The following is a 59,135-nucleotide window of genomic DNA, read 5'->3' as shown; positions in this document are numbered from 1 at the left end:
GGGAAAAATTTGTTTCTAAGGTCATTCAGGTTATTAGAAGCATCTAGTTCCTAGCAGTGTAGGATGAAGGTTCTTGCTTCCTGCTGACTTTCAGCTGGGATTGCCCTTGGTTCCTAGAAGTCTCTCTCCGTTCCTCACATATGGGCCCCTATATATGAAAACCAGAAATGATATGTTGAATTCTTCTCAAGTTTGGAATATTTCTGACTTCCTTTTCTGACTCATTTCTTTCTTCCAACTGGAGAAAACTGTCTGCTTTTAAAAGGTCATGGGACTATATTGGGGCTACGCAAATAATCCAGGATACTCGCCCTTTTTTAAAATCTGTAAAATTCATTACATCTGCAAAGTCTCTTTGCCAAGTATTGTAACATATTCAAAGTTTCCAATGACTGGTTTGTGGGCATCTTTGTGGGGCCATTCTGAGTACCACATTTACTTAAAATATGTATAATATTTAGAAAGAAAACAAAACTAGAAAATAATAGTGAAGACAGGCAAATAAGTTCTGACATACTCATAATTCCAGTTTCTGAAGAAAAATAATGTAACAGACTAAATACTTTTTAAAAATGATTTAAGGAAATGAGACCAAGTTTCTAAGTTGAAAAGGCAAACAGATGTCCAGGAAAAAACTAATACAGAACAGTCCATACAGATAAAGCTTATGGATGTCAAGGTTGAAGAAAAAAACCCTTTGAGCATCCACTAAAAACTTAAACTAAATTGTAAAGCAGAAGGGGGAAGCATCAAACTGGTCTCAAATTTCCCCAAAACAACATTCAATGCTAGAGAACAGTGGAGCAAAGCTGACAAAATACTTAAGGAAACAAGTTTTAACCCAATTATTTAATCTTTCTATAACCTATGGTGTTTAATCTGAAAAACAGAAAATATAATAAATGTTTTAGAGAGAAAATTTTGTACAAAGGATTGGTTACACAAAACGCTGGAGGGACTAGAGAAGTAAGAAGGGAAAAGATGAGAGTTATCTAGAGTCTAGTTACTTCAGGAAGTGCTATCAGCCCTGAGGCTGAAGGAGCAAAGGTGGAAATTGTATTAACCAGAGCCTACAATTATTTCTGTGATGCTGAGGCAGCTCTTAGAACTGCCAACACAACTTTGTGTCAGAAAGTCAGGAATACATACTTCCTTTGATGCTGCAGAAGCCCAGGAGTCCAAAGTACTGAACTTCCCAGGCTGAGAGTCCACAAATGCTGTGCTTCCCAGGCTGCTGGAGTAGTTATTGTCACTGCTTCTGTGAGCTCCATGATACTTGTGCAAGAAGCCAAGAACCCAAAAAACACAATGAAGAAAAATTAAGAACACCTCAGAAAAATGTGGGACACCATTAAGTGCACCAACATGCTTGTAGTGGGAACACCAGAAGCACAGAGGAGAGAGAAAGGAACAGGAAAAATACTTGAAGAAATAATGGTTGAAAAAAGCTCAATGAACCCCAAGTAGGATAAATGCAAATATCCACAAATAGACACATCATAGTGAAAATACTGAAAGTCAAAGACAAGGAGAAAATCTTGAAAGCCGCAAGACAAAAAAGACTCATTACTTACAAGGGAATCCTCAATAAGATTGACAGCTGACTTCTCATGAGAAAGAATGGAGGACAAAAGCAATGGGATAATATTCAAAGTGCTCAAAAACAAATAAACCTGAATCGAAAATCCTGTACCTTTCCAAAATAAAGGGAAAATAGTCTTTCCAAGATAAAAACTGAAAGACTTTGTTGCTAGCAGACCCACCCTCCAAGAAATACTAATGGAAGTTTAAGCTGAAAGTAAGTGATTCTAAACAATAATTCAAACCCACATGAAGAAAAAAAGAGCAACTTCTGGCCAAAATGGAGCCATATACAGAAGCACCACACTGCCCCTCCACAGCAAAGACCGAAAAAGCTAAGCAAAACAGAGACGAATGTCAGTCCTGGAACCCGAATTGTCAAATGAAGAGATAAAGAACTCAGCCAAGCATGGAATGGAATAAGAAACTGATAGAGAAGAGAGAGTGAGGAGGTACTTGTGGAGGTCCCCTATCAGCTAACACAGCATGGATTCACCATCTTGGACTCCTGTCGGAGATCAGCAGACAAGGAGCATCGGAAAGCAGCTTCGCAGAGCTCCCAGCAGGAGACAGAGCACCCAGTAACCAGCAATGCACACCTTCCCACCTCCCACCCTCTCCCTGCTGCTCTATCTCCATGGTTCCTGGCTAACAGTGGTGGCTAGGCCATCCGGGAAGTGCAGCTTCCATGCTACTTGGATTTGCCCCACCCACATCAGAGATTGGCAGACGGGGAGTACAGGAAAGCAGCTTTATGAAGTTCCCAGCAGGAGACAGAGCACCCAGTAACCAACAATATACACTTTCCTAACCACCAAGCTTCTTCCTCCCCACCCCAGCCCTCCTCTGCTTCCTGATGGCCACTGTCTCTTGGCCTCCGGGCAACTCCTTTAGTCCCAGGCCTCTTGGATTCATCCCACCAACACTGGTGGGCACCCTGAGTGCCATTTGTCTGATGCTGATGTTGCTTTTTTCCGTTTCATTTGGTTTCTTCTGTGCCTCCCACCACCTCCCCCTCCTTTCTCTCAAACACCTGGCTCCATGTACCATCTTTGCTTCCCCTTGAAAGGATGTGAAGTGCTGCTCGACTGAGGAATCAATCCCCTGGCATGCAACACCATGCTGGTGGGATCCCTGGGGCTTTTTTTTTTTTTTTTTTTTGCCTTGTTTTGTTTTGTTCTGTTCATTTGTTTTCTTTTCATGGCTTCAGAGCCCCTTCTACCTGGGTTGCACTTCACAGCTTAAGAGCCACTTCCCCAATCTGCACAGCCATGTAGGTGATCCCTGGGAGCGTTTCTTTTTTCTTTCTTTTTTCATTTCTTAGTTCTCATCTCTCTGTACTTACCTTCTTTTCCTGTCTCCTGAATACCCGGCGCTATGTGACATCTATACCCCCTCTAGCCAAGCTATATTGTGCAGCCTGGGAACCACTTTCCCAGTTTTTGCATCTGTGCTGGTGGGACCCCTGGGGGCTCTTCTTTTCTTTCCTTTGTGTTTTTTTTTATTCCAAATTTTTATCCAGTTTTTTTCTTTTTCCCATTTTATTTTTCTCCATTTCTTGTTTTCTCATCTCTCCACTCTAATGGCAAGCTCCTTTAGCATTATTGTTCTGTTTGTTGTTTTTGGCTCCTGTTTCTCTCCCTTATCTCTTCTCTTTCCCATAACCATATTAGCTTCACACATCACAACCTCCTCCCTCCTTCCTGCCTATGTGCACTACGCACTGAACATCACATCCTTGAGCAGCACAGGTCAGCCTACCAGAACCTGCCCAACACTGTTTCCTGGCCCGAACTGTCAGCCCTAGTACATGGCACAAACAACCCACCCCAGCCCATCCCCTTCAGCTGGATCTGCTCTGCTGCACCACACCTGAGTGACTGGCCCAGATCCTCAGACAAGGAGGTGAAAGTATCATGACCACAAACAACAAAGAACACACAGCCCACCTGCTCAGACATAACCAAATAAAACAAAAAATCAGGATAAAACAAACAGATATACAATCAGTAAATGAAGAAAATAACCACTGAATGTCCTGAAGACAGTAGACAATATCAAAACATAAAAAAAAAAAAAAAAAAAAAAAAGGACAGGATGGCTCCAGTAGGTGTCCAAACTAAAACACCAGATAACTTCCCAGCAGAAGAAAAGGCATTAGAACTACCTGGGGGAATTCAAGTCTCTAATATTCAGAGCTATCCAAAAGTTGAAGCAAAAGCAGATGAAAATGAGGAAAAGAATAGACAAATTCATGGAAAAGGCAGAAAAATTCATGGATAGTACAGACCAAAAACATGGAAGAATTCAGGGAAATAATACAGGAACAAAATGCCAAAATAAATTCGCAACTACAAATCATACAAAAACAACAATTAGAAATCCAAAAGATGAACAACAAGATTTCAGAAATGGACAGTGTCACAGAAGGGCTAAGGAGCAGGTTTAAAATGATGGAAGACAGGATCAGCAAAATTGAAGACAAACACTTGGATACAATCCTGAGGAAAAATCAGAAAAAAAGAATGAAGAAAAATGAAGAAACCCTAAGAATTATGTGGGATACAGTCAAAAGGAAAAATTTTTGAATGATAGGAGTTCCAGAACAGGGGGAGAAAAGTGGAAAACACAGAGAGGATCATTGAACAATTACTGACAGAAAACTTCCCTAATATCATGAAAGATGAAAAGCTGACCATCCAAGAAGCTCAATGAACCCCATATAGGATAGACCCCAAGAGAAAGTCACCAAGACATATCGTAATCACACTTGCTAAAACCAAAGACAAAGAAAAAATCCTGTGATCAGCTTGAGAAAAACAAAAAGTCACATACAGAGGAGAAACGATAGGACTAAACTCTGATTATTCAGTAGAAACCATGCAGGCAAGAAGGCAATGGCATGACATATATAAAACCTTGAAAGAAAAAAAATTTGCAAACCAAGAATAATATAGCTTGCAAAACTCGCATTCAGATATGATGGTGAAATTAGGACATTTTCAAATAAACAGAAATTAAGAGAATATGTAAAAGCCAAACCAAAGTTACAAGAATTATTAAGGGGAGACCTTTGGTCTGAGAACAGCCACATCAGATCACAGCCTGAGTCTAGAATGCAAGATTATACCAGCCAGATACCAACCTAGGAAATGAACTCTCAAGGACTATCCAAAACCAAAAGAATTACAACAGAGAACCAGAGAGGTTAATCTGTAAATGACAACAATGTCAGAACAATAAAAGAGGGAATAAATGGTATAGGTCTAGAACTTTCTAATGGAGAGGCAGGCAAGGCAATACCAACTATAATAGACTTGTTCAAACCTAGGAAGATAAGCGTAAATTTCAAGGTAACCACAAAGAAAGTAAAAACCCTACTCATCGAAATAAAGAAGAAAAATATAAAGTCTCAATAAAAACAAAATCTACAAAAACAAAAGAAATCCACAAACAAAAGGAACTCAGCACAGGAGAGTAAGAGGAACAAGGAAAATGTCAGCACCACAAAAAAAAAAAAAAGCACTACAAAATGACAGCAAAAAAACTCACATTTATCAATAATTACACTGAATGTAAATGGCCTAAATGCACACATAAAGAGAGAGTGACAGAATGGATAAGAAAACAGGATCCATCAATATGCTACCTACAGAGACACACCTTAGAAACAGATGTAAATTTATTGAAAATCAAAGGATGGAAAAAATATATCAAATAATTACAAAAAAAGAGCAGGAGTGACAGTACTAATCTCAGATAAAATAGACTTTAAAACAAAATCCACCACAAAAGACAAAGAAGGGCACTATATAATGATTAAAGAGATGATCCATCAGGAAGACTTAACCATAATAAACATCTACGCACCCAATGACATGGCTCCAAAATACATACACTCTACCACACTGAAAAGAGAAATTGACAGTTCCACAATAATAGTAGGAGACTTCGACACACCACTCTCGGTAAAGGACAGACAACCTAGAAAGAAACTCAACAAAGATACAGAAGATCTAAAGGCCACAATCAGCCAACTTGACCTCATAGACATATATAGAAAACTCCACCCAACAGCTCCAAAGTACACATTCTTTCCCAAAGCATATGGAACGTTCTCCAGAATAGACCACATCTTAGGCCACACAGGAACCGTCAACAAAATCCAAAACATTGAGATAATACAAAGTATCTTCTCTGACCACAGCGCTATCAAAGTAGAAATTAACAACAGGAAGAGCAAGGGAAAAAAAAATCAATTACATGGAAACTGAACAACACCCTGCTAAAAAACTACTGGGTAGAGAGGCAGAGCCAAGATGGCAGAATAGACAGATGCTTCCACTGAGCCCTCTTTACAACAAAGAACCGAAAAAACAAGTGCAACAAGTACATTCATGACAAGCTGGGAGCCTTGAGCATCAAAGGCAAGCTTAGACAACGAACTGAGGGGCAGGGGAAGGAAGAGACCGTTCAAAAGCGGAGAGGAGTTGCCGGACCTGAATCGCCGGAAGCCCTCAGGCACCATTCCTGGAGCGGCAGCGACGGTGGGTTGGTCCTAGCTTTGGGCTGCAGTTTCCTCAGGTACCTGAGGAGAATGGCCCGCTCTCAGCAAAAGCTAAGTACTTGTGTATATTTTACAGCACCCCCCGCCCCCCCGCCCCCCCGCCCCATGTCCAACCCAGCTTCAGCGGCTGAATCCCTGGGCCTGAGATAGACCCTGGTGAGCACCTGGAGCCGTCCTCCCGGTCTTGGGGAAGGAAAAAATTTCCAACTGGGGGAAAAGATAATCTGCTAGCTCCATTAACTGGGGGAGCTCAGGACAGAAGCGGCTTCCGTCCAGGCATAAACCGTCCGTGGACCTTGAGCACCTTTCCCTTCTGCATGGACCTGTGTGGGCCTATTTCAGGAGAATAGGCCCTTATTGGCAAACTCCAACCATTTCAGCAGCTCAGTGGAGAGGTGGGTGTTTGACATTTGATATTGCTTTGCCTATTAAACAAGGCACTCACCTACCCACAATACAGACCTAAGGACTGGTGGCTCTACTTGGGTCGCCCAGCCACCTGCGACAGGGGCCCAGGGATAACTGGTACCTCCCAGTCCTTACAACAAAATCTTTGGGTGCCCACGGTCCCTCTGCAGAGCCCACCACCAGCACGCTCTAGGGAACAGAGACGCGTTTTCCTCAGAGACACTTGGGGGTTGGTTCTCAGCCCCCTGCCTTGTTCTGAGCATGACCCCCTGCTGCAATCAGATACCGGTATATATGCCAATCACCCCTGCCCCTCTAAGACTGTAGGATAGAGCCCATACCACACACTTGATATCAGCTACCTGGAAACCTGAGCTGAATTCATACAAGAAAACTGAATGGACTCCTAGACTGATATACCTGATAACAGCTCTAGCCAGCTGGGGACATGACACCAGAGCTCCAAAGGCGAAAATAATCAAGCTAGCTCACTCAAGCAACCCATAGGGGTATACCAAAACAAAACAAAGCAAGCAGCTACGACACAGTAAGCAAGCATAAACTAATACAATAACTTATAGATGGCTCAGAGACAACAGTCAATATCAAGTCACATAAAGAAACAGGCCATGATCACCTCAACAGGCTCTCAAAACAAAGAATCCAGGGATCTTTTAGATGAAAGTGCATTTCTGGAATTACCAGATGCAGAATACAAAAGTTTAATATACAGAACCCTTCAAGACACCAGGAATGAAATGAGGCAATACACAGAACAAGCCAAGGAACACACAGATAAAGCAACTGAAGAACTCAGAAAGATTATTCAGGAACATACTGAAAAGTTTAATAAGCTGGAAAAATCCATAGACAGACAGCAATCAGAAATTCAGAAGATGAACAATAAAATTACAGAATTAGACAACTCAATAAAAAGTCAGAGGAGCAGAATTGAGCAAATAGAAGCTAGAATTTCTGAACTCGAAGAAAAATCACTTGGCACTAATACACTTGAAGAAAAATCAGATAAAAGAATTTTTAAAAATGAAGAAACCTTAAGAATCATGTGGGACTCTATCAAGAGAAATAACCTACGAGTGATTGCAGTACAAGAACAGGGAGGGATAACAGAAAATACAGAGAAAATTGTTGAGGATTTGTTGGCAGAAAACTTCCCTGATATTGTGAAAGATGAGAAGATATCTATCCAAGATGCTCATCGAACTCCACATAAGATAGATCTTAAAAGAAAGTCACCAAGACATATTGTAATCAAGCTTGCCAAAACCAAAGATAAGGAGACAATTATAAGAGCAGCGAGGGATAAAAGAAAAGTCACCTACAAGGGAGAGCCAGTAAGAATAAGCTCAGACTACTCGGCAGAAACCACGCAGGCAAGAAGGCAATGGGATGACATATTTAAAAAATTGAAGGGAAAAAAATGCCTGCCAAGAATCATATATCCATCAAAACTCTCTCTTAAATACGAAGGTGAAATTAAGACATTTCCAGATAAACACAAGTTGAGGGAATTCGTAAAAACCAAACCAAAACTACAAGAAATAATAATAAAGGGAGTTCTTTGGGTTAGAAAACCAATAATATCAGGTATCGACCCAAGACTAGAACACTGGGCAGAGCAACCAGAAGTCAACCCAGACAGAGAAATCAAAAAAAAAAAAAAAAAGCAAGATTAAAAAAAAAAGCCCAACACAGGGTAATGGCGATGTTATTATATAAAAGAAGACAACATTAAAATAATAAAGAGGCACTAAGAAATGTAATCACACACCTTCCATATGGAAAGGAAGATATGGCGATGCAAACAAATAAAAGTTAGTTATAAATTTAGAAAAATAAGGGTAAATAATAAGGTAACCACAAAGGAGACAAACTATCTTACCCATCAAAATAAAATACAAGAGAAAAATACAGAATCGGCAGAAACAAAATCAACAACAACAAATATGAGGAAAGGACAATATATAAAGAAAATCTACTCAGCACATAAAATCAAGTGGGAAAAAGAAGCTGTCAACACACAAAAAAAGACATCAAAAAGATAGCACTAAATTCATACCTATCCATAATTACCCTGAATGTAAATGGACTAAACGCACCAATAAAGAGACAGATAGTGGCAGAATGGATTAAAAAACAAGATCTGTCTATATGCTGCCTACAAGAGACAAAACTTAGACTTAGAGACACAAACAAACTAAAACTCAAAGGATGGAAAAATATATATCAAGAAAACAACAATCAAAAAAGAACAGGAGTGGCAATATTAGTTTCTGACAAAATAGACTTTAAAGTTAAATTCATCACAAAGGATAAGGAAGGACACTGTATAATGATTAAAGGGACAATACACCAAGAAGATATAACCATATTAAATATTTATGCACCCAATGACAGAGCTGCAAGATACATAAAACAAACTCTATCAGCATTGAAAAGTGAGATAGCGCCACAATAATAGTAGGAGACTTCAACACACCACTTTCGGTGAAGGACAGGACATCCAGAAAGAAGCTCAATAAAGACACGGAAGATCTAACACCACAATCAACCAACTTGACCTCGTAGACATATACAGAACACTCGACCCAAGAGCAACCAACTATACTTTCTTTTCCAGTGCACATGGAACATTCTCTAGAATAGACCACATATTAGGTCATAAAGCAGGCCTTAGCAGAATCCGAAACATTGAAATATTACAAAGCATCTTCCCTGACCTTAAGGCCATAAAAGTAGAAATCAGTAACAGGAAAAGCAGGGAAAAGAAATCAAACACTTGGAAACTGAACAATACCCTGCTCAAAAAACGCTGGATTATAGAAGACATTAAGGATGGAATAAAGAAATTCAGAGAATCCAATGAGAATGAAAACACTTCTGATCAGAACCTTTGGGACACAGCAAAAGCGGATGCTCAGAGGCCAATTTATATCCATAAATGCACACATCCAAAAAGAAGGGCCAAAATCAAAGAATTATCCCTACAACTTGAACAAATAGAAAAAGAGCAACAAAAGAAACCCACAGGCACCAGAAGAAAACAAATATTAAAAATTAGAGCTGAACTAAATGAAATAGAAAATAGAAAAACAGTTGAAAGAACTAACAAGACCAAAAGCTGGTTTTTTGAAAAAATCAACAAAATTAATACACCACTGGCGAAACTGACAAAAGAAAAACAGAAGAAGCAAATAACCCGAATAAAAAATGAGACAGGCGATATTACAACAGGCCCAACTGAAATTAAAAGAATCATATCAGATTACTATGAAAAACTATACTCAAACAAATTTGAAAGCCTAGAAGAAATGGATAAATTCCTAGAAACACACTACCTACATAAACTAACACAAACAGAGGTAGAACAACTAAATAGACCCATAACAAAAGAAGAGATTGAAAAGGCAATCAAAAAACTCCCAACAAAAAAAAGCCCTGGTCCGGATGGCTTCACTGCAGAGTTCTACCAAACTTTCAGAGAAGAGTTAACACCACTACTACTAAAGGTATTTCAGAGCATAGAAAAGGATGGACTACTACCAAACTCATTCTATGAAGCCACCATATCCCTGATACCAAAACCAGGAAAAGACACCACAAGAAAAGAAAATTATAGACCTATATCCCTCATGAATGTAGATGCAAAAATCCTCAACAAAATTCTAGCCAATAGAATTCAACGACATACCAAAAAAGTAATTCACCATGACCAAGTGGGATTCATACCAGGTATGCAGGGATGGTTCAACATTAAAAAAACAATTAATGTAATCCACCACATAAATAAAACAAAAGACAAGAATCACATGATTTTATCAATTGATGCAGAAAAGGCATTTGACAAAGTTCAACACTCATTCATGATAAAAACTCTCAGCAAAATAGGAATAGAAGGAAAATTTCTCAGCATAATAAAGGGCATTTATACAAAGCCAACAGCCAACATCACCCTAAATGGAGAGAGCCTGAAAACATTCCCATTTAGATCGGGAACCAGACAAGGATGCCCCTTATCACCATTCTTATTCAACATCGTGCTGGAAGCCCTAGCCAGAGCAATTAGGCTAGATAAAGAAGTAAAGGGCATCCAGATTGGCAAGGAAGAAGTAAAAGTATCTCTATTTGCAGATGACATGATCTTAAACACAGAAAACCCTAAGGAATCCTCCAGAAAACTACTGAAACTAATAGAAGAGTTCAGCAGAGTATTGGGATACAAGATAAACATACAAAAATCAGTTGGATTCCTCTACACCTACAAAAAGAACATCAAAGAGGAAATCACCAAATCAATGCCATTTACAGTAGCCCCCAAGAAGATAAAATACTTAGGAATAAATCTTACCAGAGATGTAAAAGACTTATACAAAGAAAACTACAGTACACTTCTGCAAGAAACCAAAAGAGACTTACATAAGTGGAAGCACATACCTTGCTCATGGATAGGAAGACTTAAAATTGTAAAAATGTCTATTCTACCAAAAGCAAACCAAACATTTAATGCAATTCCGATCCAAATCCCAACGACACTCTTCAACGAGATGGAGAAACAAATCACCAATTTCATATGGAAGGGAAATGGGCCCCGGATAAATAAGGCATTACTGAAAAAGAAGAACAAAGTAGGAGGCCTTACTTTACCTGATTTTAGAACGTATTATACCGCTACAGTAGTGAAAACAGCCTGGTACTGGTACAACAACAGATACATGGACCAATGGAACAGAATTGAGAAACCAGACATAAATCCATCCACATATGAGCAGCTGATATTTGACAAATGTCCCAAAACAGTTAAATGGGGAAAAGACAGTATTTTTAACAAATGGTGCTGGCAAAACTGGATATCCATCTGCAAAAAAATGAAACAAGACCCATACCTCACTCCATGCACAAAAAGGAGCTCAAAATGGATCAAATACCTAAATATAAAATCTAAAACGATAAAGATCATGGAAGAAAAAATAGGGACAACGTTAGGAGCCCTAATACATGGCATAAATAGTACAGAAAACATTTTAAAGAACATAGAAGAAAAACTAGATAACTGGGAGCTCCTAAAAATCAAACACTCATGCTCATCCAAAGACTTCACCAAAAGAGTAAAAAGACTACCTACAGACTGGGAAAAAGTTTTTAGCTATGACATTTCTGATCAGCGCCTGATCTCTAAACTCTACATAATACTGCAAAAACTCAACTGCAAAAAGACAAATAACCCAATTAAAAAATGGGCAAAAGATATGAATAGACACTTCACTAAAGATGGCATTCAGGTAGCTAACAGATATATGAGGAAATGTTCACGATCATTAGCCATTAGAGAAATGCAGATCAAAACTACAATGAGATTTCCTCTCACTCCCACAAGGCTGGCATAATCCAAAAAACACAAAAGAATAAATGTTGGAGAGGCTGTGGAGAGAATGGAACACTCCTACGCTGCTGGTGGGAATGTCAAATGGTACAACCACTTTGGAAATGGATTTGGCGCTTCCTTAAAAAACTAGAACTAGAACTAGCATACGATCCAGCAATCCTACTCCTTGGAATATATCCTAGAGAAATAACAGCCTTTACATGAACAGATATATGCACACCCATGTTTATTGCAGCTCTGTTTACAATAGCAAAAACATGGAAGGAACCAAGGTCCCCAGCAACGGGTGAATGGATGAATAAATTATGGTATATTCACAGAATGGAATACTACACATCAATAAAGAACAGTGAGGAATCTGTGAAACATTTCATAACATGGAGGAACCTAGAAGGCATTATGCTGAGTGAAATTAGTCAGTTGCAAAAGGACAAATATTGTATAAGACCACTATTTTAAGAACTTGAGAAATAGTTTAAACTAAGAAGACATTCTTTTGTGGTTATGAGAGGGGGAGGGAGGGAGAGTGGGAAAGGGGTATTCACTAATTAGACAGTAGGTAAGAACTACTTTAGATGAAGGAAAAGACAGCACACAGTACAGGGGAGGTCAGCACAATTGGACTAAACCAAAAGCAAAGAAGTTTCCTGAATAAACAGAATGCTTCAAAGGCCAGCATAGCAGGGTCAGGGGTCTGGGACCATGGTTTCAGGGGACATCTAAGTCAATTGGCATAATAAAATCTATTAAGAAAACATTCTGCATCCCACTTTGAAGAGTGGCATCTGGCGTCTTAAACGCTAGCAAGCAGCCATCTAAGATGCATCAATTGGTCTCAACCCACCTGGATCAAAGGAGAATGAAGAACACCAAGGACACAAGGTGATTACAAACCCAAGAAACAGAAAGAGCCACATGAACCAGCGACTACATCATTCTGAGACCAGAAGAACTAGACGGTGCCTGGCTACAACTGATGACTGCCCTGACAGGGAACACAACAGAGAACCCCTGAGGGAACAGAAGAGCAGTGGGATGCAGACCCCAAATTCTCATAAGACTAGACTTAATGGTCTGACTGAGACTGGAAGGACCCCGGTGGTCATGGCCCCTGACCTTCTGTTGCCCCAGGACAGGAACCATTCCCAAAGGCAACTCTTCAGACATGGATTGGACTGGACAATGGTTTGGAGAGGGATGTTGGTGAGGAGTGAGCTTCTTGGATTAGGTGGACACTTGAGACTATGTTGGCATCTCCTGGCTGGAGGGGAGATGAGAGGGTAGAGGGGGTTAGAAGCTGGCAAAAAGGACACGACAAGAGAGAGTGGAGGGAGAGAGCAGGCTGTCTCATTAGGGGGAGAGTAAATTGGGAGTGTGTAGCAAGGTGAATATGGGTTTTTGTGTGAGAGACTGACTTGATTTGTAAACTTTCATTTAAAGCACAATAAAAATTATTAAAAATAAAGACTACTGGGTAATAGAAGAAATCAGAGAAGGAATAAAAAAAAATTTCCTAGACTCAAATGAGAACGAAAACACATCATACCAAAACTTTTGGGACACAGCCAAAGCAGTGCTCAGAGGCCATTTTATAGCAATAGATTCACACATCAAAAAAGAAGAAAGGGACAAAATCAAAACATTAGCTACGCAACTTGAACACACAGAAAGAGAACAGCAAAAGAAGCCCACAGCCACCAAAAGAAAGGCAATAATAAAGCTCAGAGCAGAAATAAATGAAATAGAAAAACAAAAGAAAGGATCAACAAATCGAAAAATTAGTTCTTTGAAAGGATCGACAAAATCGACAAACCATTGGCTGAAATGACAAAGAAAAACGCAAAAGGATGCAAATAACCCAAATAAGAAATAAGTGGGAGACATTAAAACAGACCCAACTGAAATAAAAGGGACCATAACAGAGTATTATGAAAAAGTATACTCCAACTCATTTGAAAACCTAGAGGAAATGGACAAATTTCTAGAAACACACTACCTACCCAAACTAACACAAACTTAAGTTGAAAATCTGAACAGAACCATAACAAGAGAAGAGATTGAAAAAAGAAAAAAAAACTTTCCAATAGAAAAAAAGCCCTGGCCCAGCTGGATTCACTGGACAATTCTACCAAACATTCAGAGAAGAGCTTACCCTAAGGATACTTTTGAATTCATTCTATGACGGCAGCATAACCCTGAAACCAAAACCAGGCAAAGTCACCACAAAGAAAGAAAATTATAGACCAATATCTCTCATGAGGTGCAAACATTCTCAACAATATTCTAGCCACTAGAATTTAGCATCATATCAAAAAATAATGATAATATACCATAACCAAGTGAGAATCATACCATGTATGCAAGGATGGTTCAATATGAGAATATCAATCAACATAATGTGCCAAAAAATAAAATGAAAGAATCATGTGATCATCTCAATCGATGCAGAAAAGGTATTCGACAAAGTCCAACACTCATTCTGATAAAAACTCTCAGTGAAATAAGTATAGAAGGGAAATTCCTCAACATAATAAAGGACATCTATTCAAAACCAACAGTCAACATCACTCTTAATGGAGAGAGGCTGAAAACATTTCCCTTGAGAATGGTAACAAGACAAGGATGTCCTTTACCACCACTCCTATTTAACATTGTGCTGAAGTCCTAGCTAGAGCAAGAAGGCAAGAAAAAGAAATAAAGGACATCCAAATTGGTAAGGAAGAAGTTAAACTGTCCCTATTTGCAGATGATATGATACTATACATAGAAAACCCAAAAGACTACATGAGAAAACTACCGGAACTAATAGAAAGATTCAAAGGAGTAGCAAGATACAAGATAAACATAGAAAATTCAGTTGAATTCCTATACACCAATAAAGAGAACTACAAAAAGGATATCAGCAAAATAATGCCATTTATAATAGCCCCTAAAAAATAAAATAAAACAACTTAAGAATAAATCTAACCAGGGATGTAAGAGACCTACACAAAGAAAACTACAAAACACAACGTAAGGAACCAAAAGAGGCCTACATAAATGGAAAAACATACTACACTCATGGATAGGTAAACTCAACGTTGTAAAAATGTCAATTCTATCCAAAGCAATCTACAAACACAATGCAGTCCTGATCCAAGTGCCAACAGCATTCTTTAAAGAGATGGAAAAACTAATCATTAACTTTATATGGAAAGGGAACAGGCCCCAGATAATTAAAGTACAATTGAAGAAGAAGAACAAAGTTAGAGGACTCACACTATAACCTCAGAACCTACTATACAGCTACAGTAGTCAAAACAGTCTAGTACTGGTACAATGACTAACACATCGACCAATGGAATAGAATTGAGAACCCACATGTAAATTCATCCACCCAGGGTCTCCTGATCTTTGACAACAGCCCAAAGTCCATTAAATGGGGAAAAGACAGTATTTTTAACAAATGGTGCTGCAAAACTGGATGTTCATCTGCAAAAAAAATGAAGCAGGGCCCATATCACACCATATATAACTAATTCAAAATGGATCAAAGACCTAAATACAAAACCCAAAACAATAAAGATCACAGAAGAAAAAATAGAGTCAAACCTAGAGACCCTAATATGCAGCATAAACAGGATATGCACCATAACTAACAACACACAAACACCAGAAAATAAGCCAAATGCAATCTTCTAAAATTTAAACAATTATGCTCATCAAAAGACTTTACCAAAAGGGAGGGTAGGAGAGGGTTATTTACTGATTAGTTAGTAGATAAGAACTACTTTAGGTGAAGGAAAGAACAATACTCAATACTCGGAAGTTCAGCTCAACTGGACTGGACCAAAAGCAAAGAAGTTTCCTGGATAAACTGAAGGCTTCGAAGTACAGCAGAACAAGGGTGGGGGTTTGGGGACTATGGCTTAAGGGGACTTCTAAGTCAATTCGCAAAATAATTCTATTATGAAAACATTCTGCATCCCACTTTGAAGAGTGGCATCTGGGGTCTTAAACGCTAGCAAGCAGCCATCTAAGATGCATCAATTGGTCTCAACCCACCTGGATCAAAGGAAAATGAAGAATACCGAGGTCACATGATAACTATGAGCTCAAGAGACAGACAGGGCCACATGAACCAGAGACTTACATCATCCTGAGACCAGAAGAACTAGACGGTGCCCGGCCACAACCGATGACTGCCCTGACAGGGAGCACAACAGAGAACCCCCGAGGGAGCAGGAGAACAGTGGGATGCAGACCCCAAATTCTCATAAAAAGACCAGACTTAATGGTCTGACTGAGACTAGAAGAATCCCGGCAGTCATGGTCCCCAAACCTTCTGTTGGCCCAGGACAGGAACCATTCCCGAAGACAACTCATCAGTCATGGAAGGGACTGGACAATGGGTTGGAGAGAGATGCTGATGAAGAGTGAACTACCTGCATCAGGTGGACACTTGAGACTGTGATGGCATCTCCTGTCTGGAGGGGAGATAGGAGGGTAGAGAGGGTTAGAAACTGGCAAAACGGTCACGAAAGGAAAGACTGGAGGGAGGGAGCGGGCTGACTCAGGGGGAGAGTAAGTGGGAGTATGGAATAATGTGTATATAAGCTTATATGTGACAGACTGACTTGATTTGTAAACTTTCACTCAAAGCACAATAAAAATTATTTTATAAAAAATAAAATAGCTATAGGGAAGACATCGGTGTTAAGAATGTCTGAATCTGAAAGCATTTTTTATGCACTTGCCAGTGGCTGTGTGAAGTAGAAGTTCAATATAAGCGATCCATTTTTATCCTTTGCTTTTCTTATTTTAATGCTCAATAAACATTTGGTAAATGAAAAAAAAAAAAAAAAAAGACTTTACCAAAAGAGTATATAGAGAACCTACAGATTGGGAAAAATTTTTTGGCTATGACAAATTCAACAAAGGTCTTATCTCTAAAATCTATACAAAAATCCAACTCCTCTACAACAAAAAGTCAGATAACTCAATTAAAAAATGGGCAAAGGATTTGGTGAAGGGTAAGACAGTACACAACACTGGGGAAGCCACCACAACTTGTACAGCAAGGTCATGGAAGCTCCCTAGACACATCCAAACTCCCTGAGGGACTGAATTGCTGGGCTGAGCGCTGTGGGGACCATGGTCTTGGGGAACATCTAGCTCAGTTGGCATAACATAGTTTATAAAGAAAATGTTCTACATTCTACTTTGGTGAGTAGCATCTGGGGTCTCAAAGGCCTGTGAGGATACTCTACTGGTCTCACCTCTTTGGGAGCAAGGAAGAATGAAGAAAACTAAAGATACAAGGGAAAGATTAGTCCAAAGGACTAATGGACCACATCTCCCACGGCCTCCACCAGACTGAGTCCAGTAGATGGTGCCTGACTACCACCGCTGACTGCTCTGACACAATAGAGGGTCCCAGACAGTGGGAGCAAAATGCAGAACAAAATTCTAACTCAAAAAGAAAGACCAGATTTGCTGGCCTGACAGAGACTGGAGAAACCCTGAGAGCAAGGCCCCCGGATACCCTTTCAGCTCAGTAATGAAGCCGCTCCTGAGGTTCACCCTTTAGCCAAAGATTGGGCAGGCCCATAAAACAAAATGAGACTAAAGGGGCACCCCAGGCCAAAGGCAAGGACTAGAAGGAAGGAGGGGACAGGAAAGCTGGTAATAGGGAACCCCAGGTTGAGAAGGGAGAGTGTTGACATGTCATGGGGCTGTTAACCAATGCCATAAAACAATATATGTTCTGTTTAATGACAAACTGGTTTGTTCTGTAAACCTGCATCTAAAGTACAATAAAAATTTTTAAAAAAATAAATAAAAGTGGGTAAAAGATATGAACAGACTCTTCACCAAAGAAGACATTCAGGCAACGAACAGACACTTGAGGAAATGCTCAGAATCACCAGTCATTAGAGAAATGCAAATCAAAATCACAATGAGATACCTTCTCACACTGACACTACTGACACTAATTTAAAAAAAAAAACAGAAAATAACAAATGTTGGAGAGACTGTGGGAAGATTGGAACTCTTCTGCACTGCTGGTGGGAACGTAAAATGGTACAACCATTTTGGCAAACAATATGGCACTTACTTAAAAAGCTAGAAATAGAAATACCATGTGATCCCGCAGTTCCACTCCTAGGAATATATCCTAGAGAAATAAAAGGCATCGCATGAATAGAGAATTGCACTCCCATGTTCGTTGCAGCATTATTCACAATAACAAAAAGATGGAAAGAACTTAAGTGTCCATCAACAGATGAATGGATAAACAAAGTATGATACATACACACAATGGAATACTATGCAACAATAAAGAATAATGATAAATCTGAGAAACATCTCACAACATGAATGAATCTGGAGGGCATTATGTTGAGTAAAATAAGTCCATCACAAAAGGTCAAATATTGTATGAGACCACTACTATAAAAACTCGTGAAAGGGTCTACACATAAAAAGAAACAATCTTTGATGGTTATGGGCGGGAGCGGGGGAATCACTAAATAGACAGTAGATTAAGTGGTAACTTCGGTGAAAGGTAGGACAGGACACAATACTGAAGAAGCTAGTACAACTTGACAAAGGCAAGGTTATGGAAGCTCCATAGACATACCCAAACTCCCTGAAGGACTGGATGACTGGGCTGAGGGATATGGGGACCACGGTCTTGGGAACATCAAGCTCAATTGGCATAACATATTTTATAAAGAAAATGTTCTATATCCTACTTTGGTGAGTAGCATCTGGGGTCTTAAAAGTTACAAGGAGCTATCCAAGACACTCCACTGGTCTCACCCCGTCTGGAGTAAGAAAGAATGAAGAAAACCAAAGACACAATAGGAAGATTAGTCCAAAGGACTAATGGACCACAGCTACCACAGATTCCACCAGACTGAGTTCAGCACAACTAGATAGTGCCCAGCTACCACCACTGACTGTTCTGACAGGTATCACAATAGAGGGTTCCAGAAAGAGGCAGAGAAAAATGTAGAACAAAATTCTAACTCACCAAAAAAAAAAAAAAAGACCAGACTTACAGGTCTGCCAGAGACTGGAGAATGCCCAAGAGTATGGCCCCAGAACTCCCTTTTAACACAGTACTGAAGTCACTCCTGAAGTTCATCCTTCACTCAAAAATTAGAGAGGCCCATAAAACAAAAGGAAACTAAATGGGCACACCAACCCAGGGACAAGGACGAGAAGGCAAGGAAGGACAGGAAAACTGATGATAGGGAACCTAAGTTCGAGAAGGGGAGAGTGTTGACATATTGTGGGGTTGGCAAGCAATGTCACAAAACAATATATATATTAATTGTTTAATGGGAAACTAATTTGCTCTGTAAACCTTCATCTAAAATACAATTAAAAATAAAATAATAAATTTAACCAAAGAAACACAAAATTTATACACTGAAAACTACAAGATATTGTTGAGAGAAGTTAAAGGAGATCTAATAACAGGAAAAAACATCCCATGTTCATGGATAAGAAGACAACATTGTTAGGATGGAAATATTCCTCAAAGTGACCTACAGAGTCATTGCAATTCCCATGGGAATCTCAGCTGACTTTTTTTATAGAAACTGACAAGCTGATTCCGAAATTCACATGGAATTGAAAGGGACCCAAAAAAGCTAAAACAATCTTAAAAAGACGAACAAAGTAAGAGAACTCACACTTCCTGATTTCAAACCTTACTACAAAGCTATAGCAATCAAGACAGTGTAGTACCGGCACAAAGATGGATACTGAAAGCAATAGAATAGAATTGAGAGGGAGAAGGAAGAATCAGTGAATCTGAAGTCAGTTGTAATTATCTAGTCTTAGTAGCAGAAAGAAAAAAATGTAGAAAAACAAACTAAACCTCTGAGACCTATGGGACAGTATCAAGCATACCAACACACGGTGTGGGAGTTTAAGAAGGAGAGGAGAGTGAGCCAGAAGGGCAGAGAAACATTTGACAAAATGATGAAAAACTTCCAACATTTGATAAAAGACATGAATCTACACATCCAAGAATCTCAACAAACTCCAATAAGAATAAACAAAGAGATTAACAATGAGACAATCAAATTGTCAAAACCAAACATAACATACACACACCTATGTTCACTGCAGTGCTATTCACAATACCAAAGATATGGAAATAACCTATGTGCCCATCAACCAAGGAATGGATAAGCAAAATGTGATACACACATACAGTGGAACATTATGCAACCGTAGTGAATACTGACGAAACATAATGTGGACGAATCTGAAGAATATTATGCTGAGTGAAATAAATCAACCACAAAAGTACAAATATTGTATGATCCCACTTTTATAAAAAGACAAAAATATGTATACATACAGAAACCAGTGTTCACTGGTGGTTACCAGGGAGGGATGGGTGAGGAGAGGGGGAATAACTCTTTACATAGTAGACACTATTTTTGGTTATGGGAGAAGTAGCACCAAAAGTGGGTGAAGTGCACACAGCTTGACCAAGGTAAATGATGTCGCTAAGAACTACACACACATACAAAAGACGTTTTTATTAAATGCTAGAAAATATATAATTTTGCAACAACCAAAAATATAAGCGTGTTTACATATGAATGTATATATGCATATAGATATATAAAAGTATGTATATATGTGTGTATACATACATGTAGCTATATGTATATGCAGAAACCTTGGTGGCTGAGTGGTCAAGACATACAGCTGCTAACCAAAAGGTCGGCAGTTTGAATCCACCAGGCGCTCCTTGGAAACCCTATGGGGCAGTTCTACTCTGTCCTATAGGGTCACTATGAGTCAGAATCGACTTGACGGCAATGGGTTTGGTTTGGTTTTAAATGTATATGCATACACATGTGTTTGTGCACGCATTTTGTTCATATATACATAATAAAGTACATAGGGGGTGCAGTTATGGATACTTCTTAGATACAATCAAACACCTCACAGGATTGGTTTTCTCCGTTTGAAGCCTTAAGACCATAGTCTTGTGGGACAACTCAGTCAATTGGCATAATATAGTTCACAAAGTTTATGTTCTACATCCTAGTTTAGTGAGTAACATCTGGTGTCTTAAGAGCTTTCAAGCAGCCACCTAAGATAAAACAATTGGCCTCATCTCATTCAGAGCAAAAGAGAAGGAAACCAAAGATTCAGAGAAGACACTAGTCTACAGGACTAGCAGTCTACATGAACCACAGCCTCATCTACCCTAAGCATAGAAGAACTAGGTGGTGCCGAGTTACCACTAATGACTGTTCTGATCAGGGCCACGATAGACAGACCCTGACAAAACGTGAGAAAAATGTGGAACAGAACTCAAATTCTTAAAAAGTCCAGACCAACTGATTGAGACTGCAGGACCCCCTGAGACTACTGTCCTGAGATACTCTTTAAACCTTGAACCAAAACTATCCTGAGGTCACCTTTTAGCCTATAACCGATTGGCTCACAAAATAAAGAATATCATCTGTGAGTACTGCACACCTTAAAAAAATCCTCTATACAAGAACAAATGCTCAACTATTACTCTAAAGCAAAAATGAAAGGGTTAGGGTACAGGGAAACGAGATTATTGAAAGTGAAATATCCAGAAGGGAATTAATGAAAATGTTAAAACATTGTGAAAAATGTAACCAATGTCTCTGAACAATATGTGTAGTAGTTGCTAAATAGTAAACTGCCTTGTGAAAACTTTCCCTGAAAACACAATGAAACATTATCTTCAAAAGCAAGCAAGCAAGTTCCACTCGTTTGACAGTTTGTTGTACTGTGGTGGCTTGCATGTTGCTGTGATGCTGGAAGCTATACCCTCAGTATTTCAAATACCAGCAGGGTCACCGTGGTGGACAGGTTTCAGCTGAGCTTCCAGATTAAGAAAACTAGGAAGAAGGACCTTGCAGTCTATTTCTGAAAAAACTGGCCAGTGAAAACCTTATGAATAGCCCCAGGACATTGTCTGGTATAGTGCCAGAAGATGAGCTCCTCAGATTGGAAGGCACCCAATATACTACTGGGGAAAGGTTGCCTCCTCAAAGTAGAGGTGACCTTAATGACGTGGATGGAGTAAAGCTTTTCGGACCTTCATTTGCTGAGGCGGCACAACTCAAAATGAGAAGAAACAGCTGCAAACATCCATTAATAATCAGAACATGGAATGTACGACGTACGAATCTAGGAAAAATGGAAGTCATCAAAAGTGACATGGACCACATAAACATCTATATCCTGGGTATTAGTGACCTGAAATGGACTGATATGGCCATTTCCAATTGGACAATCATATGGTTTACTATGCCAGGAATGACAAATTGAAGAGGAATGTTGTCGCATTCATCATCAAAAAGAACATTTCAAGATCTATCCTGAAGTACGACACTGTCAGTGATGGGAAAATATCTATGTGCCTATGAGGAAGAACAGTTAATAGAAGTATTATTTAAATTTATGTCCCAACCACTAATGCCAAAGATGAGGAAACTGAAGATTTTTACGAACTTTTGCAGTCTGAAATTGATCAAACATGCAATCAAGATGGATTGATAATTACTGGTGATTGGCATACAAAGAATCAGTAGTTGGAAAATATGGCCTTGGAGAAAGAAACGACGCTGGAGATCACACGATACAATTTTGCAAGACCAACAACTTCTTCATAGCAAATACATTTTTCAACGACATAAATGGCAACTATACACATGGACCTTGCCCAGTGGATACACAGGAATCAAATCGACTACATCTGTAGAAATAGATGATGGAGAAGCTCAATACCATCAGTCAGAACGAGGCCAGGAGCCAGCTGCAAAACAGACCACCAATTGCTCCTATGCAAGTTCACGGTGAAGCTGCAGAAAATTAGAGCAAGTCCAGGAGAGCCAAAGTATGACCTAGAGTATAAAAACCTGAATTTAGAGAACATCTCAAGTATAGATTTGACTCATTGAACACTAATGACCAAAGACCAGACGAGTCGTGGAATGACATCAAAGACATCATACATGAAGAAAGCAAGAGGTCATTAAAAAGACAGGAAAGAAAGAAAAGAGCAAAATGGATGTCAGGAGAGACTCTGAAACTTGCTTGTGAACATAAGAGTAGCTAAAGTGAATGGAAGAAACGATGATGTAAAGACCTGAACAGAAGATTTCAAAGTGTGGCTCAAGAAGAAAAAGTATTATAATGACATGTGCAAAAACCTGGAGGGGAAGAACATGTTCTGCATTTCTCAAGCTGAAAGAACTGAAGAAAAAAACTCAAACGTGGGTTTGCAATACTGAAGGATTCTACGGGAAAATATTGAACGATGCAGACAGCATCAAAAGAAGATGGAAGAAATACACAGGTTCACTGTACCAAAAAGAATTTGTCAATGTTCAACCATTTCGGGAGGTAGTATATAATCAAGAACCAATGGTCCGAGCTGCACTGAAGGCACTGGCAAAAAACAGGGCTCCAGGAATTGATGGAATGCCAAGTGAGTTGTTTCAACAAACTGATTGCGCATTGGAGGTGCTCACTCGTCTATGCCAAGCAATTTGGAAGACAGCTTCCTGGCCAACCAACTGGAAGAGATCTATATTTGTGGCCATTCCAAAGAAAGGTGATCCAATGGAATGCGCAAAGTATCAAACAATATCACACACAAGTAAAATTTTGCTGAAGAGCATTCAAAAGCAGTTCCAGCAAGATGTGATAGGGAGCTACCAGAAGTTCAAACTGGATTCAGGAGAGGTTACAGAACTAGGGATATCATTGCCAACATCAGATGGATCTGGGCTGAAAGCAGAGAATAACTGAAAGATGTTTACCAGTGTTTTTTTTGTCTATGCAAAGGCATTCAACTGTGTGAATCATAACAAGTTATGGATACTATTGTGAAGAATGGGAATTCCAGAACACTTACTTGTGCTCATGAAGAACTTGTACATAGCCCAAAAGGCAGTCATTCAAACAGAACAAGGGGATACTGCATGGAAAAGTGTGTCAGGGTTGTATCCTTTCACTATACTTATTCAATCTATATGCTGAGCAAAGAATCCAAGAAACTGGACTATATGAACAAAGTGGCATCAGGACTGGAGGAAGATTCATTAACTACCTCTGATATGCAGATGACACAACTTTGCTTTCTAAAAGTGAAGAGGACTGGAAGCACTTACTCATGAAGATAAAAGACTACGGCCTACAGTATGGACTGCACCTCAACACAGAGAAATCAAAAATCCTCACAACTGGACTAATAAGCAACGTCATTAAAAATGGAAAAAAGATTGAAGTTGTCAAGGATTTCATTTTACTTGGATCCACGATCAATGCCCATGGAAGCAGCAGTCAAGATATCAAATAAAGCACTGCATTAGGCAAATCTGCTACAAAAGACCTCTTAAAAGTGTTAAAAAGCAAACATGTCACCATGAAGACTAAGACACCTGACCCAAGTCATGGTATTTTCAATTACCTCATATGCATGTGAAAGTGAACAATGAATAAGGAAGACTGAAGAAGAAATAATGCCTTTGAATTATGGAGTTGCCGAGAAATATTGACTATACCATGGACTGCGAGAACAAACAAATCTGTATCTTGGAAGAAGTACAGACAGAATGCTCCTTACAGGTGAAGATGACAAGACTTCATCTCGTGTATTTTGGACATGTTATTAAGAGTGACCAGTTCCTGGAGAATGACATCATGCTTGGTAAAGGAGAGGGTCATCAAAAAAGAGGAAGACCCTCAATGAGACGGATCGACGCAGTGACTGCAACAATGGGTTCAAGCATAACGACGACTGTGAAGACGGTGCTTTGCTCTGTTGTACATAGGGTTGCTATGAGTGGGAGCCAACTCGATGACATCTAACAACAACAAAAAAACAGACAAACATAAACACCTTGAAAGCAGCAAGAACCAACTTATCACATACAAAGTATCCTCAATAAGATTAATAGCCAATTTCTCAGCAGAAACCATGGAGATAAGGCAGTGGGATGACATTTAAAGTCCTAAAGGAAAAAAACTACCCTTTAAAAATGAAGGAGAAATTAACATATCCCCAGATAAACAAAAGCTAGTTTGTTGCTAGTAGACCTGGCCTATAAGAAATGTTAAAGAGAGTCTTTAGGCTGAAATGAAAGAACACTAAACAGTAACTCAAAACCATATGAAGAACTTTATAAAGGTGCATTTTCAAGTCAGCATGGAAAGGATTGTTTTCAAATTAATAAATGTTTTTGGGTCACTTGACTGTTACATTGGGAAAAATGAAGTTAAGTAATTTACAACATATCAAAAACAAATTTCAGATGTAAAAACTAAACCTATAAAAGAATTAGAAAATGTTATAAAGAACTACTTCTATAATCCTGGTGAAGGTCTCTCCAAGCCTTCTAAGACTGATGGATTAGATATCTTCAGGGTGAAACAATGTTAAAACACAAGTGACAAGACACTGAAAAAAATGTATGCCACACATAAATCAGACAAAGAAATTAGATGAGGACATGGAAATATGAAGAAGTTAGAATATTCAGTAACATAAAGTAGTTCAGTATCAACCACACACAGGATACATGTCTTTACATAAAATAAGGTTGCAGAGATAAATTAGCTAGCTAGCTGCCATGCAGTTGACTCCAACTCACGGCAACTTTACGTACAACTGATGGCTGGGGAGTGCATTATTGTGGCTACTGTGCCAATCCACTTTACTGAGGGTCTCCCTGTCCCTCACTGGCCCGGTGATTTATGAAACACGAAGTCCTTCTCCAGCGATTGATCCCTCCTGATGACGTGTCTAAACAAGGAAGTCGGACAGTTCTATTGTGATCCATACGGTTTTCATTGACCGATTTTGAGAAGTAGATTGCCAGGCCTTTCTTCCTAATCTGTCTTTTTCTGGAAGCATTAGACCACAGGAGATCCTGCTGGTATTTTGAAAACCGTTGGCATAGCTTCAAGCATCATAGCAACACCCAAGCCACATTATAACAAACTGACAGAAGGTGGTCAACCCCATGGCAGCTATCTATCTAAGCTAGGTGATTTGGGTGATTATTCTCTACCTTTTCCTGAAATTTTCCAGCTATTCTTACAACAATTGCGTGTTACGTTTGTAATTAAAATTTAAGTTATTGACCCGGAACAAAAAAGTCTGGACTGCCATACATTGTTCCCTGTTCGGGGTGTTTATATTTCACCAGTTTTACTTGAGGGTATGACGGGGAAGCACAAGGTTTTTTGCTTCCTTTTTGTCACCACAATACTTATTACAAAACTGAGTCCTTATCAGACATTAAAAAATAAATGCTCACAGATTGGATAAAACAATATTGACCCAGTAGGTGTGGGAGATTTGGGTGCTAATACATGGGCACGTTACACTTCCTCATTACAGACTTCCCCCTATCCTCTACCCCAGGGCCATCACCATAACTCATCCCACTGGGTCAGTACAAATTATTACGTGCAACAATTCATTCCTGGCGCGCGCGTCAGATTGACTCCAGCGTCTCCACGTCCGTGGCTCCTCCCGCCGCCCCGTCCGCTGGCTGTGTTGTTATCACGTGTCCTGGGCGGGCCCTGACGTCAGGAGCAGGGGGAGGGTCTGCGCACGCGCAGGAAAGGGGGCGGGGGACTCGGCTTGTTGTGCTGCTGCCCGAGAGCCACAGACGGTCCTGCAGCGGGCGCAGCTCCTACAGCCACTGACAATGTCTTCTAATTTAGTAGAGCAGCCGCCGCCCCTGCACAACAACAACAACAACAACTGCGAGGAAGGCGAATCGCCTTTGCCACCGCCAGCCGGCCTCAACAGTGAGTGCTGGCCCGGCGGGATTGGTAAAGGGGATGGGGGAGGAGGCGCTGGTCTGGCCGCCACCACAAGCTTAGCGCGGGGGGTAAGGGGGACCAGAAGGCAGCTTATTGGTTAAGGCCGAGGATGTTCAGGTGACTGACGGCTCCCCTCACCTGTCAAGATGAGGTGCTCTTGTCTCCCTTTTCGCCTGTCTCTTCTACCTTCTCGGATATTGAGTTGGGTCCTGCTTCTGTTCAGGGTTAGGGAGTGCAGGTGGGTGGGAAGAGACGAGGGTTGGGACGCCCAGCGAGCTGGTAGACGAGGCGCTTCCACCTGTGGTGCGTCCGCTGAAGCGGAGCCAATCGAGGCCTGGAGGAGGCGGGCGTTGGGGCGCTGGGAGGAAGGAAAGGGCGAAGAGGGTGGGCGGAGCGGGCCGCGGAGGGGACGTGGGAAGGGATGGGGACGTGCGGCGGGGCCGCCGGGGGATGGACGGACGGGCGGCGGGCGGCGGGCGGCAGCGGAGGGGAGGAAGGCTGGGGGACGTGGCCAGGGTCAGGTGTACAATGGAGCTTAAGCCTTTGCATCACTAGCTAACGTCGCTGAATTGGGCTTCCCCAGGTTTCGGAACGTGAGCCCTCCGGGTACGTTCTTTTGTTACCACGGTCGCGTCAGGAAAATAAATTCATTTGGTAATTTAATGGTTACTTGAATCACGTGTGGAGGCGAGGAAGCTGTGTTACTTTTTTTTTTTTTGGATATTTTTCAAAGTTGCTGAAGTAATGTTTTTAAACGACTAGATTGTCTGCCAGAAAAGCTGTTTATAAACATCCTCTTGAACTGCACAAATCACAGTCTGAGGAAATGAATTTTCAGATATGGAATTATAAACACTCATACACATGAATAGTTGAAAGTTAATGAGCGATATTGAGTTACGACCAAATACAGTTGCTTCATAATATTCTGGTGCTCAGACATCTCGTCGTAATGTTATTTCCAGTTGTTTAATTTAGAGCTCGGAGTCGTCTTAAAAGGTTCTTGTTTTTCTGTAATGCATCTCGTATGACAGCGATAGTTAGGGCAGTTAACATATGGCTAAAGGAAATCGTTTAAACATCACTTGGATGCTTAAAAGGCTTGCAGTATTTTTCACCCATAAAGAGGTTCTTCCAACAAGGCCTAAAAATTATTTTAGGGAAAGAGAGTTCCCACAAACATGGGAATAGAATTTGAATATTTTAAGACGTATTCATTGTTTATTGCTTCTTCTCCATCTTTTCTTTTTTAATTTAATTTTATTTATTTTTATTGTTGAGAATATACACAGCAAAAACACCAATTCAGCAGTTCTGCATGTGCAGTATTCTCACAGTAAATTAGGATTAATTTATGTGCCTTTAAATGTTACTTGCATTAGATATTAACATGCATTCTTAACTGATTACCATTTTTTCGCATATACTCTTAGAAGCATGGAATTTAGAATGGAAAGAGATGTTTTAGAAATAACTGTCCCCTCTTATTTACAGGGGAGCCCTGGTGGGATAGTAGTTAAGTGCTACGGCTGCTAACCAAGAGGTCAGCAGTTTGAATCCGCCAGGTGTGCCTTGGAAACTCTATGGGGCAGTTCTACTCTGTCCTGTAGGGTCTCTATGAGTTGGAATCGAAGCCACCGCGGTGGGTTTTCTTACTTACAGGTGAAAAAACAGATTAGAATTTACTTGAAATAAAGTGTTTTGCCCAGGCTGGGATTTAGAGTCTAGGTATTGACTGTCACCCAGTCTAGTACTCCTTTGGTACACTTCTTTTTCAGTGGTCCAAAATCCTCGAACCATGTGTGTCTTATTCTCTCAGCATGCTATTCTACTCGGTGTACAGAGGCAATCTAGCTTTTCAGTATTTTATTTCTTAATTGTCTTCACTATTGTCCTGTGATACTTAAAAGTTATCTATTTGGTTAATATGTGTACATGATTTCACAGAAAACAAAGGGATTTTAATTTTCCTGTGACCATTTAATAAAAAAATGAGATTGAGCTCTGTGTGATTGTTTGTGCCTGTGTCTGACAGACCTATGAGGTGTTTGACGTCCTTGGCCAGTCAGTGGTTGCCCCTCAGTGGTTGCTACGTTTACATTAGCTGTTATTGAAGTGGAAGGATAATCAACCTACAGATGATATCAGAATGTTTCTATGGGAAATCTGCTAGATAAAAAGTATATTTGGTGTGGAATGAGCTTTTAAAAGTTACTGAAAAACTTTCTAGATAATGCCATGTTTAATTACTCCCCCTTGCCTCTTACTCTGCTCTTTTTTTTTTTTTGTGGGGGAGCTCATTACACAACGCTGAACCGAACAAAACAAGAGTGAGCAAATCAGCGTATTCAGGCATCTAAAAACTATCCAAATTGCAGATAAGTTGAAATACTTTGTTGAGTAAAGTTGCGCAACTATGAAAAACAGATTAAACTCATTGTACAGATTATCTCTGGTTTGGGATGTTATCTTTAGTTCAAGAGTCAAAAGCAGAGTTTTAACAGCAAATTATTGAAATATTTGGAATAATGAAACCCTGATTTTTATTTTTTAATTTTTTTTTTACTTTACTGCTATAGGTGGGCCATTCACTTTCATTACGTATTAGTGGGCAAATATCTGAACTACTTCCAAAATTATCTTTCCAATTGCTGATTCTTAAGAAAAACATCAAGTTAGTTAATATTTGTATAGTAGATTTATATCATGAGTTTTGGTAGGTAGTATAAGAAAAATCAAGGTAGTAGCATAATTCTTGTTTAAAGTGGGAATAAACCAGTCCACCCCCCTTTTTTTTTTCTTTTTAAACATCTTCAACCATGATGTACTTGCTTCCTGAATGTGGTGAGAAGGCTGTGACACATAAAACTTCACTGCGTTGTAATACTCTTGAAAATATACGTAACGTATATATAAGTACCAACTTCTTCAAAAAGACTAAACTTTTTTTTTTGTTTTAGAGAATGCCAATAATTATTCTTGGTCTGGATTCTAGCGTCAGATCCTTAAAATAAAGGCTTTGAGGAAAGAGGATAAAGTATAATGAAATATGTCACCCCTGGTTAAATGAGTGTTGTAGTACCTTTCAGGTTGGGGGTGGAAAATGAGTCAAAATACTTCTTCCTTCTCTCCACTTCCTTTAAGCCACTTTATTCAAGAGAAGAATTGAACAGGTGATTTTAAAACTGTAAAGAATGTACACCATACAGTCATAAATGTAGTCACAATTATTTGACTAACCTTCAGGACTACCCTTAGAGAATATAGAAACATGGATTCTCTGAAAATCTGTTAACAATTCTCAAAAGCTTAAACTGGGAAATATGTCATTGTCTATGTACAAACTGATATAAGAGAACAATTATAAGTATCTTGGAGTATAATAAAGAGCCTACAGGTTTTAATTTTAAAACTTGCTTGTTAGGAAGAGAATTCACTCAGATTTTTTTCTGCTTTGTATTACTTGGACAGCACAATCCTCATAACTTGTTTCCTTTCCATGTAAAATGGACTTTGTGAGCACTGGTAAGAGAACATTGAGAAATTCTGAGGGTGTGTATCAGGAATGAATTAGGTAATGGGGAAAAGACATATGTAGTTAATTTATTGAGAAAGACAAGTTTACTTTTTCACCTTAAAGATAGAGCTAATGTGTAGCCTTTTCATGAATATCTGTACATAACGATCTCTGCAGCACTTTTTATTGCCATACATGATATGGCTGGAAGAGAATTACTGAATTAAAGGAAATCTACCTTTTTCTACCTTTTAAAGGCTGTTAATACATATTGTCAAACTACCCTCCAGAATGTTTGCCAAAGCCCTGATTGTAATAACAAAGTATTAGAAACAACTAGCTGGTTAATGGTTAAACCGTTACCATTTGAATAATGGTTAAAGTATGGTATCTCTTTATGATGGGCTATAATGCAGTTGTTCAAAAGAATGAAGTGCGTTGATATTCATTGACATTGAAAGACATCTACAAGTTGTTGGGTGAAACACTACTTACAGAAAATATGTACAATAGGATTCCATTTTTATAAAACAAAAGCAAAACTATATTTGTATTAAAGAGAACTCTGGAAGTCTGCATGTGAAAGCATCCTGTTAGAGGAGGAATGAGAAGCTGGGAGGAAAGATACTAATTTTACTTTATGTACTGATGTTTACATTTTGGAGGAATACAGTTTTTTTATTGTGGTAAAAATAATAAAACATTTATTATTTTGATCTCTTTTACGTGTATAATTCAGTGCCTTTAATTATGTTCACCATGTTGTGCAACCATTACTATTGTCCATTTCCAGTTTTTTAATCATCCTTAACAGAAACTCATTGTTCCTTAAGTGAACACATCATTTTTGTAATAAATTTTTTAGAATGATACCAACCAAAAAAACCAAACCCATTGCCGTCGAGTCAATTCCGACTCATAGCGACCCAATAGAACAGAGTAGAACTGCACCATAGAGTTTCCAAGGAGCGCCTGGTGGATTTGAACTGCCGACCTCTTGGTTAGCAGCCGTAGCACTTAACCACTACGCCACCAGGGTTTCCTTTAGAATGATGGAGTATAATTATAATAATAGCTAACAGTTTCATAACACCATCTACTGGGCACCTTTCTTATTTTTCTGTGCGCTTTATTCATTTAATCCTCGTAACAACCCTATGAGGTTATTCTTGTTAGGCGACGTCTAGTCAGTTCCGACTCGTAGCAACCCTCTGTACAACAGAATGAAACACTGCCCTGTCCTGTACTATCCTCACAATCGTTGTTATGCTTGAGCTCATTGTTGCAGCCACTGTGTCGGTCCATGTCATCGAGGGTCTTTCTCTTTTTTGCTGACCCTCTACCTTACCAGGTATGATGTCTTCTCCAGGGACTGGTCCCTCCTGATAACATGTCCAACGTCTGTGAGACGAAAGTCTCACCATCCTCTCTTCTAAGGAGCGTTCTGTCTGTACTTCTTTCCAGACAGATTTGTTCATTCTTTTGGCAGTCCATGGTGTGTTCGTTATTCTACACCACCACCACAATTTAAACGCGGCAGTTCTTTTTCAGTATTCCTTATTCATTGTCCAACTTTCACATGCGTATGAGGCAATTGAAAATACCATAGGTTGTCAGGTGCACCTTAGTCCTTAAAGTGACATCTTTGCTTTTTAACACTTAAAAAGATTTTTTTTTTTTTTTGCAGCAGATTTGCCCAATGCAGTGTGTCGTTTGATTTCTTGACTGCCACTTCCATGGGAGTTGATTGTGGATCCAAGTAAAATGAAATCTTGACAACTTCTGTGTTTTCTCCACGTGTCATGATGTTGCTTCTTGGTCCCAGTTTTGAGAATTTTTGTTTTCTTTGTGTTAAGGTGCAGTCCATACTGAAGGCTATGGTCTTTGATCTTCGTGAGTAAGTGCTTCAGGTCCTTTTCACTCTCAGCAGGCAAGGTTGTGTCATCTGCATATCGCAGGTTGTTAATGAGTCTTCCTCTAGTCTTGATGCCCTGTTCTTCATATAATTCATTTTCTGTGTGCTTTATTCATTTTACCCTCGTAATAACCCTATGAAAAAAACCGTTGAGTCGTTTCTGACTCAGAGAGACCCTATAGGACAGAGTAGAACTGCCGTGTAGGGTTTCCAAGGAGCGTCTGGTGGATTTGAACTGCCAACCTTTTGGTTAGCAGCCAGATGCTTAACCACTGCGTCACCAGGGCTCCAACAGCCCTATGCAGTAGATACAATTATTGTCCCCTTTTTACAGATGAGGCAGATGAAACACAGGTTAAGTGAATGTCCATCGTACAACTACTGCTAAGAGGTAGAATGGGAGTCTGGCTCCAGTCTGTGCTCTTAATTGTTGTAGCACTATAGCCAAACAGATATAGTTTGCCTTAAGTAGAAATCTGAGTTATGGTATAAGATGTTAAGGTAACCATGGAGATCATTTTTATTAAGCTTTTCTGTATGTCTTCTCAGGTTCCTGAAATATACATTAGATTATGATTGTTTACGTGTTTTTAGTGAAGAAAGTAGAATTCAGATACTGGTTTGGAAGATCTTCAAAAAATGAAAGTTCAGAAAACCTGGTATTGTTTCAGCCTTTTTTCTCTTTGATCAAATACTTCAAGTGAACATTAATTATTTTAGGGAAGACTGGTTTTTATATAAAGACCCATCTGGAACTCCTGGTTCCTTAGCTCTGCTTCTGTCAGAGCAGCTCTGGTTTTTTGTTTTTGGTTACATATTAGGCTTCTGTACAGGAAGAACTGGTTTTATTGGTTTGAAAATAAGTGTGAAAGTCTTAGGAACAGTGGGAGTAGGAAAAAAAAGCATCGGTTGCCAATATTCATTCTATTTTGCCAGTTAAAATATTTTGCAGAGCTCTAAATTTAGGGATGGTTTTGGCATGTTTTTTATATACAGAGTGTCTTAGGCTGGGTCTTCTAGAGAAGCAAAACTAGTGAAGCATGTATACACACACACACACACACATATGGCGAGAGAGAGATTTATCTCAAGGAAACAGCTCACGGGGCTGTGGAGACTGGCAGATCCCAAAGTCCATGGATCACACGTTGGCTGGAGACTTCTCCTGACTCATGTAGTTGCAGGGGCTTACGAACCCACAATCGGCAGGTCAGACTGCTGGCTGCTGGCTCACAGGGCCGCAGAAGCTGGCAAATCCCAAAGTCAGCAGGTTAGATGACGGGCTGCTGGCGCATAGGTCTGAGGAGCTGGCGAATCTTAAAGTCAGCAGATCAGACGACAAGCTGCTGGCTCAAATCCCAAGAACGGGACTTCAGATGATGATGAGCCAGAAACAGGATCCAGAGGAGGCAAGCTTTGTCAGAATATCCATATATGTATGTATATATATATATATACTTGTGTATATACATGTGTGTGCATATATATATATATATAGGGTGCAGGCCACACTCCCAAGGGAAACTCTTGCAACTGATTGGCTGATCACATGAGATCACATCATGGAGGTGACTACATAATACTGAGAATCATGGCCTCCCAAGCTGACACATAACATTAACTGTCACACGGAGGCACTCCAAATATTAACTTTTTTTCAGTGTCAGAGTTATCTTAGATTTGCTAGGTGAATTTGCTGATCCATTTTTATTTCTGTCTAGTCAATGTCTACTTTCATGTGTACATTAAACTAGGCTATGGGGATGTCATACAACTTTGTTGTTTGGCAAGTCAGTCTCAAGTAATTGGTAGTGATTATGGAACTGTGACGGAGTCCCGAGTGGTGCCAACAGTAAATGTGCTCAGCTAACCAAAAGGTGGGAGGTATAAGTCTACTAAGAAGCACCTCGGAAGAAAGGCCTGGTGATCTGCTTCTGAACAGTCAACCACTGAAAGCTGTGTGAAGCACAGCTCTACTCTGACACACATGGGGCTCTCGTGAGTCCGGTCGACTTAGCGGCAGCTGCTACGGGGCTCGGACAACCACTGGGGCTGGCGTAAATGGGTCAAAAGGAGGAAAGGGTGACTTAATCTGTATTTAGCAAATACACTTTTCTAAGCATGCTACAAGTATAAACTCTTTTAACTAGCATGTAATGGAGCATTTCCTTCTTAATAGGCACATTGTATATGTTACCGTATCTAGTCCTTACACCAGCCCTGTAAGGTGGGTACTTTACTTACACTGTGTTATTCTCTGTTTTACAAATGAGGAACCTGAAACTCAGAAGATTGTATATTTTGTTGGAGTCAGATTCCTAACCAAGTCTGCCTTTAAGCTTTTCCTTCATGTAAGGATATTGAGTTCAGTTCTGGGTCTGGTATAGTTATCCCCTTGTGCGGAGCGCGTTTTAGAGCTGGAGTCTGCTTTGGTGATTATTTTGATTTACTGATGGAAGACTGTTCAGCAGAGAACTCTAACACTTCTGCTGGGAGTTAGAGGAATGTCCTCACCAACCTGCTTGACTCTAACTTATATTTTTTAAAACAAAATTTGTTGTAGGGAATGGAAATGATGAAAAAAATACGCCATAACACTTTTTATTGTGAAGTTGGTTTATTGGCTACTGTTAAGAATTCTTATTAAAACTGAAGCACCTTAATGTGTTCTGGGTTTTGTAATGTGTTCAACAAACTCATTGGAGCAATAAATATTTTCAAGACCTATCCAAATTACCAGTGCCACTTCTCTGTTTTCCTGTGGTTCCACCCCCTTGGATTATCTGCCTAAGAAAAGTTAACGTCTGCTTGTAGCAGATGCATACTTGTTTTTCCCCTGAAACCAACAAGGCTTAATGAAAACTCTAGAAAGTAGGCACTTGTGGGAAAGAAGAGAAAAGAGGCAAGTTCACAAGGTATGCTTTGTGTATAGAAAAGGGAGAAAAGAATAGGAGAAGTGAGGTATAAAGGAAAATTAATTAGTGGGATAGAGCTAAAGCTTTTTTCAGAATTTTTAGCATTATCATCTCAAAAGTATTTATGTTCCAGGTTTATACACAAATTGAAATTTTTGTGATCGTATTTAAGTTCTCTCTTGAGGAGCTTCTCAGTTGTTTGTGCTAATTAGTATATAGCTGTTAACTTATTTAGATGACCCTTATGAATTTATGAGCCATATGTTGATTTCATTTGTGGACAGGGTACGACTAAATAGCTGAGGTAGACTATGGAATGTGTGTGTGTGTGTGTATATGTATGTATATAAATATGTATATTTCCTAAAAATCAAAGGTGAGTAGCCTGTCTTGTAATCAAGTAACTTTATTTTCTGAAATGCAGCCTCAGAGTTTTTAGTTATTGATTGTACATAAACTAAGATTAAACTAGAGAGACAAATGGCTAGAGACTCTTGTTTAAAGATTAATTTGAGAGTTTCAGCTTGTTCTAAGTTGAATGATTGCATGTACTTCAGGAATAGAACTATATAGGTTTTTAGACTTTTTATTGCTTTTTGTTTATTTTCTTCAGAATGTTTTTGGGTTGGTTCGAGGCAAGTCGCAATTCTTATCGGAATTCACCATATTGGTGCCTGTGTGCACATGACAGATTTCATTTCTGCTGTGGTTAAGTTATCTGACTTGTCCAACAGGTTCCTGGGTGGAGTTGCCGATGAACAGCAGCAATGGCAATGATAATGGCAATGGGAAAAATGGGGGACTAGAGCACGTACCTTCTTCATCCTCTATCCACAATGGAGACATGGAGAAGATTCTTTTGGACGCACAGCATGAATCAGGACAGAGTAGTTCAAGGGGCAGTTCTCACTGTGACAGGTAAGTGAGATCCACGTTTTGGTGGGACTCTGGAGACAAATGGATTGCCTGAATGAGTTGTGATTTTACAAGGTTAATTCCCATTAGCAAGATGAATTTTAGCTTGTCTAAAATTCATTTGCTTAAATTTTTAATTTAACAAAATATGACTCCTAATTTATTGCAACATGCTTATATAAATCAGACAGCTAACTGACAAGTATTTTAAATTTCCATTGATTTTCCTCAGATTAAGTTTGTTTTCTTACTCAGATTGAATTATTTTTCAATGTTTGTCAGTGTAAAATTCAGTGGCGTAAATATTTATTTACAGAAGTATTCTAAGTGTCCCCTATTTTCCTTTGTACTTTGTCCCCCTATTTATTACACAGATCACAGTCTGCCTTGAATTAGTTACCTTTGTATGTAGTTGTCTTCCCTTCTAGATTATGAGGCTTCAAAAGGAAGGGGTCATGTTTTCATCTTCTTTGTATCCTTGACAGTAATGGTCCTGGCTAGTCGTAAACAGTTAGTAAATGTTTGACTCATATAAGCTATGGCAATATTTTCACAGTGAGTACCAACTAAGCTGTGTAAAAATAGTTACTGTTGAAGGCCATTCAGTTTTCTCATAGGAAGTTTTATTTGAGACCTCATTTTCCTATGTTCCATTAATTCCACTAATTAAGGACTACTTAGGGTAAAAGCTAAGAATACAGAGATACATAAGTATGAGTAGAATGAAACCAAGTCATTAATTTATTTTTTAGTATAAACTTTTTTTTTCCCAGAGAAATTAGCATCGTGATGTATTTAAAAATTCTTAGTCTAGTAACAGCCATACTGTGTGGCAAACTCATAACACTATGGTATACTGAATTATGCTCTGGTTAATTAAGAGCTAACTGATTTTAATCATTTAGAAAATGCAAATGCACAGGAAGAATATTAAGGAAACATTTTAAAATGTTAACAGTAATTGTCTCTGGGGCATGGAGTTATGGATGGTAATTTTCTGTTTCTGAATATTTTTGTACTTTTGTAAAAATTTTGTACATAGCATGTATTATTACTTATCAGAAAAAGTAAAAAGAAACCCAAGTTAAATTATGCATGCAGTTCCTGATTGGTTTATAATCCGATATTGTCAGCAAGGCAACCAGAGGACTGTGGTACACAGTGCCCCCCCCACCCTTGTCTCATCTCTCACTTGTCACTGTGCGTCTTACATCCTGGGATGGCTATTGTCATAAGCAGAAACAGAGCAGCTGATTCTTTTCTGAGCGGCTTGCCATTGATTCCAGCATTAGTGGTTGGTCTTTCTGAATGAAGATTTATATTTATGTTATAGGACTTGCTGATATGCTAGTTTCTGCAGATTTCTGCTTGTTACGGGCCTGTTGATGAGGCTTTTGTACATCCAAGTACATGACTCTTGATCATTGGTACCAGTGTGTCCATTGACCTTTTGTTCACGTGGTGCTGTCATTGGGCAGAGAAAACATTACCATTTGCTTTTCTGGCCATCTTGTTTCATTTATGGTTTTAGTATACTTGTGATCAAGTATCGATTCACTTTCCCATAGTCGTGCTTAGGTTTCTAAACATGTGAAGAGAGGTATGGTGGTGAATGGTTTTGAATACTTTGCTGTCCCTCAGCATATGTGTCTTTGGGCTCTGATTATCTTTTAGAGGAGGCATAGAACTCCAGCTCAGTAATACTCTCCTGGGATATCTGATTAACACACTTTACTATTTAAACATATCTTCAAAATCCATGTTGTTTGAGCTGCCGTGCATCTCTGTATTTACCAGTTGTTGAGAAATGTTTCTTGTAGACAGAAAGGTTTAGGATTGTTGGATATTAGTCCCAGAACTGATTTATGTATATTTTTAATTAAAATTATTCCATAGATGTATTTTTGTCACTGCTTTCGTTGTAGAATATAAACCCTATGTGTTCTGCTTTGTGTTCCATCCTATTGTAGGGATTTTCAACCTTGGCTGCACATTAGAGTCACTCAGGAAACTTCAAAAAATACTGATTCTCACACCGCATCCCTAGAGATTCTTCTCATTTAGTTGTCAGGGGTTGGGTAGAGACATAAGAATATTACAGAAGCTCTCTAGGTGATTGTACTATGAGCCATGGTTGGCACTCTAGTGCATTCCAAATTGTTAAGAGTAGTAAACAGTTTACCAGTGAAAAGTTTAGTATTATTGTGAGATTGGTGCCAGTGGTAAGAAGAGTATAACATTAGAGTAATGCTTCTGTGGGATTGTTATTCTGACTGCCTTGACCTGGTCATGGCTCTGTAAGGCTAGGCCTTAATTGGATCTCCGGACATGAATCCAACGTCGTTGTGAGCTCAGTGATAGTAAACTGAAGACAACAAGAGTGCTTCACTCTGGTTGATTCCTGTGCTTTAGCATGACAGTTCTAGTTTAACAAAAAAAATTTCTGAATGCATGTAATATATTTGTTTGATATAGAACCAGCTTTCTGTTTTCTTATCCCCATAAAGAATCTCTTATATCCATTATCATAGTCTAAGAGTTCTAGGCCTAATCAGCCTGATATATCGCTGATGATATATTTTTGAGTTGGTAGTCTTTCGCCAACATCTCTATACATTAACATTGTACACATGCTCTTGGTAACTTAGTAGTTAGTATTTTGTTCCTTTGAGCAAGTTAAGCCCCACATATTTTTCATCCCTATTTAACAGAGAAGAAGGAGCCCTGGTGGTGCAGTCGTTAAGAGCTTGGCTGCTAACCAAAAGGATGGCAGTTCAAACCCACCAGCTGCACCAAGGGAGAAAGTTGTGGCAGTCTACTTCCATAAAGATTACAGTCTTGAGAACCCGATGGGGCATTTCTGCTCTGTCCCGTAGGGTCACTGTGAGTTGGAATAAACTTTACAGCATACAAGAACAACATTTGATGGAGGGAGAGGAGGATGTAGTGAAAGTTCCAGTGATTTGCTGTGATTACACAAGGAATCGTTGATAAAGTTAAGAAGATAACTTAACATATTGTATTAATCTATTATACCAGTTAAGGTTTATGATCATGTGTTTTTGTCTAAAAATTAATTGGTAAATAATTGTATTCTAGGAGTATACCAAAAACCAAACCCAGTGCCGTCGAGTCGATTCCGACTCATAGCAACCCTATAGGACAGAGTAGAACTGCCCCATAGAGTTTCCAAGTAGCGCCGGGGAGATTCGAACTACCGAACCTTTGGTTAGCAGCCGTAGGACTTAACCACTACGCCACCAGGGTTTCCAATTCTAGGAGTATACTTTGAATTTTTCATTAAAGGCTATATAATCAGGAGCCCTGATGGTGCAGTGGTTAAGTGTTTGACTGCTGACCAAAGGGCTGGCAGTTCAAATCCACTAGCCACTCCTTGGAAACCCTATGGGGCAGTTCTACTTTGTACTGTACGGTTGCTATGAGTCAGAATTGACTCGATGGCAACAGTTTTTGTTTTTAATATATACATATATAAAACCCATTGCTTCATATATAAGCTTATATAATTTAATGTATATGTATATAAAACCCATTGCTTCACATATAAGCTTATATAATTTGCTCTGAAATATCTCCAAATATTTCTGAAATAAGTAGAATAGTGGTTCTCAAACTTTTTGGTCTCAGCACCCCTTTTCACTCTTGTTTATGTGAATTATATGTATTGATATTTGCCATATTAGAAGTTAACACAGAAAAATTTAAATATGTATTTATTAATTTAAAATAATAAACTCATTACATTTTAAATTTTTTCAATAGAAAAACAATTTTGCAAAACAAAAAAATGAATAAGAATAGCAGCATTGTTTGATGTTTTTGCAAATCTCTAATTACCTGGCTTAATAGAAAACTGCTGGATTCTCATGTCCTTTTGCATTCAATATGTTGTGAAATCATACATCTGTTGTGAAATCATACATCATATAAATGCTGAAAAAACTCATACACTCATGAGAAGATGAGAATGAAAGGCAGATAACATCGTAATTAAAAAAAAAAAAAAAACCCATTGCCATTGAGTCATTTCCAACTCATAGCGACCCAGATGGAAGAACATTGATTTATGTATTTTGGAGCCCTGTCATTAGGTGCATAGATATTATGGTTATGTCTTCATGGTGGACTGTCACCCTTTTTTGTCTTTTATGGTGGATTTTGTTTTAAAGTCTATTTTATCTGAGATTAGTATTGCTACCCCTACTCTTGTTTGGTAGCTGTTTGCTTGATATATTTTTTTCCATCTTTTGATTTTTAATAAATGTATTTGTTCCTAAGGTGTATCTCCTGTAGACAGCGTATTGATGGGTCCTTTTTTTAAAAATCCATTCTGTCACTCTCTCTTTATGGGTGCAATTAAGCCATTTACGTTCAGTGTGATTATTGATAGGTGTGAGTCTATTGCTGTCATTTTGTAGTGCTCACATTTTGTTTGTTCCTCTCACTGTTCTGTGCTGAATTACTTTTGTTTATTTTTTTTGCATTTCTTTTGTTTTTGTGGATTTTGTGTTTGCTGAGACTTTGTTTTTCTTCTTTATTTTGATGAGTAGGTTTGTTAACTTTTTTTGTGGTTACCTTGAAATATACTTCTATCCTCCTAAGTTTAAACCAGTCTTTTTTTACATGGTAACACCTTGACTTTCTCTCCATCTAAAGATTGTATACCTACACCATTTATTCTCTGTCTTATTGTTCTTACATTGTTGTCATTTACAGATTGACCTTTTTGGTTCCCTGTTGTAAATTTTTTAGTTTTGTTTTATCCTTGAGACTTCATTATTTAGGTTGGTATCTGGTTGATGCTGTTTATGTGCTAGATTCCAGGTTGTTGTCTGATAATGTTGGTTCTCTAACCAAAGGACTCCCTTTAATATTTCTTTTAAGTTTGATTCAGTTTTTACATATTCCCTTAATTTCTGTTTATCTGGAAATGTCCTAATTTTGCCATCATATTTGAGCAAGATACATTATTCTTGGTTGGTAGTTTTTTTCTTCCAAGATTTTCTATGTGTCATTCCGTTGCTTTCTTGCCTGCGTGGTTTTTGCCGAGTAATCAGAGTTTAATCTTACTGTTTCCCCTTTGTCTGTGACTGTTTTTCTCAAGCTGCTCTCAGGATTCTTTCTTTGTCTTTGGTTTTAGCGAGTGTGATTTATGATATATCTTGGTGTTTTTTTAGGCGGGGGGGGGTCTATCCTGTGTGAGGTTTGTTGAGCTTCTTGGGCAGTCAGCTCATGATACTAGGGAAGTTTTCTATCAACAAATCTTCAGTGAGCTTGTCTGTGTTTTCTGTTTTCTCCCCCTGTTCAGGAACTCCAGGCACACACAGATTTTTGCTTTTAATTGTATCCCATATCGTTCTCAGGGTTTCTTCATTTTTCTTCATTCTTTTCTCTTGATTTGACCTCAAAGTGGCATCCAAGGATTTGCCCTCAGTTTTGCTTATCATGTCTTCCATTGTTTCAGATTTGCTTCTAAAACCTTCTGTTGCACTGTCCATTTCTGAAATCTTTAGTTTATCTTTTGGATTTCTAATTGTTGTTTCTGTATGCTTTTAGTTGTTTATTTTGGCAATTTGTTAATATATTGTTTTCCTGGTTTCTTCCTTTCTTTGTCTGTCTTTTCCACGATCTGGAAATCCTGGTGGCTTAGTGGTTAAGTGCTACATCTGCTAACCAAAGGGTCAGCAGTTCAAATCCACCAGGTGCTCCTTGGAAACTCTGTGGGGCAATTCTACTCTGTCTTATAGGGTTGCTATGAGTCAGAATCAACTTGACGGCAGTAGGTTTGGTTTTGGTTTTTCCATGATGTTGTCTTTTTTTTTCCCTTATTTTTGTCTGCATTTTCCTTCATCTCTTGAGTATTAGAGCTCTGAATTCCCTATCAGGTAGTTCCAGTGCTTTTTCTTCTAGCAGAAGATCATCTGGTGTTTTGTTTTGGTCACTTTCTGGAGCTGTCCTCTCCTGTTTTTTTTTATATGTTTTGATATCGTGTGTTGTCTCTGGGACATTCAGGAATTATTTTTTTCAGTCTATTATAGTAGATTCGATTATTTTGTCCTGCTTTTTTGGTTTTATTTGGTTTTCTTGGGTAGGTAGGCCGGGTGTGTTTTGTTGCTTGCTTACCTGTGGGCACGATACTTCTTACCACCCTGTCCAGGTAGGTGGGTCTGGTCACTCAGCGGTGGTGCAGCGGGATGGGGCCAATGGCAGTAGAAGGGCGGGGATGGGCAATTGGTAGCACGAAGTGGAGGCGATGGCACAGGGCTGGGGAGCAGCACAGAAAACAAACAGATAAACAAACAAACAAAAGAACAAAGCAAACAAACCAAAAAATCATGGTCCATTGGGAAGGGGACGGGATGGCACATGGGGCTTGCTGGGAAGGAGAAAGAGAAGGAAGGACGGGAGAAAGAGAGAGAAGCAACAAAAGAAGCCAAAAAACAATATTAAAAAAAAACAAGGAAACAAAAATAGAAACCAAAAACAAACAAACAAAAAATGGCACTGAGGGGGCCAGCTGGTGGGGTCAGAGCGGACCCCCGCAGCAGTGAACCAGTATCTCTGGCTGAGCAACCATGGCCTGTTGGCAAGCAACAGAAGGTGCGTTGAGGGAAGAGGTATGGGGGATGGAAAAGTGTATATCCCTGGTTACTGGGTTCTCTTGTCTTCTGCTAGGAGCTCCGTGGAGTTCCCTTCTCATACTCCTGGTCTTCAGTCTTTATAGCTGAGGTCCAGTATGGCGAATCTAGGTGACAGTGAACTGGTATCTCTCTGGCCAATTGACCATGGCCCGTTGGCAAGCAGTGGAGGCTGTGTACAGGGAAGAAGGGTGTGGGGTGGGAAAGCATGTATCCCTGGTTACCAGGTGTTCTATCTTCTGTTGGGAGCTCTGTGAAGTTGCCTTCCCATATACCCCATCTGAGGTCTTTGGTGGCTGCAGCCCAAGATGGTGAATCCAGGCACATTAGCTGGTATGGGACCTCCACTCCGTAGCTCTTCTCGTTCCCTGTTCTCTGTCAGTTTCTTATTCCATTCAGTGCTTGATCAAGTTCTTTATTCCTTCATTTGGTACTCGGGGTTTCAGGAGTGACATTTGTAACTGTTTTACCTAGTTTTTCAGGTCTTTGCTGCAGAGAGACAGCGTGGTGCTTCTGTTCATAGCACCATCTTGGCTCTGCCTCCTGATGGAAGAACTTTGAGAAAAATAACCCCAAATTATCTTTCTGAACTTGAAAATGATTCCACCTTTATTGGAAAAGAGTAAAAGTAAGAAAATGTGACGGTCTTCTGTCTTCAGCTGGTATTACCTTTGCAAATTTATCATTGTGAAGGAACTCATCATCACTAAATAATTTCAAAGCGTTATGGGAATAAGAGTGCTCTATTTCATTTAGCTCCTTAATACTGACTCTCTTGTATGGGGGTTGCGATGTACAGATCTTTCTGAGTTACTGCTTTTTACAGTCATACTGCTGTAACTTTTAATTTTCTAATTTCCAGTAGAGGCTAATTATTTGACAAAATGAGAGTTAAAACTAATGGCTAAATTCTTTCTCTTGTAGCCCTTCCCCACAAGAAGATGGACAGATTATGTTTGATGTAGAAATGCATACTAGCAGGGACCATAGCTCTCAGGTGTGTGTGTTTTTTATTTTTCTGATTTACAATAAAGAAGTAGGAAATATACAAAATGTCTTTTAAGAAATATGTTTTGCTAAATATATTAAAGAATAGGAAGATGTCTTAATAAAGATAGTTTGAAACTGTTTTAAGGTTTTGATTTTGAAATTAATTCGTGTTGTGCTGCTTCTCTACTAAGAATTTTTGGTTGTGTTGCCCTAAAGGAATTAGAAATTCCTGTTTATATCAGTCCAGTGTTCCACGTTAGTGTTTTGAGTTTGCAGATAGAAAAACTGAAACAGGTGTTATCCTCTTCAAGGTCACAAAATGTGTTCTGAGGAACATTTACTCAGTGGAAAGCTCCATAACACAGTTCTGAAGTAAGTGGAAAGTAAAGCAGCCCCCAGGCTCCCCAACCCTCTTACCCTAATAGTCACAGTACATAGTAGCATGTTTGTTGTTACTGTTAGCTGCCATTGAGTCAACCCCTGACTCATGGTGACCCCATGCACAACAAAATGAAATGCTGCCAGTCCTGTGTCATCCCGGTGATTGAGTACTGATTTTAAAGGCTCTGAAAATTCTCACAGGAAAAAAATCTGTTTAATTAAACCAAGTGTTTCCAAGCTTATTTGACCTTAGTCTCCTTCCCCTCCTCCCCCCCAATAACTTACCTAATAACCTAACGGAGCACTTCGATAAGTACTGTCCTGGCTTATGGAGAGGCAGGTATACAATTAAACTTACTGAATTTGATCATTGAATTTAAATGGCATTCTAGACCTGACTTCAATCGCCCTAGAATTCCAAAGGAAAGAAAAATGTAAGACTCTGGCCTCTGTCAAATTGTGGTAGGATTGCCAGTGTAACCCCTACTCAGAAAGAACTAAGTACAAGAACATTGGTTATTATCAGGTAGGGGTAAGCTGTAGTATCAATCAATTTTCAGTCAGTTTAAACAAGGTTAAATGTTGGAAAAGCAGCCTAACGCCTATAAGAACAACATTAGATCTGCTAGAGTAAGACTTTTGATAAGGGAGAAGTCAGGGGTAATTTTTTTAGGCTTTCATAAAGCCTTTTATGTTGCTTTTTTAAAATGAAGAAATTACAATTTAAAAATTACTTTGAGATTTAAGAAAAAGGATTTTTTCATTAATGAGAAGAACACTTAGAGATAAGAAACAGTTAAAAATAGTGAACAAAGAGCTGTCATGGTACTTGTTCTTACTGAATATTTTCATATCTGCTCAGTAAGAGGAATATATGGCATTTTCAAGCTTTTCTAGGAGGAGGAAGGGAAAGGCGCTAACATTTATTAAATATGCTCTAGGTGTTTATTTAAAAAAAAAAAAGTTTACCACTTTAAATGTTTTCAGTCCAGTGAAAAGACGAGATTATTCCCCATGGACAAATAGGAAAAGTGAGGCTTTGTTGTAATAAAGTTATTTATCCAAGATCACACAACAAATACGTGATAGAACCAGAACTGAAACCAGATCTGAGTGTGTGACCCTGCTCCTTCCATTAAAGTGAACGGGATTGATGTCAGGAGAGCTGAGAAGATCATGAGAATGAGCTGAAATAGTTGGTTGAATTACAGTAAGGAGAAGCCTAAGGCAATTCATTTAGAAAAAAGACCAGTCAAACTATACTTTATAATGCTAGTTTTTCTACAGTTTCAGTTTTGTAGGAGAAAATAGACTGTAGATTGTCCCCTGAAGACATTTTTGCAGTGTGCTTCTGAGACCACAGAGGCCAGCGGAGTGTTGGATATCATTAGAGGTGTTTTTGAATCAAACTGAAAATGTCTTCTTTCCCTCTTGTAAAACTGTGGTTTAGCTGTACATAGACCACAGTGTGCAGTTTAGTAACCATGTTTAGAGACCTAAGAGAACTTGAGGTGGGCCAGAGAAGGAAAAATGAAGTGATAAGAAGATAGGAGACTTCCATGTACGAATAGGCTAAAATGACCAGAATTCTCTATATGAATAGATGTAGGCTTAGAGAGAGAATTATTGATTCAGTTAGAAGTATGAATCTTACACACTTGAATTAAGTGCATTTTTACAATATTCTGGAATTCTAACAATTGGAACTCAACCTGAAAATGGCAAATTTAGGATTAATAAAAGGAATTTGTTGTTGTTAGTTGGCATCAAGTCGACTTCAACTCCTGGTAACCTCATATGTATAAAACCCACTGCCGTCGAGTCGATTCCAACTCATAGCGACCCTATAGGACAGAGTAGAACTGCCCTGTAGAGTTTCCAAGGAGCGCCTGGCAGATTCAAACTGCCAGCCTCTTGGTTAACAGCTGTAGCACTTAACCACTATGCCACCAGGGTTTCTCTCATATGTATAGGGAGGCAATAAATGAGGAGAGCTTATGATCCTTATCCTTAAGGTAAGCATTCTAAACTTATGCGAGAATTTACAAAAAAAAAAAAACATTAGTCCAAAGATAACTTTGCTTCAGTCAGGTGAGACAAAAGTATATCATCTTGAAAAAATATCTTTACATTTTCATTGTGTTGGAAAATATTAAATTAACTTGTTCAAAAACTTAAAACTAAATCTTTGAGCGATTTTAAAGAGGGACATAAAAAAACCAAACTCAGATCTGAAAGTAAATTGTTATCTCTGATTTAATGTTTTCAATGTTACTGCGAAGAACCAACTCATGATTTTGAGTAATCTCAACACTCAATAGAAAAAGCTTAATTCTAAATGCTACGTTGTATAATTCAGTAGAATTTGCCAAGTTCAGCAGAATTAGATAAATACCAGGATAGCAAAAATACACAGGGATTTCATCTTGATTTGACAGTAAAGGGGACTGTCTATACGTAGGGACTATCTGAAGCTACCTTCCTGGGACAGCGATTCCGCAGAGAACTAAACCCGTTGCCATAAAGTCAATTCCCACTCGTGGTGACCCTTCTGTAAAAATTAATGATGCACAACCTTTGTTTTAGTATATTTCTGTCCAGGTTTGTCTTTATATCAGGAGGAATTGGTCTCCCTTTTTAAATTTAAAATTCTTTACAGTCAGAAGAAGAAGCTACAGAAGGAGAGAAAGAAGTTGAGGCTTTGAAGAAAAGTGTAGAGTGGGTATCTGACTGGTCCAGTAGACCTGAAAACATTCCACCTAAGTAAGTTCTTGCATGTTTCTTTTCAATGAGCACACCTGATCTGGTTCACACTTCTCTATGCAGTGGACCTGGTAATTCCAAGGTATTTTCAGCAAATGCATTTCTGACGCTTATCTCTGAATTTCTTTCTCCAGGGAGTTCCACTTCAGGCACCCTAAACGTTCTGCTTCTTTAAGCATGAGAAAAAGTGGAGCCATGAAGAAAGGGGGTATTTTCTCTGCAGAATTTCTTAAGGTGTTCATTCCATCTCTCTTCATTTCTCATGTTTTGGCTCTGGGGCTAGGGTAAGTAGTGGTAAACTCCTAAAGTTTTTTACATTTATTTTATCCTCATGTTTTATCTCCAGGTTTAAGAAGTATGTGTGAGAGCAGTTTGTATTACTTTGATTTTAAGGTTTTAGTGCAGATAGGGTGAACTTAAAAGAATTACTGAATTTGATACACTGTCGGTCTACCGATAAGCATTTTTAGCAATAGGGTTTTTTCTCATTTGGAAATGATGTTCATATTAATCTCCTAAATGTTAACTTTTAAGTGAGCCTTCTGTGTGTGTTTTTTTCTTTTGGGGTTTTCTTTTGTTGTTTTTGTTTGTAATTGTTCAAGTTTACTAAATTTTAAAGTAAATTTAGTGTGTAAATTTTGCGGTTGATATGAACAGTTTTTTTTCCCACCATTAGTTTGCATAATCCTTAAGATGAAATTGGTAGGTTAATTGTGGGTATTATTTTTTATGCTCTTAACTTTGTAGTGTTTTCATTTATTCTCAGATTAATTTTTCAGGCATGTCTTTAAAATTTTTTTTATTTTGAACAGTCAAAAAAAATATGTTCTTAAAAGATTTTAGGAGTTAAAAAGTAACTTAATTTTTTTTCAGGATATACCTGTTACACTCTTTAATCATGCCTGGTGGATCATTTTATGTGTGTAATACGAAAAAGATACAGCATCCTTTACCTTCCCTTTAAGAAGCTCAGCATATCAGATGCACCCCTTTTGTCTTTTTTGAGTCCTTAATCTGCTTTTGTGAGGGCAAGGACATAATCAGAAACCGTAAAATGGAAGGTGTTGTTAGAGGAAGGGGAGTGTGTAAATGTCCTGTGAGGACTGGTGTGGGGAAGGGGTAGGAGTTTAAATTTCTCTACAGTATTCACTGCACAGTAGTTCTTTTGCCCTCAGGAGGTGTTGGTTTTATATATTGCAGTTATCATTTCCTTTCATGAACCTTCAGGAGATTTCTCTTGCTGGAGGAAACGTAACTGTTGCTGTAGATGAAAGCAGAGAAGAGGGCTAAAACTGTTGGTCGCTTTTATTAAACTGGGAGATTTATCTCGTTGCCTGTTTTCCTTCACTTCTCTCCTACTTAAGTTACTATAAAGGTAAAATACTTACCATTTGCCGTGGAAAAGTGATATTAGGTCCTTAAGAATTAAAACAGTGAGAACTGTCTTTAAAGCTGCATGGGCAGCTTTAAGATTTTTTTCTTACAAAGAGCGCCAAAATCATTAGGCATGTTACTGTATTTTGTATCTGAGATACCAACAGAACGTTTTGTTTTCCACAAATGAACATCTCAAAGGAGGTTGACTGTTTTACTCTGGAGGGATTGACTTGACTTTGTGTAATCACTGCCTCTGTGCTGTCCAGTAGCCAGTAGCCTTAACAAATAAACATTATTGTATAAAACCAGTTTGGCTGGCTGGTGACTGGTTTTAAGTAAGTCAGTAATAATTTCAGGATATTAGGGAACTCTACACATATACCTTTAGGGCCTCTTACAAGGACTGAAAATTTTAGTTTTCAGGTAGATGTCAACATGTGGACAAGCTGATGTGGAACTATTGAAACGGATGAAACATGATGCACTCTGTTTCCTTTCAGCATCTATATTGGAAAACGACTGAGCACCTCTTCTGCCAGCACCTACTAAGAGAAAGAAGAGCCCCTGGAAATGCGTGTGACCCGTGAAGTGGTGTTATTGTCACGTTAGTTTATTTGAACTTGAGACCACTGTAAGCATGACCCAACCTACTGCCCTATTTTTACATATTCAAGTTCCAGTAACTCGAAATCCAGTATTTTATTCAAACTCTGTTGAGGCATTTTACTAACCTCATTCCCTTTTTGGCCTGTAAGACACTTTAGAACTTCCTAACAGAGTTTACTGTTGTTTAGAAATTTGCAAGGGCTTCTTTTCTGCAAATGCCACCAGCAGATTATAATTTTGTCAACAATGCTATTGTCTCCTTTTAGTCACCACCAGACTTAGACCTGCATCATTGATGGTATAAATTTTACTCTTGCAAGGTAACTACCATCCCCTCTGTTCAGATGAGATCAGGTTAGCAAATGGTAATAGAGCTTTGTTTTTTCCAAGACAAAGGCAAGTTTCCCTAAACTTGAATTTATAGTTATTAAAAAAAATAAAATAACAACAACAACCCAAGGAAAAGAAAAAAATCCCAGGCAATAAAAAATTATTTTAAACCACCTTTAGAGACTTTAATTTGTAGGAGGCAGGCTATACAAATAATAGATACAGAATAGAATAAGAACTGAAACACATCAGCAGATTTTAATACTAGAATATTGTAATGTCTTTTCTATAATACAGAATCTTTATTTCTGATAAGGAATGTCTCAGGCCTGGAAATACATGAAATTGCTTTGGGATTTTTGTGTATGTTTGGAATTTTTATGTTTTTTAGCTGCATGCAAATTTTTCATAACTTTCTTTACATTTTTGTATTTCTTTTTCTCTCTCTCTCTCTCTCTCTAAGAGGCTTTGAAATGAGTTCCAATTTGAGATGTAAACATAGGCTTCTTGTTTTAGGAAGCATCACTTATAGTCTAAAGCCTTTAAACCCTGAAGATAATAATTTCAGAGTTATTCCAAGCAGGCGTGCAACTTTGAGAAATAGACTTGGGTCATGGGAACAGTTGACAAAATTCTGAAAAGATGCCATTTGTTTGCTTCTGATCTTTCACTTGTTATCGTTTACTGTGCAGTCTTCCCAAGGTGATTCCTGTGATTCTGCAGGCACTGGTGATTCTGTCACGTAGCCATCTTTTCAGTACGTTATACTCTTGAAACTCCAGAACTCTCAGCAACTTCTTCCTTCAGTGACACACTTTTTTTCTTTTTCTAAAATGTGAAGCTTTAGGACCAAATTGTTAGAAAGCATCAGGATTCTCAGTTACTTCAAGTAGATTTTATTGGATTTCAGGACACACAGCATGGCTTTGAGGGATACTACTAACTACCATATGTTTTATATTTAAATAATTACTGTTTATGATATAGACATTACTATTGAATATTTAAGAGAACCATTGTTAATTTTAAACTAGCAATCTGTTCATTAAATAAAGCACATCAGGTTGACTTGAATAAAACACTACGACAACCAGGTTTGCCAGTTTTCAGAAACTCTTTTCTCTCTCACATCAGGTTTTGCAAATTGATATAGTAGAGAATAACAAAAGAATTAATTTCCCATAATTTTTTCAAAAATATAGCTGCTTACCTTTAAGAAAGATGATATATCCAAAATCATTTTCTGAATTATTTTTCTTTTTTTTTCTAGCATTCGATGTTTAAATAATTTTGGGCATCTTTTTATTTTATCTTCTTCCTGTATTAAACTTAAATCTGGTAATACTTAGTTTGCCTTCTGTAACCTGTTTATTTCAGGTATCCATATTTGAACCTTTTGGAAGAAAGTAAATTTGATGTCCTCTGGTTTTGAAAAACCTGAATAAAATTGAAAAGTTAAGAGAACTAAGTAGATACACCTTACTTTGTACTATAATTGGCATCATGGGAGAGAAAAGAATTATACTTAAAGTAAAAGCAACTTTTTACAGTCATTTCATTGCCTTCTTTCCAAATTCTATAGTGATTCTATCGGTAGTATGATTAGAACTTCGGTATATATATTTTTTTCAATATTAAAAACAAATTTAGCTCTGCCCTTTTTCTTAAAATATGTGAAAGTATGGAATCTTACATAAAAAATGAATACATAATCACAGTAGAACTTCTCATAAGATGAAACAATGCAGTATTTATTGGTAGCCCTAATATAGGGGATGAATGTTTGTAGCTCCTACCCAGATTTACAGTGAACAGAAACAGATTGTATTTTTGGAAAGGAGAATTCCACAATTAGCAGTTGAAATTTTAAGGTTAATGTTTTAAAAGGTTTACGCCTGTTTACAATTGGAGATGAAAAGGCAGGCTTCATTTTCTTATGTTTGAAGAAAACTGGCTTAAAATATTTGTAAATAGACTCATTAGCAAAGGTGCACATACTTGCACATTGAAAAATGTAACAAGTTACCTTGATTGTAGTAAAAATATTTACCATTATAAAAAACGAAAATTGGAAACTCAGCCAGTAAGGTGATTTTTTAAGTGAACCAGTTGTTGAAATTATTGGGAATAACTGAGCCAAAGTGATTATGCATTCTTCATCTACTTACTTAGCACTTTGTATCATTATATACAGTTTACAGTACATGTATAACTTGTAGCTCTAAACATTTTGTGCCATTAAAGCTCTCACAAAACTTTTCCTGTTCAGTATATCATTTTATGTTACATTTGTTGCCTGGGAGTGTAGAGGAAATGAAGCCTCACCTGTCTACACAAAAATATTCCATTATTGAGTTCCACAAATATTTGAACACCTAACAGTGCCCCAAGCACTACATGAATGAACAATACCCCTGCCCTCACAAGGTTCCTACTCTTGAGAAGATAATCACCACAAAGTGGAGTTATTTGTAAGTGCAGTAGTAAAAGTGCATAAAGAACTGAGGTGATAACTGGTAACTGAGGTGAGGATGTGTTATGGCAGATAGCTTCAGGATGTTATTCACAGAGGAGGTGATACATTGAAAGATGGAGTAAGTGTTCAGTAAATGTGAAAGGGAATTAGAGCATGCCCGGTAAATGGAATGGCATGAACTGACATGTGACTGGAAAACACAGTGGATAAAGAAGAAACTAAAAAAGTGGGTTAATGTTGAACCAAATTGAAATTTATATGTCATGCCCCAGGGGTTGAATTTAATTGTATAGTTGCCTATAAGGTTTTTTTTTTTTAAGCAAGAAGATGATTTATGATTATGACTAATATTTGAGATATAGTGGAGAGATCAGCCAGTCCTTTAGGTAAAAAGTAAGTGCCTGCCTTATTCTTTGGGGGTGGGAAAGGACTAGGGTAAATATGAGAGACAAAACTAAATTGATGAGAAAATGGGAGAGAAGGAAAGCATTTTTTCCTCTCCTATTTGTTGATATCAGTAACCGAAAAAGGGAGAATGGAAGGAAGAGTGGGGTGATGGTGGGAGGGAAAGATGATTTCCGTTTCGAATACATTGAATGTGGAAGTATCTATGGGGCATCTGGTTGAATATAACCAGTAGGCACATAGAACTAGAACTTAGAAGGAACCCTGGTGGTGTAGTGGTTAAGTGATAGGGCTGCTAACCAAGAGGTCGGCAGCTCGAATCCACCAGGCGCTCCTTGGAAACTGTGGGGCAGTTCTACTCTGTCTTAAAGGGTTGCTATGAGTCAGAATTTACTTGACGGCAGTGGGTTTGGGGTTGGGTTTAGAACTCAGAAGAAAAGTCAGGAGTAGAAATAAAGCACACACTGTCAGGCTCACATGCATTATATATTATAAGATAAAGATTTGACCATGCGGAAAGAGGAATTAACAATTACAGGGGACCCCAACATTTTAAGATTGAGCAGAAGCTCAAGAAGGTAAGTAATATAAATAGTCTGGTAGAAGAATCCCCCAAAAATAGGAGGGGGTGGCCAGTCCTTTCATATTTCATGATTAAATAGGATAATTAAAGAGAAGCTTTTGAATTTGGCAGTTGGATCACTGCTGATATTTCCAAGAGTAGGAGGAGTAGAAGATGGGTTTGGAGTAAGATTGCATTGGGTCACTGAATAAATAGAAAGTAAGTGCAGGCTCTTCTCAGTAAATTCTGTGATGTAGAAAAGGAGGGAGAACATCCTGAAGAAGGGACAGGATGGTGGAATTATTTACTTAGGTTGGAACATAGAGATCGGAGCATCTTTGTAGACTAAGAAGAGAGAACAATGGAAAATACTAAAGACATGAAGGAACAGTTAAATAATGGAATAAGATCTTGAAGGGAATGAATGAGGGAATATATTAAGGAAGTCAGATGGGAGATTAACTTTGGAAAGAGTGAAGAGGGACCGTTGGAGCCATTAAAAGTTATCACAAAACCTAAACACTTAGGAAATGAAGAGATAGGTGAGAAGGGGTGACTAGAGATACGTTAGGAGGGGAGGAGTTGGGGAAATCTACGTTTCACTGCCTCTGTTCTTTCCATGAAGACTAGATCTTTGAAGATGAGGTTGGTGGAAATGGAGGCTATTTTGCAGCAACATGTCCTGATTTGAAAGACCAAAACTAAAGCAGAAATTCTTGTTGCCTAGGCCAAGAGAGCCATGTCTGGGCTCTGCCACTTTGCAGCCTAGTCATTTGACTGATGCTTTTGTGCTTCAGCTCTCTCACATGTAAAACCAAAGGGCTGAATGAGAAGATCTCCTAGGACCTTCTTTTTCTTTTTTCTTAATAGACTGGTTTTTTTTTTTCAAGCAGTTTTGGGTTTACAGGAAAATTGTGCAGAAAATACAGAACGTTCACATATACCCCTTCTCTTCCTCAGGCAGTTCCTCTGATTATTAACGTCTCGCTTTCCTGTGGTACATTTGTTAGAATGGATGAACCAGTATAGATACATGATTATCATTGAAGTCCATAGTTAACATTAGGGCTCACTGCGTTCTACAGGCCTGTGCGTTCTGACAAATACATAATGTCATGTGCTTTTGGATCTTTTAATTCTGTAATAAAGAATGGTTCAGCCTAAAAAGCAGCATTGGGAATGGCTGAATTAGGAATAGATGTTATGTATATTTTATAAATATATTTGGGAGTGCAACAGGAACGTGTGTGTTTATTCTAAATGCCTACTTTTGTAAGTGGACCAAGATGATGGGCCAGAATGGAGAGAGAAATCTAAATTTTAGGTTCAGGTGAGCTACATTCCAAATAGCCAGTGCTTAATCTTTAATAAACCAGTAAGCCCCATTCTTGACTTTTTAACTTTTGCTTGTTTTAGCCCTTGAATGATTTATTGTTCCTTTGCCCCATGAGGGGGTAGGAAGTTCAACATACGTATTACCACTTTTGTTGACTAATTACAGGATTTAGTGAAATCTTTGTTTAGAGGTGGGAAGAGAATGTGTAAAGATAACCTTATCCTTTACTTCATTCATTATTGTTTCTTACTTAGAATGATAAAAGTATAAAATAAAGATCATGAAATTAGCCAGTTTACACATTAAAAGGGAAAAAAACAATTCCACCAAAGGCTTAGTTTCTCCAGATGAGAAAACAGAGCTCATCAGAAGTTAATGGACGAGAGCAGTGTCTATAAGAAATGAAAACTGCTTTTTAAATTTTTGTAATATACACAGTTTTAATCATTGTACCTTTCTAAGACTTTTTAAATATTTCGTTGTGTTTTAGGTGAAAATTTACAGAGCAAATTAGTTTCCTGTTCAACACATTGTATGCAAAGTATTCCATGACATTGGTTGCAGTCCCCACACTCTGTCAACACTCTCCCCATTTCCGCCTTGGGTTCCCCATTTCTGCCTTGTGTTCCCCATTTCCGCCTTGGGTTCCCCATTTACTTTTGTCTGGTTTTTCTACCACTTCCTGCCTCCTCATCTTTTTTGGGGGGATGGTGCCAATATTGCTCTTTTGGTTTCGTGTAGTCGTTTGTTCTGTGGACCACATTCTTTCTGGCTGTTATTGTTTATTTTATACGCCTGTCTGTTGCTTGGCTGGCAGGTGGTTTTCGGGAATGGTTGCGGTTCCAAGTCACAGTTGTCATAGGGCCATAGTCTGGGGGATTTGAAACCTGCTTTTTAGCTGTATTTCGAAGGGTTTTGAATGAGTGCCTATGGATGGTTAAGTTGCTAATTTATCTCTTAGACTTTGAAATGCAAATTTCAAGTTTGCTAGAGTGAAATGGATTTGGAAACTTGGGGTACAACCATTTCTGTGAGTTAACTTTCAGAAATGATAAAATTAGTAAAAAACTACTCAGTAAAAAACGTTCTCTGCAGCTTTTGTCATTCTTGAAATGCTTTACAAAACACAAAACAGTAAAACCCTTTATCGCCTCAACTTTAGTGAATTTTACCTTAAAGGATGTCACGTTCTCACTCCCACTCCTAATATGAGTAGGGAAAAAGTTCTGGACATATTTAATACGGAAACAAACAAAAGCTCCAAAATGATTCTGGCACATAGCCATGGTTGTGGACTCACTGATTGACAGGTATGTGTTATTGGTGCCTGTAACTATGATCAACCGAGATCTCTTCCGAACTCTAGACCCATATTAGACATTTATTTGATACCTATTAGACATCACCTTTTGAACACCCATGGGTATTTGAAACTTAACATATCCAGAATTCATCTTCCCCTACCTGCTGTTTTTCCTTTCATGTGCTTGCCATTTTATATTGTCTGTAAATAACAGATATCCCTTCAGTTGCCCAAACCAGAAACTTGCCAATCATTCTAACTTTTCCACTCATACAGCCAGTCAGTCACTAAAAAAAAAAAAAAAATGGCCTATTAATTCCACCTTCAAAATACCTCAGTTCCACCTACTTTATTCAGGCCACCATCACTCTTTGATCGCATTCATGGATCGTTTACTGGATCGCTTCCTAACTGATCTTCATGGCTGTATACTTTTTTCAAGGCAGCCACAGTAATTGTTCTAAAGTACAAATCCGATCATATCACGGTGCCACTTGAAACCCTTAACTGGTTCCCCATTGTCTTTGGGACAAAATTAAAGCTCCCTGAAGCGGCTGCCAGAGCCCTTCATCATCAGGGCTCATTTCTTCCCCTGGAATCCCACCTCCACTTCAGTCATACTGAACACGTTTTCGTGTTCTTCTAACATGTGGTTAGTAAATACTGATGCCTCTGCCAGGGATATTCCTTCCCCACCACTCCTTGCCCTCTTTGTTTTTCAGGGATCAGCTTGGAGGTCACTTCATCTAAGGAACCTTCCTTGACATCCATCACACTGCTCCTTGAACTGGGTTAGGTACCTTTTCTGCAGTCTCTTGGAACATCTCTTGTGGCACTATTCATCCTGAATTATAATTGTCTTTTTACTTGTCTACTTCCCTCACTAGACTGTGAGCCCCTTTAGTTAAGTGACTGTATCTTGTTTGCCACTGTATCCCAGACTTAACATAGTACTTGTCACATAATGCATGCTTAAAATATTTATTGAAAACTTATTGAATTTTATTTTCAATATCAAAACACTAGTTTTATTGGATTTACTGAAGTGGAGTAGCAAGATACATTCTGAGCATCCAGGCATGGACCAATAATGTGAAACTTGCCTCCAAAAGTGGAGGATGCCAAGAGACCAAAGAAAGAGGCAGGCAACTCTAGGGCAGTAGCAAAGGGTTATTGGGGAGACTTATAGATGGAGCGAGTCCTAGGTGGCAGCAGGACCAAAACAGATTTCTATGCCCTGTGGTGGGAGGGCAGAGGTTTTATAGTGACAGTGGAAAATAAGGGCTATGTGCCGGGGACTTACATAAGAATGCAGACTGCATTGAACTGGTGGATCACATGAGTGTGCTCATGTTTGGCCTCTCAAAACCTGTTTCCCCTTTACTGAGATAACCTAAAAATCAGGAATGATTGAACAAGTTGCATAGAATGGTACCAGATCTTTGACATTTTGCATTTCTGAGAGTGAAGAGGAAACGTTTAAGAAACATTTAAGGAAGAGAGTTCAAAGAAACCTTCTGAAATCTTAAGTGATATGGGTCTAACTGATTATTTAACATCCTGATTAAACCCAGAATTCTCTCTTCCTATCCAAGCTAGGTACGTATTTACAAAGTGGCTAATCTGCTCCTGAGCTTTGTATTGGAATTATAACATGCAAAAGAGTGCTGTTTGTTTTTGTTTTAATAATGAGAATAAATAATAGGATTGCCTTGCATGAAATTAAAGATGGGACTGACTAGTTAGTTTTAGCTATATGACATTGTTTGTGGGATAGAATTGGATTAGATGGCTTGAAATGAGATGGATAGACGTTGGAGGTGTTTGGGCCAAAATTCATCCTACAGAAAAAGAAAGGTGTGGTGACTAAGACTTTATTCATTAATGTTTCCAACTGCTTGTTGAGAAAATTTACATTTGCTGAGAACTTTCTTTTTGCTGAGTATTGTGGTGTCTGTTAGTTAATAGCAATCCTAATAGGTAATTTTATAATGGGGGAACCAGGACTTAGTGGTGATGAATAATTGGCCCACATCACACAGTACATTACAGAGTTGGGAAGCCAATTCAAAGCAAAAAACACTTTCTAGCGCACCCGTCTCTTTTCAAGCACCTGGGGTTTCTTAATTTTTTCAGAAAAAAAAATATATTGGTATATCAGTTTATATCCTGAAAATCACAGCTTCTAACCAAAACATTAGACTTCTGCAGTAATTAATATATTTTGAAAATATTTGTCGATACTGCCAGTGGTAGGTCTGGGAAATAACAGCATCAGATCAAACATTAGGCTGTGTTGTCTGCATGGCATATTTTGTCCTGTGTACATTTGGCAACATTAATAATCCTTGTGTAAAAATGGATTTTGAGCTTCAAACTATCCATTTGGGCATCACTAGGTTCCAGCATTATGAATACATCTGAAAAAAGAAAATCTGTACTCAATTCAACCATTTCTGTAAGTTAATTTTCATACCATCTTTTCATAATATTCCAAATTTTCGGGGTATAAGTCAGGGTGAGAATAGCATGAAGAAACTGTCAGGATCACTGATTCCTTAAACATTGCCATATTAGCATATGATTTAATAAATCACTGTTTTGGGTGAGGGATGAAGAGGAAGGGAGGGAGGAATTGAGAGAAGTAATGACGGAGGAAGGAAATGTGGAAGAATGAGGGAGCATTTACCTTGGGCCAGACATCGAACTTTAAGCTCTTACAGTCTTTAACTAGTCTGTTCCTCACAACAACCCACTTGAGGTAGTTGCTGTTTGTTTTACAGAAGAGAAAGTGTAGATTCAGTTGATGAACCAGGCCTCTGCCCTGTGTTCTTTCTCGTAGCTTTTGAATTCTTCTGAGTTTTAATTTACAACTTTTTGTTGTTAGCTGTCGTTGAGTTGACCCCTGACTCGTGGTGTTGCCGTGCACAGCAGAAGGAGATGCTACCCAGTCCTGTACCATCCCCATGACCGGCTCCAGATCAAATGCTGTGATCCATAGGGCTTCCACTGGTTGAGCTGTAGATTCAGATTTTGGATTTAATCAGCAAAAGAAGGTAGATGAAATCAAAGTGAATGATATTACCTAGGGAGAACGAGTAAAAGAGAACAAGGTCTAGGAAGAGCTCAGAGAACAGCACCTGAAGATCTGGACAGAGGAGACAGTTAAAGGAGGTTGAAAAAGAAATGGCAGAGAGGTAGAAGGAAAACCAGGCCATGGAAGCTGATAGAAGGGCATTTTTCTAGTAGTAGAATGTCAAGTGTTTCTTCAAGATCAGTTTAAATGAGGGATTGTATAGCTCTTGTTGGTTTCACCAACATGGAAATTATTGATCATAACCACTGCACTTTTGAGAAGCCTGCTGGGATGGAAGTTAGAGTGCTTTGAAAAGCGAGAAGAGGTAAAGAAATGGAGACAGTAAGCATAGATGACTTTCTGGAAAATTTGGTCATGAAAAGGAAGAAGATAATAGGATGATAGCTGGAGGAGATACGAGTTTGAGGGATTTTTTAAAAAAAAAAACTTTTAGAGCGTGGACTCTGGAGCAGTTTTGAGCATATTTAAATAGCAATGGGAGGATCTAGTAGAGAAAAGTTGAAGATAAAGGAGAGGAATGGAGCAGGGCAGAGTGTTTTGTTTTTGACACTTTAAGTTCTATGGCACAGAGAAACACAAAACTTCCTCAAGATTTCTTTCAGGTACCCTCTGCCTCCAAGCTCCAGATTGCTCCATAGGGCAAATGAATAGTGTCTACTGGGGAGGACAGTTGCTCCTCTGAGCACAGTGAAGTGTATGTATGTTTGAGTGTACAAGACAAAGGAAGCTAAACTATCCTTCATAAACAAAGGAGAGGAATTCGAGGGTGAATTTAGAAATGAACTCC

At 38.6% G+C, this 59,135-nt stretch overlaps 1 protein-coding gene across 2 annotated transcripts; it reads left to right on the top strand.

Annotated features, from left to right (window-relative positions):
* Nucleotides 1-26,593: 26,593 nt before the first annotated feature.
* Nucleotides 26,594-51,427, top strand: BNIP3L (BCL2 interacting protein 3 like). 2 transcript variants are annotated; one of them, XM_049866368.1, is made up of 6 exons: nt 26,594-26,786; nt 35,883-36,066; nt 43,647-43,719; nt 46,753-46,856; nt 46,991-47,140; nt 48,734-51,427. In XM_049866368.1, the coding sequence occupies exons 1-6, from the start codon at nt 26,684-26,686 to the stop codon at nt 48,780-48,782; spliced, it is 663 nt and encodes a 220-aa protein (XP_049722325.1). In that variant the 5' UTR covers nt 26,594-26,683; the 3' UTR covers nt 48,783-51,427. The 2 variants fall into 2 exon arrangements, with proteins under 2 accessions (XP_049722325.1, XP_049722326.1); XM_049866369.1 differs by lacking the exon at nt 26,594-26,786 and adding an exon at nt 33,769-35,148.
* The last annotated feature ends 7,708 nt before the right edge of the window (nt 51,428-59,135 follow it).

This window comes from Elephas maximus, chromosome 22 (genome assembly GCF_024166365.1).
Source record: "Elephas maximus indicus isolate mEleMax1 chromosome 22, mEleMax1 primary haplotype, whole genome shotgun sequence".
NCBI classification, from domain to species: Eukaryota; Metazoa; Chordata; class Mammalia; order Proboscidea; family Elephantidae; genus Elephas; species Elephas maximus.
This window is presented reverse-complemented; position numbering and strand designations above follow the sequence as displayed.

Coding starts and splice junctions, on each gene's coding strand:
- BNIP3L (XM_049866368.1), top strand. CDS start 26,684: ATGTCTTCTAATTTAGTAGAGCAGCCGCCGCCCCTGCACAACAACAAC. Junction 43,720..46,752: donor GCAGGGACCATAGCTCTCAG/GTGTGTGTGTTT, acceptor AATTCTTTACAG/TCAGAAGAAGAAGCTACAGA. Junction 47,141..48,733: donor GTTTTGGCTCTGGGGCTAGG/GTAAGTAGTGGT, acceptor GTTTCCTTTCAG/CATCTATATTGGAAAACGAC.